The 60,948-nt window shown below is 37.7% G+C and overlaps 1 protein-coding gene across 5 annotated transcripts; it reads left to right on the top strand.

Annotated features, from left to right (window-relative positions):
* The first annotated feature begins 273 nt into the window (after nt 1-273).
* stat3 (signal transducer and activator of transcription 3 (acute-phase response factor)) lies at nt 274-44,202 on the top strand. 5 transcript variants are annotated; one of them, XM_059956476.1, is made up of 25 exons: nt 274-529; nt 2,041-2,144; nt 16,129-16,278; nt 17,770-17,914; nt 20,436-20,534; nt 22,474-22,566; nt 24,567-24,648; nt 25,750-25,844; nt 25,931-26,082; nt 26,818-26,976; nt 27,698-27,790; nt 30,158-30,217; nt 31,131-31,160; nt 33,371-33,464; nt 34,935-34,982; nt 35,382-35,465; nt 35,923-36,021; nt 36,711-36,849; nt 37,445-37,497; nt 37,870-37,964; nt 38,816-38,955; nt 40,475-40,687; nt 41,282-41,324; nt 41,557-41,672; nt 42,632-44,202. In XM_059956476.1, the coding sequence occupies exons 3-25, from the start codon at nt 16,151-16,153 to the stop codon at nt 42,766-42,768; spliced, it is 2,397 nt and encodes a 798-aa protein (XP_059812459.1). In that variant the 5' UTR covers nt 274-529; nt 2,041-2,144; nt 16,129-16,150; the 3' UTR covers nt 42,769-44,202. The 5 variants fall into 5 exon arrangements, with proteins under 5 accessions (XP_059812459.1, XP_059812460.1, XP_059812461.1 ...); XM_059956477.1 differs by having other exon boundaries at nt 275-529; nt 36,714-36,849; XM_059956478.1 differs by having other exon boundaries at nt 275-529; nt 41,766-44,202.
* The last annotated feature ends 16,746 nt before the right edge of the window (nt 44,203-60,948 follow it).

The raw sequence follows: 60,948 nt of genomic DNA, 5'->3' as shown, positions 1-60,948 counted from the left end.
ACTCAGATGATTTCGCAGTTGAGGTGATTACAGAAACCTTTCGTTCCTCCCTCCGTTCAAGTTCCTTTTCAAAAGCGCCAGCGTATATGTCTTTCTGCAACTTGTTGAGGGAGGGAGCAGGCACAAAGGAACAGCCGCGGGGGCGGGGCCCATGCTCGGCACCTCTCAACCAACCTTGGTCCCGCCTCTGCCCTTCGCCGATTGGTTATCATTCTACGTCATACTTCGTGGGAGGATGCAGATATTTGCTTTCAAACGGTCGGTTCGACTGTCAATCAAGGTGAGCAGGCTAGGTTGTGAGTGAAGTTTGTAAAGGGGGGAGGGAAACTGCGTCAAAAAATATTCATTGAAACCTGTGATTCAACGGTTTTCCAGGAATTTTTTGGAGTCGAAAAGGATCAATTGTGTGACAAAATATTAGCTGGTCGGCGAGTGGACCGAGGCAAAGATGTTTCAGCCCTAGTGCGAGGTGTCAGAAAGTTGGGATTGACAGGCTGGAAACTTTTGTTGCTCTTGTCGGGAGCTACCGGTAGGTGCTGGTACAGGCCCGAGACCTGATGTTCCCTTATCACCACTAAAGATGGTTCTGGAAGGGGTATGAGGTGTTAATTGCATGAGAAGTATAATTTATTTTGTGAGGATGTATTTATGTCTTGATACTTGGAACTTGGCATACAGAAAATTCTAACCCCCAAAAAATCGCAATTAATCATGTTCAAATCAACTGTCTTATGTACAAACAATAGGCTACTTGCTTGTGAAAATCGCTGCACTTTTATTATAGATAACATTAATTGAAATGTTTTCATTCAGCCATCGGTTACAGGAAGAGTAGTGCCTACTTTTATGTGAAAGGAAGTTGATTTATGCGAGCTGCAATTTATCATTTATAGTTTAGTTCTGTTGGACTAACTTTTTGGTGAATAATAGTTTTTTCAAAAAATACAAATGTAACATAATACAGACGAGCGCAATTAAAGTTATGTTTGTCTCCAGTAAGTAGCTTCTGATACTTGGAGCAGGTTGTGGAGGGCTAATCTGAAATTTGTTGGAGGCTTTATGCATTCTAAGTCAATACAACTGTGTTCCTGTTCAGTAGATTACTTGCCTTTACTATATCATGTAAAATGTTTTTAGATTTGCAAATCCAATTTGGGTTATTTTTGAATTATCTTAGATACGAAAAGAAACCCCGGAGGTAGTTTACTTCCGTGATGAAGGTCGGCTATCTTAACTGCATAGTAAATGCTGCAGAATTTCAGAGAATCCAGCGTGTTGTGAAAGTGCATGTTTGATATTTAATTTATTGGTCTGTTCTTAATCTATTACATAAATATTTCAGTAATGTTTGTGTGTGCTAAAAGTAATACAGAAAGGATGGAACTGTTGCGGTATTTGTGTACTTTCATGATATAAACAGCTGCTTCAACAAGTGTTGGCATTTTAATGCAGAAATAACCTATTTTGATAGTGTGATCTAGAGATTTAACTGGAAGTAATCAAAGCTGAATTAGTTTTGTAACTTCATTTTTAAACAAATCTTATTGGTTGTGTTTTCCATAACGTTTTTATTTCTGTAAATAAGTGCCATCTAACCAAAGAGTTGACTGAAAATGGCTTCTCACAAAATAACTAAGTTATTAAAGTCAGGAAATATTTGAATACCAAGCAAAATCCTACTGTGTTTTATGTGCATCTGAGAAATTTATTAGCATTGTAATCCCTCAATGATTTTGATCAAAAAAAAGCCTGTGTCCATCTTGCAGAATAACTGATGAAACATTTGCTGCAGTTTGTTAAAGGGATTTTGTGCATAAGTCAGCTGGTTTAAAAAAAATCCTTACTAAATGCTTTGAAAATGACCTTTTTGGTCAGTTTTTTATTTGCTTTTCAATTGATTTAGATGTCTTTGGAATTTCCAAGATCTTTAGTGATTTCCCCTTAATCTAAGCCATTACATTTCCCACCTCCCTCTCTTCCCCCTGCCAATCAATTTTCATTCCTGTTATCTGATTCCCTGTTAATCATTTTGTTTTTCAGTATTAGAGTACCGAAAAGACATCCTGTCTCTCGAGAAAGCCGTGGAGAGATCATTTTGATTAGTCATTTGAGGAGATCAAGTGAAATAACATTTCTTTAAATCAGTGAGTAATTTTTCTCCATCTCCATTTCACATGGGGTTGGTTCTGTTCTTAAAAATGATTATCACACGTGGGCCCAAACTATTACGAACCACGTTTCTGTGGTTAACTTTTGTATTAAATCTATTGCTAATAGATGAACAGGTCTGTATGGTATTCTCATGCTAATTAATCTCAGAGCAGCAAACTCAGTTTGGAAGTATCACATGTCAGTCAGAGGAAGGGCAATTCAGAATTTGACACTTCAAACAAGCTATTTGGGCAATGCAAGTTGAATATAATTTAATTTAGTCCACAATTGAAGCTGAATATTGTAAAATGATTTTGAAACTAAAACAAAAAACGTGAAGTGTAGTATTTTGCTTCAGTTTACAAGAATGAGGAAGGATATTCTGCTTTTAGCAGTCATTTGCTGGTAGTGCCACAAGTTCACTTTCTCGTGAGTAGGAATACCACAGCATTCCCTGTTCATCAAATTGCAAAAGTCCTGGGAATTTGAGTATATTACAAGTTTCTTCATAGCACTTAAGCTAAAGTGAGATGCATTGCCCAAAATTATTTTAAATTCTGCAGTGAGTTTTTTTCTTTTTCATTGAAGATGGTGTATCAAATGGTATTTGTTGATTTCATATTGAACTTGTATAATAAGGTGGTTATGGTCTCTAGAATAGACGTTTTGCTGCTCAATTTTACCATCAAAACAAGAAATCAGCAGATGCTGAAAATCTGAAATTAAAATGAAATGTTCTGGAAATACTCAGCAGATCATGCAGCATGTGTGAGGAGACAGAGTTGGCAGAAATTGTGATGCTGGTGTGATAGCTGGTGAATTTCAGCTCCTTTATTTAAATGAGACAAGTAGAAAAGTGGGGGTACAACACTGGAATGGTGCAATATGAAACATTGCATTTGCTGGAAATGTGAACTGTGTGAATGCTGAGCAGACTGGCAGTATGGTGGAGAGGAGAAAAAATTGTGACATATGCAGGCAGTAAGCCTTTCATCAGAACTAGCCATTCTGCACCCAACTGTTATAGCTCACTGGACTTAATCTCAACAATTTTAACAGCCCTTCAGCATTTGTCACCTGTTCTGTCTTCTTCCCTATCACAGACAGCTGTTTATGAAATGTTAAACTTACTGGATTTCTAACTATTTTCTTGGTTTTGATGAAAGATCTTTGACCAGAAGCATTATCTCCCATTTCTGTCCTTTCAGATGTTGCCTGGCCTGCTGAGTATTTTATTTTTAATTTGCTTTCCTTGTGCTCTTATGTCATGTTTAAAGTCCTATTTTTAAGCCATAGAATTTGAATTGGTAAACACTTTAATCCTGCTGAAATTAAGGTCTTGTATTCACTTAATGTATTGCTTCAGTTTTGAATAATTTTTGGAAAGGTATCATTTGCTACAGGTGACTGTTAAGGGGAGTGGTGTGGGGATGAGTTCATACGATTATATTCAGAGCTCTTAAACTAGTAAGTAACTAATCAGTTCCCTTGGATATGCTAGTGGCATGATCAAGTTTTGTGAAAGTTAATGGCATTTTGTTCCCATCTTGTATGTGTGGGTGCAGGTGAGTGGAAGGGGGAAACAAATGTGGAAACTAGAATCATTCCATGCTTTGAAATGTAAATACAGTTTAACATTCCCTCAGTTCTAATCAACAAGCTTGAAAACCTAGGCTTCTGCAACTGGATCCTTAACTTCCTCATCGAGAGACCACAGTCACTACAGATGGGAAATAACATCTCGCTGACAATCAACACCAGTGCACCTCAAGAGTGCGTGCTTAACCCACTCCTCCACACCCATGGCTGTGTGGCTAGGCACCACTTAAACACCATCTATAAATTTGCTGAAGCCACAACTGTATTGGGCAGAATTCCAGATGGTGATGAGGAGGTGTACAGGAGTGAGACTGATTAGCTGGTTGAGTGATGTTGCAACAACAACCTTGCACTCAGTGTCAGTAAGATTAAGGAATTGATTGTAAACTTAAGGAAGGGGAAGTCAAAGGAAAACACCAGTCCTTATTAAGGGATCAGCAGTGGAAAGGGTGAATAGTTTCAAGTTCCTGGGTGTCAACATCATATTGGGCCCAACATATTGATGCAGTTAGAAAGAAGCACAACAGAGGCTATATTTCATTTGGAGTTTGAGGAGACTTGGTTTGACTCCAAAGACTCTTACAAATTTCTACAGATATACTGCAGAGATCATTCCTTATTGGTTGCACCACTCTCTGGTATGGAGAGGCCTCTGGACAGGATTGGAAAAAGCTGTAGAAAGTTGTAAACTCAACCAGCTCTATCATGGACACTAGCCTCCACAGCATCAAGGACACCTTCAATAGGTGATGTCTCAAAAAGATGGCATCCATCATTAAGGACCCCTACAACCCAGGACATGTCCTCTTCTCATTACTACAATTAACAAGGTGGTACAAGTGCTTGAAGAGACAAACTTGCTGTTTCAGGAACAGCTTCTTTCCCTCTGCCATCAGATTTCTGAGTGGACAATGAACACTACCTCAATATTTTTTGCTCTCTTTTTGCACTACTTAATTTATATATATCTATATCTCTCTCATATATATATATATTTATTTATTTTTCTTATTATATTTTAGTTTTATTATGTCTTGCAATGTACTGTTGCTGCAAAACAACAAATTTCATGACACTCACCAGTGATATTAAACTTGATTCTGAGTTTTGCATTGTCATTACTCTTGTGGAATGAAAAGATTTCATAATGATTTAAAAATAAAAAGCACATAATTTAACTTCATCCTTTTGAGGCTTTTTAATTACACTACTTAACTAGAGTAATATTGAGCAAAAGGTTGACAGCAGCAGAGATTTGTTTAACATAATTTTAAGAATTGTGTTATGCTGCAAATAATACATTAGATACCTTCTCTGCAGAAAGACAAATAAGATTGATCCTGAATTTCTCTTTTTCTTTTCACTCATCTACTAATCCAAAAATAATTAGAACGTAGCACATCTAAAAGTAGGTTATAAAGTTGGCACAACATTGTGTGTACTGGTCTATGTTCAAAAACAATTCTATAACTTCTAAAAATGACTTGTTCAACTATTAAACATCTTGCTTCATGAAGTGACTTTTGCATCTAAATCCTTGACCTCAGAATCAAGGATAATTTCTACTCTAGTTTTGTGGCTTCTGAGGTGGCTAACTAGGCCAATATGGAAACCACATTCTCTTCCACAAATGGGGTAGAAGATGCAGACAAGTGAGTGGCTTGTGAGGTAATGTTCCTTCCACTGTTAAGGGGGCTTTACCCAGATTATAGCATGAATTGCAGATATTGAGATCCATTAGACATCAACACAAGAGGTTCTGCAGATTTTGAAAATCTTGAGTATCACAGAAATGCTAGAGGAACTCAACAAATCAGGCAGCATCTATGGAGGGGAATAAACAATTGGAACTGGAAGGAAGGGGAAGGGGACAGAAGCCAGAATAAGAAAGTGGCATAATTACAAAATCTGCAACTCCAAAAGTCAATCCACAAAAAATGGCCTTAACCATCAACCAATTCACTGGCAATGTCATTAAAATTAGCACAGTAACAAAACCAGTTGCAAATAAAATTATTTAGAGATCATGTTACTGATCCAATTATACATCATATTATAAACCTTATATACCACTAGATTGTTCAGTTTTTGATCTTTCTATCTTGTGATTATTGACTGCTTAAACTTAATTCTACACCCTTTAGAGAATAAGAGAAGTAGGATTGATTTCGATGTATTTTGTAAATCTGGTGCTTTATTTTACCTAGTTATTCTGTAATCTATTGATATAGAGGGGAAAGGTCTTGTGCTTTATGTATCTGGTCATGGAAATGGGGGAGGGGTGAAGAGAGAACTGTTTAGATATTCACCATTGTATTGGGCATAGAATTAATTGCAAGAGCTTAGAGTTGAACTAATCCACTTTCAAATTGAGTGGCCCATATGACCCTTTGATAAAGAGTCAAGTATGAAAGAATATGGTTACACACAATACAGGTTTCATTATGACAATCAAAAACTATAGATGCTGGAAATATGAAAAAAAAAGCAAAACACTTTAAGCATTCAGCATTTCAGGCAGCATCTGTGGTAAATGTTAATGTTTCATGTTGAAGACTATTTGTGAAAACTGGAAAAGACTGAAACAAGTGTGTTAAATTCAGAGAGGGTGCTGATAAGATCTCATTAGATCAACCAGTAAACTTGGAGATCCTTTCTAAATGTATACCAGTAAAGCATGAATTATATTCTTAAAGATGTGATTACAAAGGAGAATTAAATCGCCGATTATTAACACAACACTGCCTGTTGAGGTATATAGTATTGTTCGCAATTTGCAACTATATTTGCACGCTTTTGGCTGTTGATGCTAAATATGAGCTTTGCCCTATTTGCATTTCTTCTATATGTGGAAATGATTCTATTGACACCTGATTTTTTTTTTGTATTGTTTTATTAAAATTATTCATACTATAGCTAAGTCATTTGTTTTGCCTTCCATGGCAGTGAAGGATAGTTTTTTTTCCCCCTTTGAAATTCAAATGTCTGAAGTAATTTGGAGAAAATTAAGTAGGAAAAGAGGGTGAGTTTTGAAAGTTTCACTTCATTCTCTGGATTTCCTTTAATACCCCATAAAATTTACACCTGGATTAATGTAGGGTAGCAAATAGATGGTTTTTCATGGCCTCTTCAGGAGACCATTATAAACTCTTGGAGATTAAAACTACTGCCATTTGCATGGTGTCTCTCAAGGCTTGTAAGCAGGTCCTTTGACCTAATTTGTCCATGCTGATCAAGATGCCTTACTGAGGTAATCCCATATGCCTTCATTTGGCCCTTGCCCCTCCAAACTTTACTTGTCCATGTTCTCACAGACCAGAATATTGAGTTAACAAGTTTAGCAAGTTCAAGCTGGAGGGGTGAAGAGAATGTGTATTGAAACTGATTTCATGTTTCCTGATGTTAAAGTGGATGCGAATGTGAAATTGAAGGGGGCTGAAGAAAAGTTGTTGAGGAGCACCAGTGATAAAGAAGTAATTTCTGGTGATTTCCCCCCCCCCTCCCACCCCCCCCGCACATGACTTTATGGATTAGAATGGAACCAAAGTATTCCTGAACAGTTAGAGTGGGGGTTCCCAACCTGGGGTCCACAAACCTCTCAGTTAATGGTAAACCTCCATGGCATTAAAAAAAAGTTTGGGAACCCCTGAGCTTAGAAGTTTTAGAGGATGGGGTGGTTAATTGTGTCAAGCTGCAGATGACCCAAAAGGCAAGGAAGGCGTAAACAGTTTTGTCATTTGTTATTTTTGAGAAGGGTGCTTTTGGTACTGTGATGGTGTTAACCAGAATGGTTTGAACAAACTTTTTGAAATGTTTTAAGGATAAAATAATTATGGCCAGGTCAAATTTTCTTTATGGAAGATAATTGTTCTAGACATGGCAGCAGGTTTGTTTTCACTGCTGTTGTGGAATAGAGAATGTATATTAGTGCTCTGCTAAAGGGCATTGATCCATTTTAGCACTCTTACCCTGGGGGAAAATGCTTTTTTCTCTAGTTTATTTTTAACAAAACAAACATAATTAAAACTTATCAGCTTGATGTTGTTCTTTGCAAATGCAATGTATAAACTTATTTTCATTTCCTTTTTTTTGCCTTCACCGTTAAATGTGTGTGAAATGAATATGGGTCAGAAGATAAAGAAATAGGTTTGGCTAGAATTTCTAGTTCTGGCAAGCCCAGAGATAAACAAAAAAGGAAACCAAGCAAAGAATGAGGCCCTATCAAGCCAAAGGCCATTGATTTCTTTTGGTATATAGAATGTCTTGGATTATCCGCACAGATTTCTAAATTTGTGTTTAAGGAAGTGCTCCCAGTTTCTGAATAATTATTACATGTGACTTCTTGAGGGTGTGTGTGTTCAAAGGTTTTACCATGGCCTAGTGCATCTCAGGTTGAAGCATCCAAAGCCCCTTTGATGATTGTCTGTATCTAGTACCTTTTTGGAATGCAAAGTATATTGTAGGCAGTGAAATTATGAAATATAAACAATATTTTGGAAATAACTGAGTTGTGCATGTTCTGTGGAGAAGCATATCTTTTGAGTTGATGACTTTACTCACTCTTAAACACGTCATTCAACAAAATCTACAAATATGAAGGTGATTCTCTCCACTTACCTTCGTATATTTTTATACTTCCTTCATTGGTGTGGGTCTTGTTACATTTACTTTTTTATTTCATTATATTAAAATACAATCTAGGCTGACATTTTTTAGTACTCATTTCGTAAGCACCATATCAAATTCATACCTCTGACCTCTGTCTTCAGTTCAATTACTTCCTTTTTTTGTCCTAATCCCCTTTTCCTCTCCTCACCTACACTCCTAAAGTTTAATGTCTAAACTTGCATTCCTCTCTGTAATTACAGAAGTAAATCAAACTATGTTCATCACTGTTGGCAATGTCTAGTCCCGCAGTAAATAAAGGAAAATCTTTGCAACTGTATTTTTGCTAATGTTAGTGTTAAATGGATGAAAGTTTTAAAATTTATACATTTTCAGCCTGTTATATTTGTCTTTGATTCTTTTTCTCTGTGAAATTCTGTTCTCTCTAACATAGTTTGCATTTCAAAGTACTGATTTCCTGTAGGGTTACAGCTTGGTTTTATTTCTCCATTTAGTTCAACTGACTGTATAGCGTCAGCAAAAGTAATGTATAGAAACGTTGTTGCACAATGTTTCTTTTGGGTTGCTTGTGTGTCTCATTAGGGAAATAATTTAGAGATGTGTTGCCACAATGCCAGTTGGAGTAAGCCTACTGCTTTTTATCTACTTTCATGTGTACCATTGACACCTATTCACTTTCAGTTTGACAATCATGTTTGTTGATTGCCAGCTTGGTGCTCCAAGTCTCCCAAGGTTTGTCTGTCCTTACACACAAAAAACTTGTAGATCATCAGATAACAGGAGTAACAAAGGAACCTAGCACTTGAGTCTTATGTCTGTACCTTTGTTGGAGGCACCAATTTGTGTTTCTCAATTTCAATCAAATTGTCATTGATCAATTGTTTCAGCTGTGCTTGCATTTAAAATTGTCACTGACTATTGGTCACTTTTTCTGTAGACCCTAAATCCAATCTTGTTCATGCTTAATATGAAATAGTTTTGAGTAGTATTTTCAGATGTAAACTTTCATTTCTTAACTGCTTCAGCACAAGTGAAAATAACAAATACATTGCATATGTTAATTTTGGTGAATGCTTTTTAACTTGTAGAAATTAAAATTTAAGTTGTGAAGTACTGTTTTAAAAAGGATGTGTTGGTGATTTTGGGGAAAGGGAGCAAGAGTACGTGAATAACTCATCAGTTAATAACTCATTGGGGTGATTGATAAGTTTGTGGCCTAAGGTAGGAGGAGATGTTATTAACTTCAAACTTTCTGCATATTCACTCATAATTGACCAGCATGTGCATGCAATAAGAGCAGTATAACTCATCTGCTTCCACCTTGGGTCACGAACTTATCAATCACCCCTGCTGTGGACCCTTTCTGGAGGTCCAAGATCCGTATGCTCCATGACTGTTGAACTAAGTGTGTAATGTAGGAGGGGACGATGGTGAAAAGTAAATTTGCTAGGTTTTCTAAAATTGACCCTTTCTACCTTAGGCCATAAACTTATCAGTCACCCCTCATAGCTTCATTATGCATTAGTGCATTTTGTTTATGGCTTTTATTGCAAGATGTATTGTATTTTGATGTTTGGTGACCTTGCACTTGGTCTGCTTATATAAGATGTCTTATCTGAATGTTAAATAGTTCTTCAAAAGTTTGTATCGTTTTAGAATTTCCCTTTTTTAAAAAAAATCCCACTTCAAATAGTGCAATAGTATTGCTGCTTTTAGACTGTAGGTACCTTTGTCATTGGTGAATCACAGCTGAGTAATTTTAAGGTTTTCTTCCTTTAATTCACAGAAAGTAAGTAGGTATTGCCCTCACTGAATTACTCTTGACTTAGTTTTGTATGTCAAAATTGAAACTGAAGGTCACATCAAATTGCTCATAACAAACGAGAAAGGTTGATATTTCAATTTTGGGACTTAAAGTTGAGTTAACTGATAGAAGCCTGGCAAATTACCTTTTTAAAATGTTGTGTAATTTAATTTGGGATCTACTGTATACAAGAAAACAAATCTCTTAATGGCACATGATGCATGAATTTGAGTTCACAATTAAAAATAAAATGATGTAATCAATGTAGATTGGGGCAATGTCATTGTCTGTTTCATGGTTGCGTGTTTTTTATTGCTTTGTTGTTTTGTGGAACAGCACAGTGCAGGACATAAAATTACTCAAGTACAATAAATAAATAATGCAAAAGAGGAGTAACAAGTGTGCATGGACTGTTCAGAAATCTGACGGCAAAGGAGAATTTAAAATGTGGAGTGTAAATGATGGTAATGAGAAGCGGGCATGTCCCAGATGGTGAGTCCTTAAAGATGAATGCTGCCACCTTGAGGCTGCACCTTTTGAAGATGTCCTTGATGGTGAAGAGAGTTGTGTCCTTGATGGAGCTGGCTGAGTCTACAATTATTTGTAGCTTCCTTCAATTTTGCACATGGGGGACTTCATACTAGGCTTTGATACAACCAGTCAGAATGCATTTCATCGTACATCGGTAGAAGTTTGCTAGAGTCTTTGGTAACATACCAAATCTCCTCATGAAGTAGACCTGCTGGATGCCTCCTTTGTGATTGCATTAGTGTGTTGGACCTAGGATAGATCTTGATGTTGATGCTCAGGAACTTGAAGCTGCTCACCCTTTTGCTACTGACACCTCAATTAGGGCTTGTGGGTGTTCTCCCAACTTCCCCTTTCTGAAGTCTACAATTAATTCTTTGGTCTTGCTGATGTTGTTGTGACACTACTCAACCAGCTGATCAATCTCACTCCTGTATGCCACCTGGTTGTCAACTGGGATTCTGCTAACAGTGATGTCACCAACAAATGTATTGAGTGCAGTTTGAGCTGTCCCTAACCACACAATTGTGTGTCGAGAGAGTAAAGTAGTGGGCTAAGCACACATCCTTGAGGTGCACCTGTGTCGGTTGCCATTGAAGGAGATGATAACAATCTATACTTGAAGTCGAGGATCTAGATGCATAGGGAAGTAAAGAGACCTAGGTTTTGAAGTTTACTAATTAGTACTGAGGATAATGTTTGTTTACCTGTAATCGATGAGCAGTAGCCTGGCATATATATTGCTTTTGTTCATGATTCCTGTAAATGGGGCAATATTTTGACTTGGCCTGCATCCCTTTTGTAGATCAAATTTTGGACAGTTCATACTGGGTATCATTGATAGTAGCATTTTGGTTAGCTACTGTATTAGTATCCAGAGGCCTGGGCCATTGATGGGATGTATTTGAATCTCTCAAAATCAGAAAAACAAGTTAAATTCAAGTACGGTAGTTTAAATTTAGGATAGTTTTTTAAAAAAAGAAGCTGGTATAGTGGCGATCATAAACTTAATATATTGTTTTTAAAACAGTCAGACTCGCTACTTTCTTTTGAAGGAAATACACCATTTAACTAGTCTGGCTATTTGATGGGTCTGGGGGCATAAATGTGACCGACTCAGTATTGCCCTCCAAGTTGGTTTGGTAAGCAGCTAAATTCAAGGATCAGTTAAAGATGGGCAGTAAGATCTGGCTTTGCTAATAACATCTGCATTCCACAAATGAATTTCTAATATTGCAAATTTCCAGGAATACATTAATTTGACTCTAGAACATACACATTATTTATCTTTTTGTTACATGACTATGAATTATGTGATTTTAATGTCACCCACTGGGAAAACACAACCTGCTGTTGGTTTCATTAGCTTTAGTGGGGTTTTCCCCCAAAACCCTACATCTTGGGTAGTAAATTATTTTAAAATGTTCACATTGCTGATTTGGGAATTTCGATTGTCTTTGGGTGTAGGTATTTTTCAAAGGACTGAACGTTTAAGAAACTTATTTGCCTACTCAGAATGATGTAAATATCATGGAAAATAGCTGTAAACATACGTTAGCTGGGGAATTTACCTTTCTAACAGGAAGTTGCAGTTGATTCTGACCTATTAAATTGTTTTGTTTTCATATGAAATTTTATAAGCATTTGTGCAGCATAACAAGAACATTTAGAAAAAGCTTATGTTTCACGGGGCAGTGTTTTATTTTGGTTTTTCGTGTCAAACTTTTACTTTGTGCTATTTTTAGTTGGCATTTGAAATGGACATTATTCAGTTACTTGATTATCAGTTTCATCTGAGTTTAGACATGAAGTCCACTTCTATCCCCAACAACCGGGGTAGAAAAAAAAGCTTTGATATCAATTTCTCAGAGAAGCTGAGCTTGTGCCCTGCATCTGAATGCTTGCAGTCTAAATGAATTTCTGACAATGGGATTTGTGTAAAGTTACCTTATACTTTCCTGTTTTAATGGTGCAGTTCAACTCTTCATTGGAGTCTCCTGTCCTTTGGCTAATGCTGCGCAAGTTCTTTTGCATGTGTTATTTTAACTGTATTTGTCTATTTAGAGATCAGCATAAAACAGTCCTTTCCGGCCCAAATGAGCCACGCCACCCACGTACCGACAATTTACACTAGCCTAATCACAGGGCAATTTACACTGACCAATCAACTTACTAAGCAGTGTATATCTGTACTGTGGGACGAACATTTTGCTGTAAATTTGATTTCTTCTCTAGAGTCATAGAGCATTACAGCATGGATACAGGTCCTTCATCTCAGAGTCCATGCTGACCACAATGACCAACCAGCTAGTCCAATTTTCTGCATTTTGCCTATATCCCTCTAGCCCTGCCTTCCCTCTCCAGGTACCTATTCAGATTATGCTATTGAATCTGTCTCATTCCATATTCTCACCACCCTCCAAATGGGAAGAAACTTTCCCTTGCCCTTCTCACTCTAAATATCTTCCCCCTACCTGGGGGAATAGGAGATTGCACAGTTTTAAAATAATAATTCATAATTGTGCATCTTTTTAAATAAAAAAATTCTGTTATGGAGCTGAAGACTGCCCTTGGTTTTGGTTTTAATTAGTGACACATCACTGTACTTTGTGATTCACGGGTTATTTTCCTGTGGCTTTGCAAGATCAAAAGTTTTCAGACTTATTTCCTATTTATAAATAGAATGAATCTGGGTCTAGTACTATTTAACATTTGTCACGTCATTGTGGGTATACCTTTTTATTCAGGACCAATTTTTGAGTGACTACTTTAAAACCTCCTGAAGAAACTATGGAATAGTGTAGCACCATTGTGAGGATTTTTTGGTGTGGTTTTTCCAGACTTCTATCTGTGGTTTAGTAATTTTGTACATTTTGTTTAGTTGTTAGCAGTTTTTCTTTCATTGTCACTAGTGCTGGAAACGAGTGAAAGCATAGGAAGTTAAATATTTAAAACAAGATGGAGTAGGTGAACTTTTTGTAGGTAATTTTTATGAAGTATTGCAATTCTATAAGTTATTTTGCAGTTTCAGGATATGCAAAAGTGTTTACAGAAAATGCATTACTTTTCAAAGTGATATTGTTATAGGGAACAGTTCAGTCATTTTGGATGCAGTTAAGTTTGTACAAGTCAGAAGAATTTTACTGAAGGAAAAATATTGGCCAAGATTAAGTGCCACGTAATCATTTGTATCCATATGGAGGGAACTTGAATTTAGCAAGCCAAATTGCCACTTCTGACATTAGTGATCCCTTAGTACAGCCAAAATATTTTTACTTATTTAGAATGGCACTAAAATCCAAAACATTCTACTTTCTCAATTACTTTTGATGGTGAGAACACTTTTCTTAAAACAAAGGTGTAAAACTAGTCTAAGTGAAAAGCATAATACCAGATAGAACAAAATACAAACAAAGAAATTGTCCTTTAAATAACTTGGGTTTCATTTTGAAATTGTAAATGGTAGGGTTTACTCTCATTACAAGAATCTGACAGAACTTGGTATTCTTGTCAAATCAAAATTTATATATTTTTGTATGTTGAAGCATACAAGACTTGTATATTTCTACCATTAACAATTGAAACAATTTCTGTATCTTAGAATTTTGGAAAAATAGTGATTTATCAAATATTTTGTAGGGAACACTATGCATTATTTGAAAATTGCTGGTTTCTTTCTCAATTCTTTGCCTTTGAAACAGACTCTGTTGTTATCACCTCCTGCATTTTGAAAAATAAATTGTGAAGAATTCTTATTAGTTCACTTAAAAACTTATTTCCTGTAACAATATTGCAGAATTATTCAGTAATTTTATGTAATAACAAAAAGCAACAAGTCATTGAACTCCACAATTACACTATTGTATCAATTTCTGACATTTTAATTTAAATTTTGACATTGAAATATCTGGAAATTAATTGTCATTAAGTTATCATAAGCTTACTGCCACAATTCTACAGTGGACACAATCTCACTGGCTCTCAATTCTGCTTTGGAGCATCTGAACAATAGCAAAGCATGTCACAATGCTGTTTATTATAGCTCAGCATTCAATGCCATCATCCCCTCAGTATTAATTATGAATCTTCTAAACCTGGGCCTCTGTACCTTCTTCAGCTGGGTCATTGACTTGCTAATCAGGAGACTAGTCAGTATGGATCTATGATAACACATCCTTGCTGACGATCAACAAAGGCAAACCTTAAAGGTGTGTACTTGGCCTATTGTCACTTTGCATCCATGACTGTGGCTGAGCTCAAACACCACCTCTAAATTTGTGGGCGACACAATTGGCATTACTTAAATCTCCAGATGACATTGAGGAGGCATACAAGAGTGAGATAGATCAGCTGGCTGAGTTGTGTTACAACAACTTTGAACTCAATGTTAGCAAGTCCAAGGGAGGTCTTGAACTTCAGGAAGGGGAAGTTGGGAGAACATGCACCAATCCTCATTGAGGGTCAGTGATAGAAAGGATGTACAGCATCAAGTTATTTGAGGAGATTTAGTATGTCACCAAAGACTCTTGCAAATTTTTTTATAGATGGAAAGCATACTGCTTGGTTGCATCACATTCTAATATGGAGGCTTCATTGCGTAGGATAGTAAGAGGCAGCAGAGGATTGTGGACTCAATCAGCTCCATTATGGGCATAACCCTGTCCACCATTGAGGACATTTTTGAGGTGGCGCCTTAAGACGGCATCCGTTGTTAAGTAACCTTGACACCCGGGACATGCCCTCCTCATTTTTGCCATCAGGATGGACGTACAGGAACCTGAAGACATACAATCAGTGATTTAGGAACAGTTTCTTCACTTTTGCCATCAAATTTCTAAAAGGTCCATGAATCCATGAAAACTACTAATTTTTCCTTTTCACTATTTAGCTTTGAAATTTAGATTGTTTACAACTTTGTACTGCTGCTACAAAAGAACAAATTTCACATTGTATGTCAGTGATAGATTTAATTCTGCTAAGTAGTAGAAATTTTATTTAGAGTACACACAACTGTTTGTATATGAAGATGGGAAGCCATCAGTTAAGTTTAACATTTCCCTAAAATGACAGTTGTTTGGAAATATACACAATATACATAGTGCCTGCAGTTCTGTTTGAAGGTTTGCATCATTTCCAGGATGTTTAGTGTTACTGTAATTCCATGTCATGGATTTTATAAATTAAAATATACCTTTGGGTTTGCAAAACCTGCTGAAGGAGATGATTGCACTATTCTAGGAAAATTGAAAATATAGGCATTAAGACGCCTTAAACCATAAAAGAGGTATTTCTTTGGACTGCAGCGTGCGTTCTGAAAGTTCTGAGTGAAATGTACTTTAGGGACAGGGCTTGTTTTCTCGTAAATTCAACTTGTTATCTTGCCACTTGTCACCTTTTCTAATTTCTTGCTTTTATTTCAGCTTTCTATAATACCTTCATACGATGGCACAGTGGAATCAGTTACAACAGTTGGATACCAGGTATCTGGAGCAACTGCACCAACTTTATAGTGACAGCTTTCCTATGGAGCTGAGGCAGTTTCTGGCAGCCTGGATTGAAACTCAGGATTGGTATGTATGACAACTCTGAGGACTGTTATGGGTTGAGGTTATGAAGCCAAATGCGTTAAAAAATATTTTAAAGATAAACACAGATCAATTGACTGTGCTGCCAATTCTTTGGTCTAGGGCCTGCTGCCTTTTGCAAGTATGCTTTATGCTGTGATTGCCCACTGAGTGATTGAATATTTATTGTTATTCAAAGATTAATGTTTTTAATACTCCACTGCGGCTTCCATTAGCAAGCTCGTGTCCTGGTGCAATCACAACAACTTGGAGCTGAATGCCCTCAAAACTGCGCAGATTGCATATCGACCTCAGGAGAAATGTCTCTACTCAATCCTCTTATCAACAACAGCTATAAAGTTAGCATGTTTCAACATTCAGGTTCCTGGGCATCGTTATTTTGCAAAACCTCATTGGGAGATCCATATCTCCTTCAATTAAAAGAAGGCTTGGCAGAGGATGTACTTCTTGCGGCAGTTGGTAAAATTCCATCCTCCCCAGCACATACTGGTGCAATTCTACACTGCCGTCATACAGAGCATGCTCACATCAGCCATTACTGTCTGGTTTGGTGCGGCATCCTCTCACAGTATGTGAAAACGACAGTGACCTGTCTGGACAGCAGTCTGCCATCACTGCAGAACTTACATGTGAGCAGAACAAATTATTGTGGGCACTACCCACCCAGTGAACTGCCTTTTCCAAAAGCTCCCTTCTGGAAAGGAATATTAAAACAAAAACTTCACACCATCTAAAAGCTTCTCCACTCAAGCAGTTTTTCTGATCAACTATGTAGTTAGCCCTCCCCCCACCCACCCCAGCACCTCTATTTATTACCTCCGGCACTGCATTGTAAACACTTTAAACCTCTTTTTATAATGTTGTTTACATTGTAAATACATGCTAGTATTTATGTATTTATGCACATTTTATTCCATGTCCATACTCTAACTTCTAAATTGTTTATATATAATTCTTTAGCAAACCCTAATACATGTAAATGTATATAGCAAATAAAGTTGATCTTTGATTAATTGTTTATGCTACTAAAATGCAATCTAGGATTTTTTTTCTTAGAGCTCTTATTCTACGTGCATAATCATTGTGGAACTTGTTTAAAAACTCAATTTGTGTGCATGGTTTGGGGGTGTGGTGGTGAAGGCTGGAATGGGGGAAGACCAAAATACTGCACAAACCAGGAGCAGTTCTATGGAAAATCACAGGCAACACCTTTGTATCATCAAAAGCATGTGAATGTTATAGAATGTCAAATATCTGGAAAACTCCTTTTCGTGCAGTTTTGAAATTTTGCAGTATATTTTGATTTTCTTTTGCACATCTTTCAATAAATTTGTTTTGATTTTAGTTTTAGATCTCTCTGAATTTGTTTTAATTTATTTTGGTTGCTGTTATCCAGAATATTAATTTTATAATGAAGATGCCAATGTGGTGATAACGAGTTAATTTTGCCATTGAAATAACTGTTTAACATTCTAGGGCATATGCTGCCAGTAAGGAATCACATGCTACACTGGTATTCCACAATCTGTTGGGTGAGATTGACCAACAGTACAGCAGATTTTTGCAAGAATCCAATGTCTTGTATCAGCATAATCTGCGGAAGATCAAGCAGTACCTCCAGGTATTTATCTACTGTTGGTGAATGAATATGTAATTAAAGATGAGTGTGGATAGTTTCAATATAATAGCTGATATTCTTTGCAGTGAATAACTGATGCTGATTAGGCCTGTACTTTATGGCCTGAATAACACAGCCCATATTTAATCTCCTTAAGCATATGTTGAGCTTCAACAATGAATCCCTGCAAAGGCTTGGTTAAAATTTAACAAGTCTTTTTTTATTTAAATGTAACTTAGAATGATGCCATTTGCAAGCGTCGTTGATACTTGCCTTGAATGGCTTCCATTTATGATTAATGTTCTACTTCTCCAGTGTAGTAGAAGTTTGTAGAGGAAATGAAGTGTATTTGAGACAGTGACGCTAACTTTTGGTAATTAAAATTTTCAAGGTTTCTGCTTAGAATATCCAATTGCTTTAACACTTTCATGGGGTTACACTAGTAAATTGTCAAGGTTGAAGTGGAAAGAATCTAGTAAGAGGTTCCTGATGCGGCTGTAGTTGGTCATCTGGAAATTTGTCACATAACTTTCTTCATCTGTCTTTAAGTTTTCATTGGATATGCATTGTGACCATCAGTTTTTAAAAATCACTTTAATAAACCACCAAAACAAAATTTTGATTGCTTCATTTTTTCGATAGTTCCATTTAATATCAGATTATATATGCAATAAACAATCTGCAATTCTTGCTGTTTCCAAGCATCCATGAAAACAGAAGGTTTCCCCAAAGAATGAGCGGCAATAAAGGTCAGAACCCTAAAGCCTCACAAGAACTGTCTTGCCTTGTGGAAAATAACAGTGGACAGCAAATTTTTTTTCAAAAGTGTTGCTTCCTCTGAAAATTTTTTTGTTTATGATAGACTGCTAGAAGCTGAAGACAAATTTAATTTCAGACTACTTGTATCAGTAGGAATTTGGAGAAACAAGAAATTAAGTTTTATTGAATATGATGTGCTTAATTGCATAATGGTGCTGATGCTTTGCTAACTGAGCTAAATATGTCTTGTTAATGATTTTTGTTTGTGCTCCATGTCTGAGGCTTCTCGCTTCAGTGTCCAAAGATAATCACCCAAGCAAGGATTCCAGTTGCCCTGATACCTTTTCTCCATGACCGCAATGTCCTGGTGAAACTTTTCACCATGCTCATCACTAGCAATGCCACGATTTGCAGGGAAGAAGTCTAAATGGGAACACAGAAAATGAAGTTTTACTGACATGTTGCATCTCATGGTTTTGCATGCTTGAAGCATGTTACCAACCAGCTGCACGTAGCTTGGTGCTCTGTAGTTGCCAAGAAAATTTTCAACAGCATCCTTGAACGTCCTTCTCTGGTCCCACTAGAAGTTCTTCGAATTACCTGTGATGACCTGTTTAATTTGTGGGCCATCAAAATTGCCTTACGTAATCTTGGCATCAGTTATCCTGTGAAACGTCTGTCTCAAATATCGAAAACCCTCATGGAAGTTTTTGTGCCTGGTGACAGCAGATTCCATCCTTGCAGTCGTGAACCCAGTAATTCTGCTTTTGCTTTTGATAAACACAAGTCTCTGACCAGGTCATTTAACTCAGATGGTGCTATCAGATGAGGCTCCCTCATAAAGGGTTCAAAATCTGTATCAGTGTTGCTTTTCCATTCCGGGCTTGTACATCGTGGCATCTTCGTCTGCTTCCTCTAGACTTCATGGCTTCGGCACTGGAAGACTATCGTCGTGTAGCAGAGGTCTCATGGCTGAAGGAAGATTGGAGTATTCAATGGATTTCTTGTTTTTAGCAGAGAAACCACTAGTCAGATAGAAGTAGCGGTCTGTCACATGATCCTTTTACTCTCGCCATATCATCAGAACAGCAAACGGCATTGCTTCTCAAGTACATTTGAGCCAAACTCTAAGATTGACAGCGCATGTTGCACAACAAATGTGAGGATCTTAGGTTTTGTCTTGGTCGCCAAATTTACATGCAAGTAGAGCTTTAAGCTTTTCTTAATAAGAGTCATGCTCCGTCTTTGAGATTTAAGCGTATACTCAGCACAAGTATACCAGAAGGTATCGCGGCTGTCGCAACATTGGCAAAACATCTTGCTGTGACAAATGTTCCTGAAAATACAATTACTTTATTATAATAAATACGCACAGTATGCTATGCGCATAGAGCATGCGCATCAATATGATCGCAAACTGATATACGTGTAAATGCAATGCATAGAACGATGTGGTTGTGATGCTTTTATAGCCTCTATGAAACTTGTCCTGCCATGCAGAATCCACCCTGCCTAAGCCTGCCCTGGCAGGCCTGGACAAGATAAAAAAACTTTTCAGCTTACATTGTGGGCAACATTTCAATTGACGGAATTATGAATTGAAATAATTGAATTAAAAAAAAAACTGGTGCATGATAGAGAAATTTCACGGTGATTTTTTCATGATCGGCAGCCCACATTCCATAAGATGCACCCAAAAGTATTCAGGATGCAATATCTTTATTGTCCAGTGTAAATTGTTAATAATCATTACTTTTTTTTTCAGAATCGGTATTTGGAGAGGCCAATGGAAATTGCGCGAATCATAGCAAGATGCCTATGGGAAGAAGCTCGTCTCCTTCAAGTTGCTGCATCTGTCTCGCAGGTAAACTGTCTAAATAAAGTTGTTGAAATATTTTGCCCTCAAATAGTAATATGAATGTATTCTTTAGCAGCAGCATTCACATTTTATACAGTGTACTTCTGTGTTCAACTGAAACTGGAAGAATGAATGAAACAGAATATACTGGTGATAGAGAATGTTATAGTTAGCAGGATGTGCTCTGTTATTTGCAGCTCAGTCTCCATGGAGTAGGAAGAAAAAGAACAGTTTATTGTGGTCTGTGACAGAACCTCCAATGTAGATGGGATGAAAGCAAAGGAGAAAATTTTAAAAATGCACAAGTTAACCACGTTAAAATTATTTCAAGAGTTCATACTGTTTATAGCAAATAACTATCCTGTTTCTAAAGCACACAACCCGAGGTTTATTCATAGCTAATGAGAAGCTAAGGAAAAGCACAAGTTAAGTTTTGTTTGTGAAAGCAAATCAGTCAGCTAAGGATTGAGAGAGTCTAGGATATGATCAAAGGGGGTTCAAGGAATTCATAGGGAAAGTAAAGTAGAATATGAGACTATTCTAGCCAGAGCAAAGATGTAAAATCAGGCAGTAAAAGCTTCTATAGATGGAAAGAGAAGCAAAAGTTAATGTGAAGTAGGAGAAAGTGTATTAAGAAAAAGGAGGAGAAATTAAGCACATTTTCTATCTTCATTAAAGAAACTGCAGAAACCCTCCTGGAAATAGTTAAGAACAACAGGTGGAGATTGAAGAAAGAACAGAAGTTAATTAGCATTATTATGACAATAGTATTGGAGAAGAAAAAATAACTTCCCCAATTATTATATATAATTCTTAGTGTCTGATTACCTTGATCCCAAGGCTTTGAAAGAGATAAAATTTGAGGGAACTGATTATCATCCTCCAAGACTTCATTAATTTGCTGCAATGCCACAGATTGGAAATTAGCAAATGTATCACTGACATTTTAAAAAGAAAAATATGTGGGCGGTGAAAAAATGTGGAACCGTAGCCCAGTTTGCCTGATGTCAGAAGAAGAGATCACGTAGTCTTTTATTGTGGAAGTCATAACAGGTCATTTGGAAGATAGTAATAGGATGTAGTAGTGATTAATGAATGGTAAATCTATTTGATGAATCGGTTGATTTTTTTTGGGGGGGTGATTATAGTGAACATTAGATAGAGGAACCAGTGGGCCTGGTGAGTTGGACTTTCAGCTTTTGATAAGGTGCAACTTTGGAAGTTATTAAATTAGATTGGGGAAAATGTAAATGACTTGAATGAGGAAGCAGAAGGATGAATTAGTAAGTCTTCAGATGACACTAAGGTTGGCAGTGTTGTGGATAGTGTGGAAGTTTTTCATAGGTTACACGGGATATAATCAGGATGCAGAACTGGACAGAGAATGGTAAATGGAACTTAATCTGGAAAAGGATGATGTGATGCACTTGTAAAAGTGTAGGATTCTTGGGATGTGGAGGAACAGAGGGATCATGGAGTTCAAGTCCATAGATCCTTCAAAGTTGCCGTGTGACAGGGTGGTTAAGAAAGTGTATGGTGTGAGGATCATACAAGGTAATGTTGCAGCTCTCCAGAACTCTGGTTTGACCATACTTGGAGTGGTGCTGTAGTGAAAGATCAGCCATGTGGTCATTTTGAATGGCAGAATGAGCTTCTATTTGTTAATTTTCTAGAAATGTGTCCTGATGGGTGCAAGTAAAATATATTCACAGCTATTTAAGAGTGATTGGCAATATCAAAACTTGACATAATTGCTATTGGAGGAAAAGCAGGATTCTGTCCATTCACCCCTATTGTTTTTCTCAGTTGTCTTAAAGAACTAACAACTTTAATTATGCTTGGTCTTGTTATTTCGCATTTATTCCGGGATTCAGTTGTGCATTCTACATATTCCACACATTTACCTTTTCATTGCTTTGAAAATATATGCATTTTGTTTCTAAAGCAACCTGGACAGTCACCGCATCACAGTTCTGTAGTAACTGAGAAGCAGCAGATTCTTGAGCATAATCTACAGGATGTACGGAAAAGAGTGCAGGTGAGTCCATTTGAATTTTCAAAACAATACAAATTGTATCTTAGCATTTATTTGAACTGGCTACATGGAAGTAAAGTAATATCTTTCCTCTGTATACTATTGCTTATAAATATTCTAGTTAAAAATAAGGGTCTGACAAAGATGGTTAGTCATGTAGAAATGTATCAAATTATGGTATCATGGGTTGGAGTTTAGTGTAAAAATTCTTATTTAGACATTTGTACTTGGCATTTGGCAAAAATATAATAAATATCTTCATTGAAGATTTTTACGTGGGGTGATTGATAAGTTCATGGCCTAAGGTAGAAGGAGATGAGTTATTAACTTCAAACATTCTGCATAATCACCCAAAAAGTTGAACTGCATGTAACGAGAGCTGTATAACTCATCTCCTTCTACTTAGGCCATGAACTTGTCAATCACCCATGCTGTGGACACTTTCTGGAGGTCCAAGATCCGTATGCTCCACGACCGCTGGACTAAGTGTGTAAATATAGGAGGGGACTATGTTGAAAAATAAATATGCTAGGTTTTGTAAAATTGACTCCTTCTACCTTAGGCCATGAACTTATCAATCACTCCTCGTACTAAATTACTTATGTAGATTAAAATCCGTTTTGTAAACCTGAATAATTGCTAGGGACAGCCAAGCGATACAGGGTGATTAGCAATGCAAAATTGTCCAATGTATGGCTAGACAGGTGTACCTGAGAATCCTCAGCTAAGGTCAAATTTAAGATTTGGGTTTACTGTTAAGCCACTCAAGTTGCTTTGTTGTTACTCTGTATGTTCACATTCTGTTTAACATGCTGAAATTCATGTTCCCAAGCCTCATTTACTTCAACCACCTGATACTCAGTGGTTCTTAAGTATATTTTATCTTGAAGCTTTATAGCATAAATTTAATACAAATGGTTTTTAAAAAACGTAGCTTGAAATAATTTTTGCTTTAAGTGAAATTTGCAAATTCAAGATTCAATTATTTAATGTAATTTCCTGTACACAAGTGCAAAGGTAAATGAAATAATTGTTACTATGGGTCCAATGCAGCACAAAAACACTAAATAAAGAACAATAATAATAATAATAATAATAATAAAAGAAAGCACAATAAGTATAAATAAGATAGCTTGTATACATTGATTGTATATCCATAAAATGATGCTTGGCCGTACATAAGGTGACTGACATGAAATTATAAAGTAGTGGTTGAGTTAGTGGGTAGACATGTTGATCAGCTTGGAGAAAGAAACTGTTTTTGAGTCTGGTGGCCCTAGTATTGATGCTACGTAACCTTCCTGAAGGGAGTCCATGAGCAGGGTGGGTGGGATCCTTCATGATGTTGCTGGTCCTCTTCTGATACCTTTATGTCCTTGATGGCACACCTGTGGTGTGTTGGGCAGTTCTGACTATCCATTGCAGTGCAGTTTCTGTACTAAGCAGTGATGCAGCCTGTGAGGATGCTCTCTACTGTACATCTATACAGTGACATAAGTATGGATGTGCATTGTCCTGCTCTCTTCAGCCTCCTCAGAATGTAGAGATGTTGATGAGCTTTCTTCACTGTGCAGGATGTGTTCTGAGACCGTAAGAGGTTGTGTGATCTGCACTCTCAGGAGTTTAAAACTGCTGATGTAAGGGTGGGGTGTGAGTGGTAGGAGTTCTCCTGAAGTCAATAACCATCCTTGTTTTGTTGACACTGAGGAAGAGATTATTTGCTTGGTAGCAGGCCCTGAGCTTTTTCACCTCTTCTGTGTAGGCCATCACATTGTTGGGGACAAGCCCCACCACTGTCTTGTCATTGGTAAGCTTGACAACGTGATTACTCGGGTGTTCGGTCATGCAGTCGTGTGAGCAGAGTGGACAGCTGTGGGTCAGCACAGAGCCCTTGGTGGGGGGTGCACCCGTGTTGAGGATAATGGGGAGGGAGGAACAGTTGAGCATCCTGACTATAAATTATCATATCACAGCAACAACAATACTTTTCAATTGTCCTGCAGGATCTTGAACACAAGATTAAAGTTTTGGAAAACCTACAAGATGATTTTGATTTCAACTACAAGACCTTAAAGAGCCAAGGAGGTGAATTGTACTATGTGCTATTTTGAAAAGATCGATGATAGCAAAGTAACTTCTCAAGGCATTATAAATTGAAGATAGTTAATTTAACCATCATATGTTTTTTCAAGAAAAAGAAACTTTTATTTTTTCATTTTGAAAATCTTTGTTAATTATTATTGAAGATTAACAAAAAAGCTATATTAAGTAAATGTCATTATATACAATAAAGAATTAAATTAGCAAATAACTGATTAACAGAGCTAAGCAATATATCAAAAATAATAAAATAAAGTGTTAAGAATATTTTTTTTGAAAGAAAAAGGAGGAAAAGAAAAAAGAACCCCTACTAACTTACAAAAAACCCTACTAACTGAAAAAGCAAACAAAAAAAACCCCATTGGGAGCACAACCCCGGAGCTATACATCATACAAACTTCCACAGAAAAAAAATATCAATCCGCCAACTCAAATCCACTGTATATAAAAAAAAAAGGAAGGAAACCATATTAATTAACTCAAATCAAATGATAGTAGAGGGCGAATGAACCCCACCTTTTCTCAAAATCAAATCGAGGCTGGAAAGTTCAACTTCTGATTTTCTCCAAACTAAGGCATAACATCACCTGAGAAAACCATTGTATCAAAGTAGGAGCAGAAACATCTTTCCATTTCAACAAAATAGCCCTTCTGGCCAATAATGTAACAAATGCAATTACATGTTGGTCTGATGGAGAAAATACCTTGAACATATTGAGGGACTATACCAAATAAAACAGTCAATTTATTAGGTTGTAAATTAATTTTTAAAACTTTAGAAATTGTAGAAAAAATAGACTTCTAAAAAATGTTTTAGTACAGAATACGACCAAAACATATGTGTCAATGTGGCTGTCTCGGTTTTACATCTGTCACACTCACAATCAACATTAGAAAACATTTTAGACAGTCTCTCCTTTGTCAAATAATAACTATGCACAATTTTAAATTGAATTAGAGAGTGATTGGCAAAGATCAAAGAAGAGTTAACCAACTTCAAAATCTGCAAACAATCGTGTTATCAGGGTCATGTTAAGCTCTCTCTCCCAATCTTGCTTGATTAACTTTTATTCTAAATATTAACAGATGTACAAGATTTAAATGGGAATTCACAAGCGGCGACAAGGCAGAAGATGGCACAGTTGGAGCAGATGTTGACTGCTTTAGATCAGATGAGAAGAGTAAGGATCTTTAAAAAAAGATTGTTTGCCTGATGTTCAAAATTTAAAATGATTGTTCTTAACTATAAACCTTTACTTTTAAACAGCAAATAGTCACTGACTTAGCTGCCTTGCTGTCTACTGTGGAGTTTGTGCAGAAGACATTAATGGATGAAGAACTGGCTGACTGGAAAAGGCGGCAACAAGTAGCATGTATAGGAGGTCCCCCCAACATCTGCCTTGACCGTCTTGAAAACTGGTACAAAATCATATAGTAACTGAAAGATCATTCTTTTCTAATAGAATGAGAGCAGAGACAGCATGGATTTATGAAACTGAAATTGTTTAGCTAGTCTTTTGCAATTCTTCAAGAATGCGGATGTGTATTTGGATATCTGAAAGGCTCTCACTAAAGTATTACATTGGAAACTGACAAGTAAATTTCAGGGCATGGAAAGGGTGCACATTCTGCTGGACTTAACTAACAAATAGAGAACATTAGGAATAAGCACGTCTTTCTGGGGTTAGCAGGCTGTAACTCGTATTAGTTAAAAAAACAACTTCGTTAATGGTGCCATATTTTCTGGAACAGTCGTTTGTATTAATATGCAGTTAGCTTTCACTGAATTTTTGAGGGATTACCAGCCTGTATTAAACTATTTTTGAATACAAAATAGTATCTTCTTATTTACGTAGTGGTGGTCTGTATATCACTGCCTTGCTAAAAGTTTCAGATCAGCCTTCAGCCAATCCCAATAAAATTCTAGAAAGCTAGAATATAAATTCAGGAGCAGCTATCGAGCAAGGAGATAAATTAATGCTTTTGGTCAATACGAGATACCTCTGTTATTTCAGACTTCCAGCATCTGCAGGATTTTGCTCTGGCATAGTAAAAACCTTGTTTGAAATTTAAAAAAAACTGTGGCAGGAGAATCTAAGATGCAGATCAAATGTCTGTTTGGCATAATGGGTTTTTTGTTCCTCTGTGTATCAGGATTACATCTTTGGCCGAGTCTCAGCTTCAGACGCGACAACAGATTAAAAAACTGGAAGAACTGCAGCAAAAAGTTTCGTACAAAGGTGATCCTATTGTTCACCACAGACCTGTGCTGGAAGAGAGGATTGTTGAATTATTTAGGAGCTTAATTAAAAGGTACTTTGAGTTTGTGCATGTTAATCCTTTGTATTTATACAAACCTTTGATCTGGTAACCATTGCTCTACCATTATTCTGTGTTATTTTGTGCGTGCAATCTAGTCCATTTATTTGTACATACAACTTAAAAGGAATGACATTTATTCACAGAAAATAGTAATTTTCCACAATGGAACTTGATTAAAATAGAATGACACAAGACCCATTTAATTTTTGTGTCTTTGTGCCTCTTGTGTAGCTTTGCAACGTGCAAATGCAAATTGAGAGGACAATTTGGTAACAATGGTACATCTGCATCAGGCCATTTGTTGTAGTTAGATGAAGATTGTGAATGCATATGATTGAGTTACAACTCCCATTCCTTTACCTGCAGCCTTTACTGCCAAGTTTTTTGCCTCTTTTTGTATATGGTGCAAAAAAAACTATTTCAAAACATGTGCCATCTGACTACCTTGAAATAAATGTAAACTCAGGTTATGAAGTACGTGCCACATATCAATACAGCAAACTTGTATTTGCAGTTTTTTTTTTACATATATTAGTCAATTGCAGTCACCCAATAGTGTACTTGTCCATTTTCAGATTAGCAGTAATTAACCAACATAAGCCAACTTTTAAATTTAAATAAGTCGTACTGTGGCAACAGATACTACCAGATATAGTTAATTTGTAACATTTATAGAGCTTCTGATTGACCTAATGTGTCTATTCTTTCTTAGTGCTTTTGTTGTGGAGAGACAGCCTTGCATGCCAATGCATCCAGATCGTCCCCTAGTGATCAAGACAGGTGTGCAATTCACGACTAAAGTGAGGTAAGTAGCAGAGCAGTCATGGTAATGCACTGCTACAATAAAATTGGATTATATTGGCAAAATACTCACCTGAATTATTGGTTATTGGTTCTGCTATTGTAGCTGGTTGCTAATTGATTAGTTTACATAAATTTTAAAATTGATATTTAGAGTAATCATTAGTAGGATTTGTACTGTAAATATTTTTAAAAACTGCCAACTCCACTAAATATAATTGAATATTCAAAGGTTTTGTTTAATTTCCTCTGTGCAATTAAATGTATCTGTAGCAATCTCATGTTCTGGAATTTGAGATTTAAGCAAATGGCAGTGTATCTTTTTAAATGACAAGAGACTGAAAGGTATTTTTGTGTTCAGAAGGACCTGGGTGACCTTGTGCACTGGGAGTTTATGCCCAGGTTTAGTAAGTGATTAGAAGGGCCAAATGTGTGTTGGTGTTTATTGCATGAGGTTTTAGTTTGACTGCAGGGGTAGAAATGTCTTGCTCCATCTACATAAAGGTCTGGTGAGACTGCTTCAAAAATATTGTGTACATTGAGTATTCAACCATAAGACATGAATATAGGACTGAAGTTGTTGCACTTGACTGCTCAGCATACATAACAAGATAAATAAGTTTTAGCTCAGATCAAAATTGATTGGTACAGTGTCATGGACATCATGGTGATATGGATAAAAGAGGGCCAGAGCAGGGAGCTAAACATCCAAGGATGAGCATCCTATTGAAAAGACAAACAGGTGGGCAGAGGGGGAGTGGTACCTCTGTTTACTATATAAAAAAAAAGATAAGTTGATAACAAGTAATTATGGATCAGAACATGTAGAATGAGCCAGTAAGGTAACAAGACTGATGGGGGTTGTATACAGGCCTCCAAGTTTAATGGCTCTGGGCCTGTTCAGAAGAATGAGGGGGGGAATCTCAGTGACTCCATCCAGGCAAGTATTCATTAGGTTTCAATGTCAAGATGCTGTTTCTATTAGTAGGAGAATCTAGGACATGAGTGCTCAGCCTCACATCCCTTTAGAACTGAGATGAGGAATTTCCTCAGATGGAGTGATGTATTTGTTGCCATGGAGCGCTATTGAGGCCAAGTCATTGAGTGTATTTAAGGCAGCAATTGATAGATTCCTGATAGGTAAGGGGTTTTAGAATGGAATTGAGGTTGAAGTGACGGGTTATCTGTTAGGGGTTTTGGCTGAGGCTTGGGAATCAGAGGGGGAAGGGGCTAAAGAATGAAGGCAAGGATTTAAGTTGATGTGTAGGTCTTCTAGTGTCCTGGGAATGCCATATGAGTGGTGCCGAGGACGTGTTCCCTGGCAGTGCTGCAAAGCAAGCTTTATTTTTTAATAATGGCACAATCATTTGCTGCCCTAATAGAGACATCATGCAAGTGTGTGGTGGAATGAGTGTGATACAGGAAAGCCAGAAGTGGCTTCATTTATGGGAAAAACTCCCCCCCCCCCCCCCCCCCCCCCCCAAAAGTTGTTAGATGCTTGTGTAGGGGACTTTTTTTTTAGTGGAATTGCCAGGCATCATTGTGCTTGCTCAGTCTTCCTGCAGTTTTGGAGCACTGAATGTTGAAAGATTGGGTTCAAAATGCAAAGCAGGAATCTGAATTTGCAATTCTGTTTTGGCCAGTAAAGTGCAATTACCAATTCGTATTACATGCTGATTTGAGTTTGAGTCCTATCTAGTATGGAGTACCACTTGCCCTAGCAGCAAACTCTCCCACAATCAACCAAGGTGCATTTGTGATTGTACTGAGAACTTCCGAGGCTGTCTGTTGGGAGCATACAGCCCTGTGTAAGCAAAAAGAGTATCACCTCACAAACCATCCTGCCACCTGTTGCATCAGCCACCTCCTTCCCCATGTATGGAAGAGTCAGTGGTTCTCATTGTGACCTTCATTAACTCCCTCAGAACCCACAAAACCGGAATGGAAGTGTGTCACCCTCAATCCTGAAGGAGAAGTTTTCGTCAATTGATGTAAACCCCTAGAAAGTGAAGTGCTCCCTTTAGATGGATTTCACATATGTGCCTTGTGTTCATGTCAGATTGTCATGCTCAACTATGTTCTGTAAGCAGTTAAATCACTTTAATGAAATGAAAATTACAGCATGAATATTTAATCATCTTGCAAGTAGACTGAGCAACCTTAATTTGGTACTAAACTGAGGTAATTTCCCTCAAGATCTTGTAGCATTGAGTTGCTTCCTGCTGCTAACTATTTGCAGCATTATTTGTCTTAAAGATTTCCTGCATTTAAACCACAATGTATTCTTCATATGTGTAATATAGTAATGACATTTGCACTTCAGTCTGCCATTCCTTTTGCATTGTATCTAATACATGCTTTCCATTTGCAGGTTGCTGGTTAAATTTCCTGAATTAAATTATCAGCTAAAGATAAAGGTTGCCATTGACAAGTGAGTACAAATTAATGACTAAACTGTTAATATTGTTGTTAATCATAGATGTGTTTTATTTTGCTAGGAATACTTGCTGCTGCTGTATTTTCTAACATATGTGCCTTTCCATTATACAAATGTAATTCCTTTCACTCTGTTTCCAATTAATGTACGTAACTTTTTTAAACAAGTAAATGATGACATGCTTTGTCCATGTGTTTATAATGATGCATATGTTTTAAGTGACATCCTTTATCCATTCTGCATGTTTGAGTGTCACTTCTCCTCCACTCTTGAGTTTCACTTTTATGTATGTTATGTTTTTAGTTTTATTTATCAAGAGACAATGAAATATTAGACCTTATTACCCAATAGCACCTAAAAATGACTCAGTTGATCCTGCCAGTAGTATAGGATCAGTGTATTGATGTAATTTGAAAGTTTTCCTCCCATACGCTATAATGTATTTGCAATTGTATTGAGACTATAGATAGAACCTCCTGCAGTCAGTACATGAAGACGTCATTGGCACTAATAAATTGGCAGAGTTTATTGTTTAGACAGGATAGGTGATCCAGATTTTTTAACAGTTGAATAGCAGTAGAATTATCAGGGCTGGAAAGCAAAGGGGAGCAAATTGTTGTTCACTTTCACAGAGCCTTGGTGTATCTAGAATGCTGTTTTGTGTTCTAGAAAAAACACGAGTGAAAATCAAGAAAATGCAAATTGTAAAGATAAACAACAAGTTACATAAGTGTGGCTGGTGTGCCACATTCTTTTATGGGGTGGGGAGAGAAAAGGAGAAAATATCTTCACCTAATTAAAATTGCAGAAGGAAAGTCCTTTTAGCTTCAGTTAATTTCCTCTGAATTTCTAGGACTACAGACCTTAACAAAATTTGTACTAATGTTTTCTGTCAATCTTGTTTCAGGGATTCTGGAGACGGTTCTGCACTGAGGGGGTGAGATTTTTGTTTTACCCTTTTCAGCTCTTCTCTTTATACTGGAAGATATATTGACAATTTTTTTGTTTGTGCACCATCCTCTATACTCTCTATCAAACTGTAACTTTAATCCTTATAATTTAGAAACATTGAAAACCTACAGCACAGTACAGGCCCTTTGGCCCACAAAGCTGTGCCAAACATGTCCTTAACTTAGAACTACCTAGGGTTACCCATAGCCCTCTATTTTTCTAAGCTCCATGTACCTATCCAAGAGTCTCTTAAGAGACCCTTTCGTTTCCACCTCCTCCACCACCACCACTGGCAGCCCATTCCATGCACTCACCACTCTCTGCGTTTTTAAAAAAAAACTTACCCCTGACATCTGCTCTGTACCTACTTACAAGCACCAACTTAATAGCATGTCATAGAACTAGAAGCCTTTACAAAAATACGTAACATTGTAAGTTAACTAGACAGCCTACCGTGCACACCTGACCATCTTACAGTGGAAAGGGTGTGCAGGATAGGCCACCTATATTATTCAGGCTAAAAATAAAAATCATTGTTTATGCACAAGAAAATTAAATTCAATCACTTCAATACTTTAGAAGACTCCTTTGTACAATGAATATTGTTATTGCCTTTCCATTTGCTTATGATATAATTAAACTGAAGATATATCAAAGTCAAGTCGCTTTTTATTGTCATTTCGACCATAACTGCTGGTACAGTACACAGTAAAAACGAGACATAGTTTTTCAGGACCATGGTGCTACATGAAACAGTACAAAAAGTACACTGAACTACGTGAAAACAACACAGGGAAAAAAAAAGAAACTACACTAGACTACTGATCTGCCCAGGATTGCATAAAGTGCACAAAACAGTGCAGGCATTACAATAAATAATAGACAAGACAATAGGCACAGTAGAGGGCAATAAGTTGGTGTCAGTCCAGCCTCTGTGTATATGCAAGGTAATTACTCTATAACTCTGAGACTCCACTTTAGCACAGATCAGTCTTTAAAATATCGTCTGATAACCAAATGTGAATCTGCTTGAATAAGGTCAATGCCTTTCCAGCCTCTGCATTACAAAAGTTATACTAAAATTTATTCTTGGGATGTGGATTATGGTCGGAGAGCTGCACTTAATACCTATCTCTAATGTGCAGGAACTGTACAGTTTAGTGGGTTACTTTAGAATGAGAGATCTCAAATTGTTACCTTGCAATGAGTTTTGTGTTTAATAATATGGTTAGTTAGGTTTTCAGTCCATTGAATCCAAATGCACTTCTGAGGATGCAGAAATCTTATTTTGATGCCCTACAAAGTAAATTATGTTTAAAATTATTGCTTGTATTACTTTAGCAAAAAAAAAGTGAAAATAAAGTATAGAAATTGTAGGCTTCAATTTTAAATTTTTAGAAAAACTTTAGGCAAATGTGTATTAAGCATTTATTTCCAGATCCAGTATGAACCATGTATTCATCTATAAATCTTGTTTGGTGTGTAGATGAATTGTGGATTAATAGTACATGTCTATTTTCATTTCCAACATTTTAAATGCTTGGAAAATTCTGAATTTTAATGCAGAATTTGTGCATTTGTAATTTAGTAAAACTGAGCATCTTTGGAAATTTGGTAGTGCAGGTTGGTGGATCTTCCAGTCTATTGGATGTTGCCCCTACACTGAAATATTGATTTTATTTTCTCCTCTGTCTTCCCCCCCCCCCCCCCCCCCCATTGTTACAAAGTGGCACAATACATTTTCTGGAGAAATTAAAAGGAATGGAATATATGCAGGCATTCTGGACCCCGGTGCTAACTGCAAAGCTACCCACATTCTTGACCATTAGTGTTGTGGACCCCCAGCTCTAGCCCTCTTCACTCTGCGCTCCCAGCTCACATTTTGAACTAATTGGATCAGCAGGATTAGTAAAACTTGTGTTTGGAAGTTTTAGTGAACTTTCAAGTTATAAAGATGCTGCATAAATTCATTTTAATTCCCTGTTTGGTCTACAACTACAAATTCAAGTATAATATGGAATACCATCTCTGCTGTATCATAACTGTAAACTAATTATTAATTGTTTGTGAAATTCTGGATTAACTGAAGAAGCCTGAACAAGTAATTTGTTAGAGAATTGAAATTAGTTGTAAGGAATGACCTAGTAGAATACCAGCTTGAATGCCAGTTATGGTTTCATTGTTTCTTCTAATTAGATCACGGAAATTCAACATTCTGGGAACCAATACAAAAGTTATGAATATGGAAGAATCAAACAATGGAAGCCTTTCAGCAGAATTTAAGCATTTGGTTAGTATTATGGAGATATGCTGAATACTCTATAATTGATTTAAGATGCTTGCTCATTATTCTCTGTGATATCGGTATGTATTTAAAGGCTGCCTATATAAACTTAAGTATTTGATTTGCATTTTTAGCTAAGTATCTGAAATTGAGATATTTATGCTAGTGAGTATAAACCTAGATCTCTATACATTTCTGCAGTCTGTCTTTCACTATAATTGATGCATTACTATAGTATCAAGGTAAGGCTTGTACATCATGCTTGCTTTCTGTGTAGCCTTCTAATTCAATACAAAATCTTCAATAAACGTATTGACATTTTCTCAACATAAAATACAGCTGTTGGTATTGCCCTTCAAATGCAGTTTATAGAGTATCCAACAACTTAAGCTAAAAGGAAATAAATTATAAATGTTAGATTGGTTGTGTTAATCATAAAGAGCGCATAGTTTTAAGTTGCAGACAGTGTTAATCAGATGGGAAATTGGTTGGGGCAATGGTAGATGGAATTAAATCTTGGTAATTGAGGTAATGGATTCAGAGTAGTATATGTTTTATAAATGGTAGGACCTGAGGGAGTTTAGAAGGACAGGGGATCCAAGTACACATCCATAGATCCTCAAAGGTTGTGCATGGATAGGTAAAGGGTTAAAGAACCTATTCAAAATGTTTGCCTTCATTAGTTGGGTCATTGAAGAAATAAAGATATTTTGTGAAGGTGTGACTTTACAAAGGTTTGGTTCGGCCACACCTCAAGTATTGTGTGCAGTTCTGGTTGCCACAATATAGAAAGAATGTGAATGTATGTGAGGGAATGCAGAGGAGACTCACTAGAATGCTGCCTCGGATGCGACACTTAACTATGAAGAGAGTTCAGAATCAGATTTATTATCATCGGCATGTGTCGTGAAATCTGTTGACTGTAATTTGTTTAAAAAGCTGCTTTGCTTTCCTTGCAACAGAGAAGCCTGAGGGAGGCCTACAACATTTGAGAGGCATGCTGTAAGAAATGTTTTTCCATAAGGGAAACAACTGAAAACAGAGGGTATAGATTTTAATAAGAGGGGATCTGAGATTTTTTTTCATCCAGAGAACAACTGCAGTCTGGAAAGTTATGACTAAGAAAGTTAGTGGAGGCAGGTACTCACAATGATTAATTATCTTGGTGAACACTTGAATTGCCAAAGAATAAAAGGCTGGTAAAGGGTATTAATTTAGATGGATACCAGATGGCTGGAATGGATATGGTTGTACAGATAAACTCATCATTTGTAAATGAATTTCCACTTGCTTGCATTCTTATTTTGTGATGAATCACGACAATTAAAAAATCTTCTTGAATAGTGTTTGGCATTGTGGAATATATTCAACTATTTTATGCATACTACTTCTAATTGAGCTCTTAAACTGAAACTGCAGTACAGTGTTTTTTCCTAAGTGATGACTATGTGCTAATCAGTTTTGTTTTCATTTTAGACACTGAGAGAGCAGAGGTGTGGAAATGGAGGAAGAGCAAGTAGTGATGTAGGTACAAATTTAAAATCAGCTTTTTTAAAGAAACTACATTTTCAATATTACTCTCCTCAAGTGCATCCAAGTGAGGTTTGTTTATCAGATTTTATAAAGTTACTAGTATCCCAAATTTGTCTTGGAGCTGCTTCGTGTACTTCAAAGTGTAGTGAATTATTTTCGGCATTCTTGGTCAAAGCTTTTCCTAATTATGAATAAAAGCTGACATGGTTACTACACCCCTTAGTAACAAGCATTTCATATTGAAGTAGTACAATTTGTAGAATTGGTATAGAAGAAGATGTAGGGGATGTTTTATTTATCTTTCTGTGCTTTGGTGAAGATGCATGTTTATGCAGTTTATCCACCCATAACGACCTTCATTTGAGATAATACTGTTCTATATTGTTTTAGGCTTCCCTCATCGTTACTGAAGAGCTACATCTGATAACTTTTGAGACAGAAGTTTACCATCAAGGACTTAAAATTGATTTGGAGGTGTGTTGTGCCATCTACTTTTCTTCCATGGCATTTCTTTTTACCTTTCATTTTACTTGCAGCCATTTAAGTGTATTTGGCAAACCTAAATCATAATGTACTTTCATGGCAAAACAGTGTACCAATATCTGATGGTGCGAGCAACTGTGTAACTGATGCCATCATTTTGTGAAAAATGCTTTGCATTCTCTTTTGTGTGCTGATGGATTAAGCAGTCTTCACACTCAGATTACTTTCATCTGTACTTATAGATTACTTGTTTTGGATACCATGCATTGATGTATCAACATTATTTCCTGCGCATTGTCAATGGTACAGAGGCAATGCAGAAGAAAACTATTGCATGCATTTTTGAAAATGTTTTTAGAGGTATTGTGTCATGTTGAATGAACAAATGAGAATGCCATTTTTCCTATAGTGTGCAATATTTTGTAATTTTTAATTTTGTTTTCAACAGACCTCTTCACTGCCAGTTGTTGTAATCTCTAACATCTGCCAGATGCCAAATGCTTGGGCCTCAATCCTTTGGTACAATATGTTAACCAATAATCCTAAGGTAAGAAATTGCCTGGTTCTTCAATTTAATGTTATCCAATCTTTTCTGGAAAGGAACATTTGGAGCAATGTTTAATTGAGTAATAAAGTAGAAATTTCTAATATGGCCCATTTATGATAATGTCTAATGTTCATGCATTTTCTAATATGATAAAATAAAGTCAGAGCTATTTGGATATGTTCAGTTACCGAGGTTAATCTGCAAAAAAAAAAAGAATTTGTGACATTCTAAAGACTTGAATACCAAATGTAGAATTAAATTAATGAGAAAAAATTCAGGAAGATGTAATTTGGCTGCATTCATGTAAAATCTGATTATCCTTGTGATGTTATCTCTCAGCAAGCTTTCTGAAGTAGAAGGATGGAAGATTTTATGTTGATTTTTCTTTTCTGTAATTTTGTTTATGGTAGAATAAATTATGGACTAAATGCAATGATGGTAATGTAATTTTCCAAATTCAAAGGATAATGTTTGAATTAAATTTTGCATTACTCTGTATATTTTCATATTGTTGAATTAAATAAGTATTATTACTCATTTCCAGCCTTAGTAAGGTAATGCAGTTGGATGTGATAAATTTTAGTGTTGAAGAAATAGTAATTTACATTTAAGTCAATATTATTGCTAATTAATGATAGTTAATTTGCTGTTTTGTATTGTGAAGTTATTTATTATTTATTGTTTTGAAGCAGAATGTGAACTTTTTCACAAAACCTCCAGTTGCCACATGGGACCAAGTAGCAGAGATTTTGAGCTGGCAATTCTCTTCAACCACAAAAAGAGGACTCAATATGGAACAGCTGGGGACATTGGCTGAGAAGCTACTTGGTGAGTCATAGAAAACTTGTCACGGAAGTAAAACCATGAGTCGGTACAACCAAGCACTATAATTTATAACTTACTGGAGTTCTGTTCTTGCTGGAAATATCCTTCTGATGAAATATGAAATCAAATCCTATCTGTTCTAATAAAGTCCCTCAGACACAACTTAAATGCCTAAAAGATTTTCTGTTGTTCAGATAACATACCTCTCCATCTTTATTGTGATGTAGGATCATAATGTTGGAAACTGTCTTTTTGGCTACAAAATGAAACTCCATAATATAAAGTATAATTCAGTTGGAAATGTTCAGGGACAGTAATAAATTTATTACTAAAGAAAATTGAATTTTATTTTCAAAACTAGAACTTTCAATGAGACTTGAAGTTCATTATTAATATTGACTTTACTCTCTCTGGCAATTGGTTACTGTCAATTATCTGTCATTTATAGCCATTTCCAGTTATCCTAAAACACTGTTCTGACCAATATGAGAAATAGAAATATTACAGTGGTGAATACATGTCATACTGGAAAGTCTTAAGTCTTTTATTTCTACTTGTATAGGCTTGATCTCTTATTATAATATGTTTTGTTTTCAAGGTCCTGGTGTCACCTATTCTGGGTGCCAAATCACCTGGGCAAAATTCTGTAAAGTGAGTAAACCTTTCTTTTTCCAGGGTTTTTTTTAAAGTCCAAATGCTATGTAATCTTTAAACCTCCTCATTTGTTCAGTGAAAATGACTTGGTTTGTTTTGGATTAAGCAACATCTTGCTGCCTTGTAAAGTAACTGAGCAGAATCCTTGCTGCAACTTGCTCTCTGAAGTCTCCAACAATTTTTGTGTTGATGAATGTTGTTCAGCGTAATGTTTTGTCGGGCAGATTAATATGGTACTTTAACAGTGTAAATGAGCATTTTCAGGCTAAAATTTTTTTGTAATACAAATTTAAAAAAAGTTTTGATAAGGAAACTGTGATTGTTTTCAATGACTTGCATAACCTTTTCCCTGAATTCTAATTTATCAAGGAAAATATGCCTGGCAAAGCATTTTCATTCTGGGTGTGGCTGGACAACATTATAGACTTGGTGAAGAAATTCATTCTTTCTCTCTGGAATGATGGGTAAGTGTTCTGACATGCATCTATAGTATATTTAACTCTTTACATGCTTTTTGTGCAACACAATCAGTCCATAATTCAACAGACACCAATTTTTGTTTAAACTCAGGATTGTTTAATGTCATTTCTTGCACAAGTGTAAAGGAGAATGAAATAATTGTTAATCCTGATCCAATGCAGCGCAGAAAAGACGTAAAATATAAAGAGCACAATAACAAAAGAAAACATTAAATATAAATAAAATAGCTTGTGTACATTGTATGTCCATAAAGTGACACTAGGTTGAGCATAAGGTGACTGACAGGAAATAATAAAGTAATGGGAGTTAGTGGGTGAACATGTTGATGAGCCTTCCTGCTTGGGGAAAGAAACTGTTCCTAAGTGTAGTGGTTCTGGCATGGATGCTATGTAACCTCACTGATGGAAGTGGGACAAATATCCATGAGCAGGGTAGGTGGGATCCTTCATGATGTTTACTGGTCCTTTTGTGTCAGCTTTCTGTGTGTATGTCTTGGTTGGTAGGTGGGTGCTGGTGAGGCATTGGGCAGTTTTGCATTTTCTGTACTAAGCAGTGATGATGAACCCCACCACTGTCATGTCGTTGGTGAAATTGACAATGTGATTACTCAGGTGTTTGGCCGTGCATTTGTGTGTGAGTAGGGTGTACAGCAGTGGGCTCAGCACACAGCTCTGTGGTGTGGAGGGCACCCATGTTGAGGATGATTCATGCAGATAATGCAGATTTAATAGTACTTTTAAATTGATCTTGGAAATGTTCTGAATGTAACGTTGTGCCCAAATTTTAACCAACTTTTAATAAATTTTGTATGATGTGTGTATTTTTCTCCATTCAGATATATCATGGGTTTCATAAGTAAAGAGCGAGAGAGAGCCTTGCTGAATGTGAAACCCCCAGGCACATTCCTCCTTCGTTTTAGTGAGAGCAACAAAGAAGGGGGTATCACATTTACTTGGGTGGAAAAGGATATCAATGGTATGTAGCTGCTTTTGACTACAAAATAATTTCAGTAGCTGGGGAAATTCATCTTGTCAGTACAAAGAAAATTATGTAAGCTTTCAACACTAGCTTGCTACTTGAAAACTAAAAACCACATTTGTGGGAAATATAAAGTTTAAAACAAAAAATTATGAAACACTCAGCTGGTCAGGTAACATTTATCAAGATAGAAGTAGTTAATATTTCAGATCCAGAATCCTTTGTTAGAACTGCTCTGATAAAGGGCTGATATCAGACATTACTGTGAAACAGTGTTGAACTTAACTGAGTATCCTCCTAGAACAGAGGAAGCTTGCTTTGCCCAGTATAGTCCATGTGTGACTCTAGCTTCGCATTAATCTGACTAAGCTGAGTTCCATTTGAAGTTAAGCCTATTATAATCGGTCTACAATCCATGCTGTTATTCAAGAAAGCAGCCCATCTTCCAATTACTGTTTTATGACCAGGAAAGGATTGGTAGTAAATACTGGACTTGCCCTTGTCTGCACACTGTTTTAAAAATTATTCACTTAATTATTCACTTATTTCCCAATCATGTAATATGCAATCTATTTAGTTGTGTAATTTTCTTAAACTAAGTAGAGGAAAAAAAAATTTGGAAAGATCTTAGAATCCATGTCAGTTAGCTTTTATTCATTTTAATTAGGAGTGTTGCAAAGTCCTGATGTTCTGAATAAAATTGAAGTGAAGAATCTATTAGAGTAGGAGCCATAAGTGATTTACACAGCGGGTGTTGCTAGCCTTTTTTAAATTGAATATAACCCAATCTGTTTAATTTTAGTCAGAGCAGAGTCACACTAAAGTTAATTTGGATTTAATTATGCCAAACTATTCGCCACATGGTGTTTGGATGCGGTCAATGTTGGTATGCTAGGTTAAAACGTAGTTCATGTAGTGACTAGTCTGATCAAAAGTGCTGTGGTTTACGTCACTTTTTAAGCAGCATTGTTTCAGTACTTCTGGCAGATTGGACACAATCTAGGATGTTGGCCTTGAGTTCAGTCAGATAAAATGAAAGCTGTTTTCTCTGTTGGAAATGGATCACATCTCACAAGATAGCAAATTAATTTTCGCTATGTGAAAGCATTTTGCTCAGTTTCAACAAGTAAGCATTGTGGGTTCCCCCCCCCCACTGTATTTTGCCCTACAACTCCCAATGCATCTGAAGGCACGGTTATAATTGGCATAATATGACTGAATATTCAAACTGGTTCCACCAGAAATACTATTCTGAACTTGGCAATGGTGCACATTATGACACACAAGGTGGAATCATTCTTGAAGCTTTAATAATTGATTGGCACTTGCACCTGGTGTATAAAGCACAACTATTTTATTTCCAAGATCTGATGTGCAGCATGTGGATTGGGCCAAAATGTTGCCAAACCACAAGATTTGAGAACTCCATGATGTAAATGTTGAAGAAAATATTCCAGCACAATAAGCCTTTTCATGTCTTATCTGTCACTTTTTGCTCCTTTGACCTTTCTGTCAGGAAAAACCCAAATCCAGTCTGTGGAGCCATATACCAAGCAACAGCTGACCAACATGTCCTTTGCTGACATTATCATAAGCTACAAGATCATGGATGCCACCAACATTCTCGTGTCACCGCTGGTGTATTTATATCCTGACATTCCAAAAGAAGAGGCATTTGGAAAATATTGCTGCAGTGAACCTCCAGAAGCTATTGATCCCAATGATCCAGGTGAATTTTTAATCATTCATTTTGAAATGCTATGTTTGGAATTTTGAGAAGGCGCTGTTATTGTGAGCTTGCTCAATAGTCCAAACTCAGGGCATTATTATTCAAACTCTGAAGAGACAAGCCAGAGAAATTATAACCATATATTTTTTTTTAAGCTGAAACATCAGATACTTGAAATTGCATGTGTATCATTTATTTCGGCTCAGCCAAATTCTCCAACCGAATGTCCTGGATCAGTCAGTCGCAGAGAGTTCTCCATTAGTTAAATTAGCAGCACTTTTGTTTCCCACGCTGAGTTTACTGCCAGGCAGAGCTGCAGGTCTTCCTTTGTTCTAAGAAATGGCTGGACTGCCATTTGATATTTTCCTAATCAACAGAACAACTGGGAAACCAAAGAATTTCTCAAATTAGCAAAATTGCTGATCTTTCTAAGCTGAATATCACAGCAGAAGACCATGCATTCTTTTAGTTCTGAGTATTTTATTTTAATTTCCCTTTTTTAGCTTGTCTGCTAGATCTATATAATTTTATTAATAATTGACTAAATCTACCTCGTTTAATGTTACTTAATATTTGACTTATTTTGTGTTGTAGAAACATTTGCATACCTGAAGAGAAAATTCATTTGTGTGACACCGTAAGTAATGCTAGGTGCATTATTTTGTCCTAGTAATTTGCTGAGTATATTTTGGTACCAAATTTGTAATTAAATTGTGTTGTATGAATAACTATATACTAACAGTATTAGAATATATTGAAATGTCTTCTAAGTTGCATCAAGAATTCATTTGGTAATTATTATGTAAATTTCATATGCACTGAAAATTGGATAATTTGAAAATCTGTTTTCATGCATGTAATCTGCACAGAACAAATTCTGGTAACACCAGTGACTTGTTTCCAATGTCTCCTCGCACGCTGGACTCGTTAATGCATTGTGGGAGCAACAATGAGGGAAATGAACAAGGAGCAGCAGGTGGCCTTGGTAAGTGTATTTTTAAAAAAAATACCAAGAGTGATACTCTGATCTGAAAAAATTCTATCAAATTTACTTGTCTTTTCCTCTTTGGTTTTGTAGAATCCATCACTCTGGACATGGAATTTGGCACAGAGTGTGCTGCCTCTCCAATGTAAATTCTGTGCGCATTAGCCAATGTAGAATCCTGTCTCAGTTATTATTTCATTATGATGAACAACTAATTACAGTGGTTTACAAGTAATTGTTTAGGTGTCTTTTGAGAACTAGTACCTTAAGTTACTTTTGCATATAATGCTTTTACTGCATTGTCACCTCATTCTCTGACTGCTTGATTTAAACTTAACTCAACAAAAGGCTTTGTATCGTACCAGTCTGATGTTTCAACTTGGGTCCTATCACTCCTTTGCAGATGGTTCAAAAAAAAACCTTTTACATGGTATGTTAGAAGGCTCTGGTACATTGTGGGGAAAATGTTGCCTTTTCTTGGCCCTTTATCAATGGATTAACAGCTTCAAGCACAATCTGGGGTTAAAAGTAAATTCTTGGTTTAAATTCTGAGATGATGCACTTTGAGATGTTTTGGCTACAGTGCACCTTCTTTAGAAAATGGATCTTGGTTGTGCAGAAACAAGCTGTTAATATATGACCAGTGTTTGAATTATGTTTTATTCATACAGGGCAGGTGGTGATGTGGGAAGTAGTTGTAACTGCCAAGGTGGTGGTAGGGAATTTTCTCTTAAGCTGTTGCCGAACTTTGAGCTGAGTAGCCTGTTAGCCACTTTTATGTCTTTGTACTGTGTTGCTGCCACAAAACAACAAATTTCGCGTCATACAAGTCAGAAAATGATCAGTCTGCGGATGGTTTTTTTCAAAGGATATCAATATATAATTTGGTTTGTATAACAGACCAAAGATGGATTTTAAATGAAAATTGTTTATTATTTCAAGATTTTTCTTTTTTTTAGTTTCTCAAGCTGGCATAATGGGAATTGAATTTGCATGCTTTGGATCATCAATCCAGGCCTCTTATTTACTTATACAGATTGGAGCTCTGACTTTTCCTAAAGATAGACCAAAGGGAAATGATATTGGTCTCTGCTGATTAGCTCGGCTTTCTCCTAAAGGAGAAACAGATTGGTGGCCACGACACGTTCAGTGTATAATTACAGTAGTCTGCTATGATTGAATGGATGTTGTGCAATGCTGAATTTAGCAGTACAATGAAATGTTAATGAGGCTGATTGTCAAGTACATGTAAAGCCCTTAAAATTGTTTTTATATTAAAAGCACTTTTTTTTTTAAACACCTCTTGGGATTCAGAAGTTAAAACTATCCATGTGGTATGCTACCACTGAGGAGAAAACAATCCAAGTTTACTAAAATTTGGAAATATTTGAAAACAAATTGCATTTTGCTGCAGGGAGTTGTCAGTGATTTTTGAACTTTGAGGCATATTGTTTGTGTGGTAGAGATTAACAATGGAAACTGCTTGTATCAGCCATGGTCAGAGCCAGATTCAAATTTTGCAATTGCATTTAACTAAGAATTAAAGGTCTGAAACCATTATTTCAGTAAAGCTGTTTATTGTTGACAAAAGTATATACAGGAAAAACAGTGGCAATGCATTTTTAAGATTTTTTTTGATGCTGCCCAAATGCTTGAGGCTGCTTGAAATAAACAGAATATGCAATAAAATGTCGAGCCAACATCTTGCAAATTTAGCAAAGATCTACTGAGCCATTTTTAGTTCTGTTATTCAAGTCAGTGGGGAGAGAACTAGAAATCCAATTTGAAAAGTAGTCTATTAGCATGTTTTATTTCTCATCCCCATGCAAACCCTGAGAAGGTCATACTAATGACGTTTTACTATCAGTGAGCCTACATTATGCTACACATGGGGAAAGTTGAGTTGGACTGCATTATCACAATATTTCACCAGCTCAGTTGAGAAGTCCACAATCAGGAAGCAGTATTATGTGACATTTTTAGAAGTTTTCCAAAAGCCTTGTGAGAGAGATTGGGGTGGGGGTGGGGGATACTATGTTTAAAACTGGTTTTGGGTAGAAAGATTTCAGTTTATCACAGGGCATGGGAAAAGAGTAACCTTATATCAGGGAGCTTCAGAGATGTCCAAATGGAGTTATGACTCATTTTGTAATGGAGTAAACCATTTCCAATCTAAATGGTTCAGTACTAAGGCAGTTTTGTGTAGCTCAAATATTAACTTCTAAAGTGTATTTCAAAAGCAGAGTCGTGTTTTAAATCCCCTCCATTGAATCTTGGGTAAAGAGAAATAATGCGACACAATTAATTCTAAAACTGGTTAAGAATCCACCATTAAACTATAAAGCAATCTACAACAGTGCCTCAAATAGAAATGCTCAATGGATTAATTTCATTTGTGAAATGTATGGTTTGACTGTGTATATGAAAAGTGTATAAACAGGCAGCATTCATTTGCTGTAAATTTTATTGCTGTACTACTGAAAAATGTTTCCTTCCCCTTTTACTGATTAAAAGCTGAGCTTTAATTGTCCTATGGTGTCAGTTTTTTTGGTGTTTAAGATTTCTTTTTGTATTGTTCAGCTAATTCAATACATCATTATAAAACTGCTTAAATGGAACATAGAACAGTACAGCCCACACGTGTTGTGCTGAACCAGTTAATCTAGTAAATGAATAAACAATCAAAGTTTTGTGCTGAGACCTTCATCAGGCCTGGAAAGGAAAGGAGAAGCCAGAATAAGGTGGGAGGAGGGGATAGAAGGTGATGGGTGTGTAGCCAGGGGGGTGGATGGAGGGAGATGAAGTAAGAACCTGGGAGGTGATAGGTGGTAAAGGACTGGAGAAGAAGGAATCTTTTAGAGGAGAGTGAACTGTGTGAGAAAAGGAGGGGACACCAGAGAGAGGTAATAGGCAAATAAGAAGTGAAGAGGTTGGAGGGAGGATTTGAAGAGGGTAATGGGAGGGGGAAAAATTACTGAAAGTTGCACATCTCCTTTGAAGATTCCTCTCCCCCCCCCCCCCCCCTTAAAATGTAAGTCCTCTAAAATTAGACTTATCAATCCTGGGAATAGGATACTGGCTGTGTATCTATGCTTTGCATAATCTTAAACTTGTATCAGTTCTCCCCTCAGCTCCCACTGTTCTTGATTAAAAACAATCTGTTGTCAAACCATTCCACAGCTGTACCTTAAATTTACCTTCACCTTTTTTGAAAAACCCAATCAAGTTGGTCATTGACTTGCCCTGCACAAAGTCCCTAATTAGACTGTGGCTTTCCAAATATGGCTTCCAGGATTAACCCTTTTTTCTTTAAGCAACAGAACAATTCAACAGCAATAACTACATTCATGGAATCAAGTTGATGATGGCAGTGGCCAAGAATATTTTGTGAAGGACAAATATCTCACTCAATCTGTGGATCCACTGCAGCAGACTTTGGTTGGGTCGGAAGCACTAAAGTAGCATTACATATTTTCCTGCTACACTTTAGGGAACATGAAGGAAAATGTTATTCAGGAATAAGGCTGGATTGGGGTAAGTGGGAGAGATGCACTGGGCTACCTGTCAGAGGCCTAAGTGGCTCAATTGATGCCTCAAGAGGTGTGGTCTAGAGAGATCAGTGTCTTGTGGTTGGGGGTGGGGTTTATGATTTGATAGGACTAAGCTGGAGGATATTGAAAGGAATTGGATGGTGAAACTATTGAAGCATAATGGCTTGCCACAGTTTAGGAAATGATAATGAGACATTAGCAAGGTCACGTTGTGAATTAATATTACTAGATTTCTAGTCACTAACAATTGTCAAAGGCTTATTTGACAAAACGTGAGGATTGGAACTACCATTCTAAACGTATTTCTAAATTCTATTACTTTATTTTCATAGACTGAAGGTTGAGGCACAAGGGGCTGGAGGTCCATATGAGTCTGGAAGTCAAACCCATAATCATAGCTTCCTGGGGTGAGGTCTAAGTCTGAATCCAGGGCTGAGGGCTTCAAGGTAGCCTGTGTGTGAGTGGAAAGGATGGGAAAATGGCTTGTTTTACTGTTGTTATACAGAACATTGAGGGCATTTGTGGTTGTTAATGCAAATAATGCATTTCACTTTAATTTTTGATGTACATGTGATAAATACATCTGAATCAAGACTACATTAATTTGCAATGTGATTTAGGAACATATTTGCACGTTAGGCGAAAGCATTTTATACCTTTTTTTCATCCAAATTCAGTCAAATACACCAATGGCAGAATTTTAATCTAATAAACATTTTCTTTTCCTAATGTGCCTTTGGGAAGTATGAGTCATGTCCAGTCACACTGAATTTTATTACAAATCCAAAATATAATCCAACAGTTAAAGAGGAGAGTTTCACCATCTTTGTGTGACTCTGCAGGCAATGGACATCTTTGAATTTAATAGCAAGTTGAAGTCACTATAAACTTTCTTTGTTAAGTAGGCTGTGAGAAGATTCTTGCAAATTAAGTGTTCCTTGTTTATCTTCATTTGGGTATTTGCTCAGTGGAATTTATTAGTCTTAGACTAACACTCTCCACAAATGGAGTTTGTTGGCAATGCTTCTTTGCAATCTGGCATAGGTCCACAATCTAAATATGTGAGAGATTTTAATGTTAGGGCCTTGCATGGTTGATGTTTTTGCCTTAAAAGGTAATGTATATTTAATTTAACCCCTATATAATTTATATACAGTATAAAATAAAAATTCTGCCAATGTTTGACTCAACTCCTTTTTGTAGATTAAGAATTAACTTTTACCAGAAGGCTTGCCACAGTTCCATTTTATGTCTAGTTTTGCAGATCCTAAACAAACTCTAATTTTAATACGAATAGTTAGCCAGTCATAGTGAGGTATTTGATAGATATACAGTATTGCCATCTAAAATAATCTCTGTCCTTCCAAATTTAAAAGCTCAGAATAAGATCAACTAATGTTTGGCATCCATATACATGCCCTTCTTTGGAATTATTAAACTAATTTCAGCTACAATTGTAGGATGTCACACGAGGCCTCAGAAGCCAAGAGTTGGGATGGAATAAAATTTCTACAGTACCTGTTTTTTATTTAAAGGAGCATTTCAGTAACACCACAGAAGTTATCCGTGATTAAGTGTACCTCCCTTTGCAACTGGATCCTTTACTTCCTAATCATCAGGCCACAGTCAGTGAAAACAGGTAATGATGTACCCTCCTCACTGACGGTCAACACAGGTGCCCCTCACAAATATATGCTTAGCCCACTGTTCTACTCACTCTATACATGTGACTGTGTAGCGAGGCATAAATTCAGATGACAACAAAGAGGCTTACAGGAATGAAATAGATTAGCTTATTGAATGGTATCGCAACAGCACAATGTCAACAAAACTAAGGATTTGATTTGGCTATACTTCATTTGGAGTTTGAGGATTTTCGGTTATGTCAACAAGGACTTAGAAAATTTCTATAGATGTTGAAGGAAGAGCATTCTGGCTGCTGCAAAACAGCCTGCAATGGAGGTAAAAATGCACAAAATTGAAAAAGGCTCGAGAGGGTTGTGGACTCGGCCATCTCCATCGGAACAACCCTCCCCACTATCAAGGCCATCTTCAGGAGGCAGTGCTTTAAGAAGGTGGCATCCACCATTAAGGGCTCTCCACTCTGGACATACTTCTCATTGCTACCATCAGGGAAGAAGTCCCAGAGCCTGAAGACCCACACTCTGTGTTTTGGAGCAGGTTCTTCCCCCTTCACCATGAGATTTATGTACAGTCCATGGACCTATGAACACATTTTTTCTCTACACTTTTTATTTACTTTTGTAATTAATGATGCATTTTTATGTGGTTACATTATCTTGGTACTGCAAAAAAAAACAAAAGTCACATCTTATAAGTCAGTGATTATAAGCCTAATACTGATTCTGCATCTGTCTGGTGACGTCCAGCTTTGATTAAAAGATTAACCATGTGCAAAATACTAGCTATGAATTCCACAGATTTACTAGCCTCTGGCTAAAGAAATTCTTCCTCATCTCTGTTCCAAATGAGAGTTTCTCTATTCCGAGGCTGTGCCCTAAGATCGTATAGGAAACATCCTCTCCACACCCATTTTCCATTGCCCTTTCAATAATTGATAGGTTTCAATAAGATTCCCACCCCCCCCATTCTTATAAACTCCAGCAAGTACAGGCCCAGAGCCATAAAACACTCCTCAAACATTAGCCCTTTCATTTCAGAATAATTCTTGTGAACCTCCTCTGGACCCTCTCCAATGCCAGCACATTTTCTGCTTACAGTAATCCAGGTGTAGTCTGACCAATGCCTTATAAAGCCTCAGTGTTACACCCTTGCTTTTATATTCTAGTCCTCGCGAAACAAATGCCAACATTACATTTGCCTTCCTTGCCACCAACTCAACCTGCAAATTAACCTTCGGGGAGTCCTGCACAAAAAACATCTCTGATTCTTGAATTTTCTCCCCATTTAGAAAGTAGTCCACACCTTTATTCCTTCTACTAAAGTGCATGACCAGGCATTTCCCTGCACTATATTCCATCTGCCTCTTTACTTAATCCCCAAATCTAAGTCATTCTGCAGACTCCCTGCTTGCTCAACACTCTCTGCCCCTCCACCTAACTTCATATAATCCCCAAACTTGGCCACAAAATAATCAATTCTGTCATCCGAATCGTTGACATTTAACGTAAAAAGTAATAAACACAAAATGCTAGCAGAACTCAGTAAGCCAGGCAGCATCTATGGGAGGAGGTAATAATGACGTTTCGGCCCAAAACCCTTCATCAGGAGTGAAGTAACATGGGAAGGTCGAGGGGGGATAAGAAGTGGGGGGAGGGATAAAGTAGAGAGCTGGGAAGTGATAGGCTGGGGGGGGGGAAGGTGGAGAATTATGGGAAATAAAAGAGAAAGAAAGGTAGGGCTGGGGGAAGAGAGAGAAAGAGAACCAGACTAAAATAATAGATAGGGATAGGGTGGGGGGCAGGGGTATCAACAGAGGTCAGTGAGTTGGATGTTTTGGTTTGATAACAACTGGTTTGATATTGCAACTGCACTCAATCAGCCAAGAGGAAAGCATCTCCTCCAGTTCACTTATGGGTTTCATGAAAGAAGAAGTATTGAAAACCGTAAGCACACAGAATGCACTGCGGGTGAGAAATTTCTGTGTCTATGACCAAGAGTGAGATCATTGACCGAGCTGGCTGAGGTCTGCAGGACATAGTTCCCACATGGGGTCAGCAGCAAATAGTACATGAACCAACAAGAGAGATAAGCCTGCTGGAAGCAGCACAAGGCATACCTAAAAATGAAGTGTCGACATGTTTCAACACAAGGTGTTCTAAACTGCAGAAATATAATAGACTGAACTGAAGAATCTTGTTACCAACCAATCAAATCAACGTTTTGCAGGCTATAATCTAGCTGTGAATAACAGTGGGCAATTATACAGAAAATGGGAGGAGGAGGCTTCAAGAATCTATGTCTTTAATAATGGTAGATTGCAACAAGAGTGCAAAAGACCAATTTGAGACCTTTGCAAACATATTCAGCCCAAGTAGCTTCTCCCAGACATCACTGCTACAGGAGCCAGCCTTCAGTTAGTTCAATGCACCCCATATAATATTAAGAAACAGCTTCAGGAGGTGGTATCCAGCATTAATGACATTCACCTTCTAATTCATGCCTTCTTCTTTGTAATACCATCAGGGAAGACCCATACTCACAGGGAAGATTGACAAGCAGCTTCTTCCCCTCCACAGTCAGATTTATGAAAGGCTCATGAACACACGAACAATACCTCATCACTCCTTTTTATACTATTTACTAATTGTGTATTACTGTATATGTCTTTGCACTGTACTGCTGTTGTAAAGCAATGCATTTTCCATCATATAAGACAGTGATAATAAACCTGATTCTGAAATAAATCAAACAACTTAACTGTAGCACCAAAGACAAGCACTCCAGGATGAGCTGTATATTACAAAATTGGTACTGACATCAACAATGTAAAAGATTACATAGGTGTGTCCTGTTCCAACTCGTGTTCTCAAGATTAATTCTTTTATATGCACAACTTGTCTTCTTTTACACATTTGTTGTTTATCAGTCTTTGCGTATAGTTTTTTGTCAATTCTATTGTATTTATTTTCCTGTAAATGCCTGCAAAAATGAATCTCAAAGTAGTACATGGTCATTTATATGTACTTTGACTGTAAATTCTACTCTGACATTGACTTTTCACTTTTTTTCTTCACAAAAGGAAGACAATTCTTAATCTAGGTCTTTCCTACTCAATTAACCAATCCTCAATCATCAGTCAAGTGATGAAGAAGAGCGTTTTCAATACTTCTATTAAGTGGCAACCAAAGACCAAAGAAGTAGATTCCACTGGTGAGGGGCAAGTGACTAGGTAGTTGTCAAGGTTTGTCCAGGCAGTTTTTGACCAAGGAGATCCATTTATGCTGAGATCAATGAGCATCAAGGGAAAATATTCTAATAGTTGTAGATGTACAGAACCTCACAAGAAGGAAGATAGTTGTGGTTGTTGCAGTTCAATTATCCCAACCACTGGGATGCCATTATAGAAATTCCTCAGGACAGGGTCCCAGGCCTATTAGTCTTTATTTTTATTAGTGTTATTATTAGTAGTAGTATTACTATTAGTATGACTGAGCGTCATAGGAAGTCATTCCTGCCTGTGGCCATCAAACTTTACAACTCCTCCCTCGGAGTGTCAGACACCCTGAGCCAATAGGCTGGTCCTGGACTTATTTCCGCTTGTCATAATTTACTTATTATTATTATTATTATTATTATTATTATTATTATTATTATTATTATTATTATTATTATTATATTTATGGTTTTATATTGCTATGTCTCTACACTATTCTTGGTTGGTGCGAATGAAACGAAACCCAATTTCCCTCGGGATCAATAAAGCATGTCTGTCTGTCTGTCTTTGGATGTTTCGTCAACACTCCATCTTCTATGATTAGGTTAGAGATTGTGCTGTTTGATGATTATTGCATAATGTACAATTCTATTTGCAACTCCTCAACCTGTGAACTAGTTCATGTGCATCAAAAAAATTGGCCATAGAATACTAAGTGGCAAGTAACTATTAGGCAACAAAACTGCCAGTGAGTGACCATTTCAAACCACCTACAATATTCGATTATATTAGCATTGCTGGTTCCCAACAAAAGCATCCTGGGGGTTGCCACTGACTAGAAATTTGACACAAGCACTGTGGCTACAAGAGCAGAAGCTTCTTGCCCTGAGGAAAATTGTTTCTTTACTGCCGCCCACAAATCTCTCTAAAGGACATAAGTCAGGAGTGTAATGCATTATTTAGAGATACAGCATGGTAACAGGCCCACTGCCCCTGCCCTCTCCTCAGCCCAATGAGCCCATGGTGCCCGATTACACCCATGTGATCAATGAACCTACTAACCTGCACTCCTTTGGAATGTGGCAGAAAACCTGGAAGAAACTCACGCAGTCATAAGGAAAACATACAAATTCTTTGCACAGAACTGAACCCGGGTCACTGGCACTATGAAGCGTTACGCTACCATGCCACCCACAAATACCCTCTGCTTAGTTGGATAGTAATTCTTCACATGTTGCACTGAACTGCTCTTGCAAAGCACCAAACCTCATGACATACATCAGTGATAATACACCTGATTCTACTTCTGAATTCAGCTCTGTTGACACTCAGGAAGGGCAGCATCAGCCTGGACAAATCTGTCTTCCTGTTGGTAGCCCAGCTTAAAAGTTCATTCTCTTCACTATTGCACAATGTTTACAATGAATACCAGTTACAAGATGCACCCCAGTTCCTCATCTGACTGGTAGTAGCGTGATCGCTCATCCAGTATGATTGTCTATTGGTGGGTCCTGAGGTGGTTGTAGAGGCCAATCCAGGGTCCACATATTCTGGTGCAGTGTGAGCAAGAGTAGATAGTGGCTGTAGTTAATGGTTGGGTTCTATCTCAGTCCTGCTCACCTGACCTGGAACATCTAGTGGTCAAATGTCATCCTTTTTACCTACTGAGGGAGTTTTCCACCATCATCCTGGTAGCCAACGTCTGGAGGAGCTGAGCAACAATATCAGTAGGCATGAAATTGCTCACCCAGATGTCTTCCCAATCATTGTGGGAGGTTTCAACCAGGCCAGCTTGAAGAAGCCTCTGAACAACAACCACCAACATATCACTCGTGGAACCAGAGGAGCCAAACGTACTTGACCACTGTTATACCACCATCAAGAACACAACGTGCCATCCCACACCCACACTTCGGAAAGTCCGATCAACTGGCTGTACTTCTACTCCCAGCGTACAGGTGGAGACTAAAGACCACAGCACCAGTGGTGAGGACCAAGAAGGTATGGTCAAGGGAGGCAGAAGAGTGACATGTTTGGCACAGCTTTGTGGGCCGAAGGTCCTGTATTGTGCTGTGGGGTTTCTATGTTTCTATTAAGGGACTGCTTTGAGTCGGTAGACTGGACAATACTCAAGGATTCATCTTTGAGTCTGAATGAATATACCACAGTGGTCACTGACTTCACCTAGACCTGTGTGGATGTGTGCGTGCCTTCCAGACCATACTGGACATACCCAAACCAAATGCCACGAATGAACCAGGAGATCTATTGTCTGCTGAGGGCTAGATATGTGGCATTCAAGACCGGTGATCCAGAACTATACAAGAAGTCCAGACACGACCTACAGAAGGTGATTTAAAGGGCAAAAAAAGAATTCCACTTGAGGTTGTAGATGGAATCGGATGCACACCAACTCTGGCAGGGTTTGCAGATCATTAATTCCTACAAGGCGAAACCTAACATCATGAAAGGCTGTGATGCTTCACTCCCAGATGAGCTCAATGCCTTTTATGCACGCTTTAAAAGGGAAAATAAAACTGCACCTGTGTGAATCCCTGCAGCACCTGGTGATCCTGTGGTGATCCTGGTGATCCCTCATGATGCTACCTCCACTATACAGTAGGGATGATGTTATCTGACTGACGCACAGTATTTCATTTATGCCACATGTACCACTAAGGGTTGAGGCCAAAATGTTTCATTTTGGTCTCATCTGACTACAAGACCTTCTTCCACAGTTTTACAGTATTTTCTAAGTGATGCTTTGCAAAGTCTTTACAAGCAAAGATATACTTTTTCTTAGTGGTACATGTGGTGTAAATTTAACACTGCGCATCAGCCAGATAACACCATCCCTACTGTAAAGTATGGTGGAGGTAGCATCATGCTATGGGGATGCTTTTCAGTAGCAGGGACTGGAAATCTGATCAGGATTGATGGGAAGATGAATGCAGCTAAATACAGAGAGATCTTGGATTAAAACCTCTGCCAGAAATCTTAAGCTGGGGAGGAAAGTTGTCTTTCAGCAGGACAACAACCAAAGCACACTGCCAGAGTAACCATGGAGTGGCTTCAAAATAAGACAATTGATGTCCTTGAGTGGCCCAATCAGAGTTTTGACCTTCACAAGATTGAGCATCTCTGGCAAGACCGCAAGATTGCTATCCACCACCACTCCCCAACTAACCTGATACAGCTTGAACAATTTTGCAAGAAGGAATGGGCAAATCTTGCTCCATCACATTGTGCAAAGCTAATAGACACTGATCCAAAAAGACTACTGGCTGTAATAGTTGCGAGAGGTAGTTCAACTACTTACTCAAGCAATACTTTTGAACTGCTGACATTTCAGTTTTTGAGTTTTTAATTTTCCATGCTTTAGAATTTTCCCTTTTTTGGGCTCTACTGTGAATTACAAATAAAAACTCAGTTAATTTAGTCAAAATCCCTGGTAGTAATACTCATTTACGTGAACAAAGGGTTGGAGGCGCAATACTTATTACAGGCACTGTACACATGTAACTACTGTCAGCAATTAGGAGAGCAACTGGTATGATTCTGCTTATTACAAGAGGGTTTGACTACAGGACATCTTATTACAATTGTATTGGCTCCAAGTAAGACTGCACCTGGATTATTGTGGATAGTTTTGGTTTCATTGCCTCAGAAAGGACTAATTGCCACTGAGGGAGGCTCATTAGACTGGTTGTAGGGATTGCAGGTTATTCTTTGAGGAGAGATTATTCTTTGCAGTTAAGAAGATTGAGAAGTGATCTTACTAGAATTTGCAATATCGTTACAGGGCTTGGCAGACTAGATGAGGAAAGCTATTCTCCTTGACTGAGGAGTCTATGATCAGAAGGCACAGTTTCAGATTAAGAAATAGGCCGTTTAGAACCAAGGTGGGAAATTTCATCATTCAGGGACAGCCTGTGGAAACTTGGTAGCTGCATTTATTGGAAACAGATCATAGGATTCACTGCCAACTGGCGATACAGAAATACTGCTGGAAGATGGTACTGAGGTAGTTCTAACCTTGCCGAATGGCAGAGCAAACATAAGGGCAATGTAGCTTATGTTCTTCCTTGTATAACAATTGCTGCCTTGCCTGCAGAGCTCAAATCCTGAAAAATAAATGCTTTAAGCTATTTTGCAAAGATTCCTTGACAAGACGCAAACCAACTAAATATAAAAGTTGAACTCAGATGTAAAAGGCTGGTACATTACTTTCTAAGATGCAGTAATACTATTCTATTGACTGTTATGAAAAGCGATTGAATATAATCTCAAGAGATCCACCAAAAAAAAGAAAATAAATAAACTTTGTTCCTGCTGTTTCCTACTGCTGCCATAACATATGATAAAGCCAACCATAGTCACTGCTTCCTGTTATTTTCCTGAGATTGTTGACAGTCTTTTTGTCAACCTTTTTTTAAAAGCATTTTTCAGTGTCTCAACTGACTGACTCTTGCAATTCTCTTGTGTGGGTCAAATGACTAGAAACACATTCCCTGTGTGCAAAGGTCTGCAAGAAAGTTCGGAGGAGACCCATTATCTTTGGCCTCAATCCCCCTGTACATGGCCTTGGGCTTTTAAGAATTCCCCACGTGAAGCAGATGACAGTGCATCATGACAAAGTTCAAGGAGCAGATCAGGCCTCTGAGCCCACACGTGATCCTAAACATATTACTTATATTTTCTTGAAACACAGAAGGAAGCTATACAGTTAACGGAGTTCAAGAGGCTCTCAGCACAAGCCCATCAATCCTTTCTTCCCTTATGGGACACTTGCATATAATGGAAATCTCCCATATATAAGGTTTAGTCTAAAACAGAATAATCTGAACAGACACGGCAACAGCCCAGGTTTTAGTCCTGCTGCTTTTCGGAATGAGTTTGTCCTTTGTTCATGTGACCATGTGGGTTTCCTCTGGGTGCTCTGGTTTTCTACCATTCCAAAAAGATAGCCAGGTTAGGGTCAGTAAGTTGTTGGCATGTCATGTTGCTGCCTGAAGTATAGCAACCCTCTTGGGCTGCCTCAAACGATGACGTAAATGATGCATTTCAGCGTACAGTTTGATGTTTCGATATTCATGTGACAAATAAAGCTAATCTAAAGTTACACTGGTGATCCGGGCTCATTTCCCGGCACTGTCTGTAAGGAGTTTGTACGTTCTCCCCACGACCACATGCCTTTCCTCTGGGTGCTCTGGTTTCCTCCAACAGTCCAGAGACGTAATGGTTAGTAGGTTAATTGGTCTCATGGGTGTAATTGGGTGGCGGGGGCTCATTGAGCCAGAAGAACCTCTTACTGTGCTGTATCTCTAAATAACATTTTAAAAAAAGTATCCAACTTTGCTTATTGCTCGGTATACCTCCTGCTGACTACAAGACTGTTGTGATAAGGGATCATATTACCCGTCCCCAACTCAGCAACAGGCAATCTGAGAATAAAGTGGGAGGCATACTTGGAGGGCGAATATTCTTCAAAAATAAACTTACACTAGTCTACAAAGTAAAATATAGTTCATCCTCACTAGTGTATCAAATTACACAATGTAACTGCCAGCATGTTGCAATAAACGTTTCGAGGGTACACAGCAAATCAAATAATCATCTTGCAAAGGTGTTGCTGGATCAAAATCTGGCAAGGATATGCATGACGGCTTTTGGCAAGAGTATCATTGTTGTCGGGAAGTCTTGAGCAATAGTTTACTGTGTCACATTGATGATCCATATCCAGTAATCCTTCTGAATTTTAAACAAACATGATGTTCTGATTATTCTTCTTTTAAAAAAAAATGGCTCAGACTTTCATGATGCTATAATGGTGATGAATGCAAACAGTTATAGTTAGACATATTTCAGAATTGAACCTTTTAGTATGGAGTAAGTTTATGCAGCTGCCCAGCAATCACAGTGGGTGGGAGAGAGGGGACCATCTCTCCTGGTTTACTTGTACCCTGATATATTCAATGGACTGTTGCTGGTGGGACGTGATGGTGCAGAAAAGCTGACAGTCAGGGGAGGGGATAGGGAAGCCAGTGGGAGGAGTGTGTGACTGATAGGCAGATGGAATAGATGTGAGAAGGGGAAAGAAACTGTGAGATCAGGGAATGGAGCGGTGGGTTGGGAAAGCTGGGTGTGCGTGGGAGGACTAGGGTAGATTAGGAGAGAGAAATGGACACAGACTGCACAGGCTACCTGAAATTAGTGTTGATACAGCTTGGATTTAGAATATCTGGTCAGAATCCATGTGTTTTTGGCCTCAGTCTGGCATTGGAGGACAGCAAGGACAGACAGGCTGGAATAGGGATGCTATGGGGCCTCTAGATGGCCACTGCAGACAGAGCACAGATATTCAGCAAAGCAGTCACCCAGTCTGTTCTTGGTTACACCAACGTAGAACCAACGTAACTGAAAAAGTTCCTCTTCAGATCCCTGTAAACCCCCTTACTCTCAATCAATGCCCTTTAGCTATTATTGGAAAACATTTCCCACCAGATGCCCCTCATACCTCGATCAGGTCTCCCCTCAGCCTCCATCATTCCAAGGAAAATAAATCTACTCTGTCCTCATAACTGAAACAGTCCATCCCAGGCAACCTCCTAATGAACCTTTTCTGCACCCTCTCCAGTTCAGTCACATCCTTCCTATAGTGAAGTGGTAAAAACAAGTTTCAGGATCATTTCTAGCTGAAACCATCTGAAAGTATAGAGAGCTGCAAATGTGAAACCAGGAAACAGAAGCCAGATGAGATTGTCAGGGAAATGATTTGCCTTGTTAAAGGTTCTGTTTCAATATTTCTAGTTAGATGGCTTTTTTGAATGCTCTCTGCATAACTGGTTTGTGGTTTAATAAATGAAGACATTCAATGGAAGATTTTAAGATCACTGATGTTTTTCCCTCAAAATTACAGCACCTCTTTAGATGGTACTGAATAGCGACAAGGAATTCCACCTGGTGAAAGTGCAGAATGACGCCAAGGGATGAGGTGGGTGGGGCTAGTATGTAACGCTCCTGTGAATGTAATGGAAGCTGTCCACCACCACATGACATTTCAAAAGAGCAAAATATTTTTTTGAAGGAAGGAAGGTAAAGAAATTTGACAAGTCCCTGTTGACTCTTATCAATGTTCATCGATGCACCGTAGAAAGCATTCTGTCTGGGCGCATCACAGCTTGGTACGGCTACTGCTCTCCCCATAACTGCAAGAAATTACAGAGAGTTGTGGACACAATTCAGCCCATCAGAGGAAGCAGCCTCCCCTCCATGGACTCTGTCTATATTTCCCGCTGCCTCAGTAAAGCAGCCAGCATCATCAAAGATCCCACCCACCGCGGACCTTTTCCCTTCGCCCTTCTCCCATCAGGCAGAAGGCGCAAAAACTTGAAAGCATGTAGCAGAGCAACTTCTATCAGACTCTTGAATGCTTCATCTGCTCTACACTCTTAGGTAGCTTTTGCACTTTATTCTAGATTAATGCACTGTATAATGATTTGATTTGTATGAACAATATGAAAGACAAGCTTTTCGCTGTATCCTGCTACATGTAACAACAATAAACCAATACTAATGAGCACATATCTTTAACATGCAAACTTAAAGCTAAGCAGCCATAATGGGGAAAAGCAGAATAACATGAAGATATCAGTACAGAAACAGGCCCTTTGACCTATCGTGTCTATGTTACTTACTGTATCTATCTACACTAACCCATTAATCTGGTCCATATTCTTTGATCTTTTGGTGATTCAAGTACTTTCCAAGATGCCTTCACAGCCTTTTCAGGACAAACATCACCCTCTGGGTGATAAAAAACTCCCTCTCAAAATCCCTGCTAATTTTTTTATACGTCATCTTCAACCTCGGCCTCTTAGATATTGTAACCTTTGGAAATAAATTCGGACCACTTGCCACGTCAGTATCTCTCATGGTCCCTTTATCAGGCCACCCCTCACTCCAGAGGAAGCAAATGCAGCCTATACAATTCCTCCTTAAAACTGAAATGCTCCAATGCAGCAAGCATTTTGCCGAATCTCCTCCACACCTTCTCCAGTGCAATCCAATTCTTTGCATTATGTGGCAAACAGAACCGCACACAATTCTCCACCTGTGGCTTAACCAAATAAATAAATGAATAATGAGGTAATGTTCATGAGTTCATGGACTATTCAGAAATCTGATGGCAGAGAGGAAGAAGCCATTCCGAAAACATTGAGCATGGGTCTTCAGGCTCCTGGACCTCCTTCCTGATGGCAGGAATGAGAAGAGGGCATGTCCTGGATGAGGGTTCTTAATGATGGATGCCACCCTCTTGAGGCACCACATTTTGTCATTGCTCCGCCTAAATTTTCAGCAGATCGATATCCTGCTGTAACAATCATTCTCGTTGTCTACAACACCACCAACTTTTATACTATCTACAAACTTTCTTATCATCTCTCCCAAGTTCACACCCAAGCTGTAGATCACAAAAGTTAAAGGTCCCAACATACATTGTATTGATGGGCAAAGTTAGCTTCAATTTTTTTTTTGCCAGTATAGAAAATGCTGCTTGGAATGGATGCTCCAAAATCACATTTAGAAAAAAGTTGTCAGAAAACTTCAATGATACCACACAGGAGTAGCAGATAGCTTGGGCTCCTATCCATATCAAGTCCAGTGCATAATCAATCCACTGTAAGCCGTGACTAAACTAAAACAAAATAAAATTCTAAAGGAAATAAGCCAAGCAAACCAATTGTAATATGCTTAAAAGAAGCTTAAGTGTACAACTATATGGTGATTACAAGGTGATCTTGAACAAAGCAGTTGATGACATACAGTCAACTTCCTCTGATTTATATGTTAGGATGGCAGGAGCCAAAGTGCTTACCAAATTTGATCTGTCACCGCATACACTCAATATAGACAAGGAGAGTCACCATATTTGACAATTAATATCCTTAAGCGTGTTCTACATAAAACTATCTTATCGTGTGAAATTTTAATTAAATATTCTTTAAAGTTACTATGGATAAGTTACCATAATATATAGATCACAGTCTTTGCTTTTAAATTGATGTACTAATATCCACAAGAACAAAAAAAAAGGAATTCTTTGAATTCTCTAACTGTTCAACTGGCTAAGAGTAACACAATGCAAAGTTTAAAAGAAGCAGGTGTATACTCATGCAGAACGATGTAGCTTATCTTGGGCTAAAATGAATGTGAATGGATCATTTAAAGAAAAGGTGGAAGCAGTTATAAAGGCACAGAACCCCAGAACTTAGATTGGAGATGGTACAGTTACACTAGGTTTTTGCCAGACACTACAAAGTACTGATGCAACTATATTGCTACAGAAAAATAACCAGAAACTGGTTTGGGATGATTGTTTGCCATCATATCCAATGATGACAGTTAGATCTGTGCAGTTCTTCTTAAATGACATGAACTACATGTAAAAACCTGCACAGGAGTTTTCCTAAAGTGGACTAGCTGTTGCACTGGGGCAGTTCCACTTTCTAGACCCCAGAAGTCTGGGTCCAGTGGTATGAGTAGACATCCCAACTGGGATCTTCCTTGGTTGCAGTGCATGACCAGGACTTCTGTGCCTCGACACGTGAATAAATTTCTGTCACACTGATTGGATTGTTCTGTCTCATCTAGATTTTTACAGCGTGGGTGGGTGGCATGGCAGCCTGGCAGTTAGCGCAGTGCTATTATTTCACCAGTGATCACTGGTCGGAGTTTGATTCCCGCCGCTGTCTGTAGGAAGTTTGTACATTCTCCCCCGAGACTGCATGGGTCTCCTCTGGGTGCTCCAGTTTCCTCCCACAGTCCAAAGACGTACAGTTAGGGTTCGTGAGTTGCGGGCGTGCTACGTTAATGCCGACAGCGTGGTAACTCTTGCAGGCTGCACCCAGCACAACTCCTTGATTTAATTTGATGCAAACAACACATTTCATTGTACAGTAAGTTTTGATCTACAGCACATGTGACAAATAAAGCTAACCTTTTATCTTTAAAAATTGCTGAGGCCAGCAAAGCAGATTCTGGAACTTGACTGGTAGCGGAAGCTGACCAGAGTTCATGTACCAGCCTGCTTCAAGGCAAGCTACAAACGAGTATTGATCGCCATGCCAACAGAGTTGTTTTCCACAGATCAGAAAAGGAGAGAGTGTGGGTGCCCTTGTGTAAAAGCAGCTGCGTTATTAATCAGAATGTCTTCAATGAATTTGGCTTTGGGACCTAGTAGTTATTAAGGAATCAAATGAACAGAGAAAAAATTGTTAAGATGCTTTTGCCAAGCAGTAAAGAACAGTAATTAAACTTGTCATTCTCTGACAGCACCTAGTGCAAAAGTAATGAGGGACAGAGCTATGTCTGATTGCCTATTAAAGAGCTAACAAGGTGTTATAACCAAACTGACCAGTCTCCTGGTTTCCTTACCACAGGAATATTTTTGCTTGGACTCATTTAAGCTTTACCATGCAAAGTAAGCTGTAATGGTATTCCCAGTTTGAGATTAAAATAAAGGAATGGATTTGTGCTTCTGGAGTTAAAGGGGGTGGAAAATATGTTCAGAGGTTTGCTTGGGATCTTTTTCAGGGAGAGGTTATCCAGTCTCTGTACTTCTGTTTGTGAGTATAGTTATGTAGTGGTAGGGAAGAAAAACTATTTTTCTTTTCCATTTTCTTTGACTTGAGTTGTCCAGTTGATGTTTCTGAATCCTGAATCTATTAAACAAACTGACAGATAAAACCAAATGTGCAAAAAGGACCACATTAATGGGGCTATGTTGTAGTCCATGGTATTTAGAGGAACAAATTTGTAGAGAGATCACAGACTGCTGCAAGAAACATAAGGTTGTTATAGTAGG

The sequence above is a fragment of the Hypanus sabinus genome, chromosome X1 (genome assembly GCF_030144855.1).
Source record: "Hypanus sabinus isolate sHypSab1 chromosome X1, sHypSab1.hap1, whole genome shotgun sequence".
Lineage (NCBI taxonomy): Eukaryota > Metazoa > Chordata > Chondrichthyes > Myliobatiformes > Dasyatidae > Hypanus > Hypanus sabinus.
The sequence above is the reverse complement of the archived record's forward strand: the minus strand, read 5'-3'. Positions and strand labels throughout refer to the sequence as shown.

Bases quoted from the DNA above. Each gene is read 5' to 3' on its own strand.
- stat3 (XM_059956476.1), top strand. From the start codon at position 16,151: ATGGCACAGTGGAATCAGTTACAACAGTTGGATACCAGGTATCTGGAG. The intron at 20,535-22,473 runs GTAAACTGTCTA...TTGTTTCTAAAG, and splicing joins TTGCTGCATCTGTCTCGCAG to CAACCTGGACAGTCACCGCA. The intron at 41,325-41,556 runs GTAAGTAATGCT...TAATCTGCACAG, and splicing joins AAATTCATTTGTGTGACACC to AACAAATTCTGGTAACACCA.